This window comes from Epinephelus fuscoguttatus, linkage group LG2 (assembly GCF_011397635.1).
Source record: "Epinephelus fuscoguttatus linkage group LG2, E.fuscoguttatus.final_Chr_v1".
In the NCBI taxonomy this organism is placed as follows: Eukaryota; Metazoa; Chordata; class Actinopteri; order Perciformes; family Serranidae; genus Epinephelus; species Epinephelus fuscoguttatus.
In genome coordinates, this window is record NC_064753.1 from 21,722,715 (window position 1) to 21,794,803 (window position 72,089).

At 38.8% G+C, this 72,089-nt stretch overlaps 4 protein-coding genes across 5 annotated transcripts in view; 1 reads left to right on the forward strand and 3 right to left on the reverse strand.

Moving 5' to 3' along the window:
- Positions 1-1,295: 1,295 nt before the first annotated feature.
- On the reverse strand, positions 1,296-42,795 carry LOC125899043 (frizzled-3-like). 2 transcript variants are annotated; one of them, XM_049593199.1, is made up of 11 exons: positions 42,679-42,795; positions 40,720-41,668; positions 16,687-16,883; positions 15,617-15,919; positions 15,250-15,412; positions 14,623-14,922; positions 13,370-13,621; positions 8,924-9,072; positions 8,425-8,539; positions 3,275-3,438; positions 1,296-3,181 (listed from the first exon to the last, which is right to left on the reverse strand). In XM_049593199.1, exons 2-11 carry the CDS (start codon positions 41,098-41,100, stop codon positions 2,959-2,961), a joined length of 2,247 nt encoding a protein of 748 aa, XP_049449156.1. In that variant the 5' UTR covers positions 41,101-41,668; positions 42,679-42,795; the 3' UTR covers positions 1,296-2,958. The 2 variants fall into 2 exon arrangements, with proteins under 2 accessions (XP_049449156.1, XP_049449164.1); XM_049593207.1 differs by lacking the exon at positions 42,679-42,795 and adding an exon at positions 42,418-42,482.
- A 1,600-nt stretch (positions 42,796-44,395) lies between these two features.
- Positions 44,396-51,358, reverse strand: LOC125899077 (keratinocyte-associated protein 3). The gene is made up of 6 exons (XM_049593213.1): positions 51,203-51,358; positions 49,529-49,713; positions 48,797-48,856; positions 48,494-48,691; positions 48,148-48,282; positions 44,396-47,531 (listed from the first exon to the last, which is right to left on the reverse strand). Exons 1-6 carry the CDS (start codon positions 51,213-51,215, stop codon positions 47,460-47,462), a joined length of 663 nt encoding a protein of 220 aa, XP_049449170.1. The 5' UTR covers positions 51,216-51,358; the 3' UTR covers positions 44,396-47,459.
- Positions 51,359-52,461: 1,103 nt separating this feature from the next.
- On the reverse strand, positions 52,462-69,766 carry LOC125899061 (nuclear receptor-binding protein-like). The gene is made up of 18 exons (XM_049593212.1): positions 69,613-69,766; positions 68,857-69,272; positions 68,145-68,267; positions 65,350-65,451; positions 65,064-65,153; positions 64,768-64,808; positions 64,543-64,637; positions 63,956-64,039; positions 63,807-63,865; positions 63,627-63,725; positions 63,353-63,485; positions 62,774-62,864; positions 61,706-61,756; positions 60,105-60,240; positions 59,907-59,960; positions 59,669-59,732; positions 55,487-55,542; positions 52,462-55,030 (listed from the first exon to the last, which is right to left on the reverse strand). The coding sequence occupies exons 2-18, from the start codon at positions 69,094-69,096 to the stop codon at positions 54,968-54,970; spliced, it is 1,581 nt and encodes a 526-aa protein (XP_049449169.1). The 5' UTR covers positions 69,097-69,272; positions 69,613-69,766; the 3' UTR covers positions 52,462-54,967.
- A 2,067-nt stretch (positions 69,767-71,833) lies between these two features.
- Positions 71,834-72,089, forward strand: part of LOC125880176 (poly(A) polymerase type 3-like) — a 2,742-nt gene continuing 2,486 nt past the window's right edge. The window contains exons 1-2 of the mRNA XM_049562492.1: positions 71,834-71,876; positions 72,001-72,082. Of these exons, the coding sequence (XP_049418449.1) occupies positions 71,874-71,876; positions 72,001-72,082 (85 nt within the window). The 5' untranslated portion in view covers positions 71,834-71,873. The remainder of the gene's footprint in view (positions 71,877-72,000; positions 72,083-72,089) is intronic.

Genomic DNA, 72,089 nt, shown 5'->3' on the forward strand with positions numbered 1-72,089 from the left:
AGTCTAAAAAGTAAAGTAGGAAGAAGCACATTTTCTCTAGGGGGGAGGAGTTGAGTAAATTCCCAAGTGAAATTAAATCTGCATATTCTGAATATAAAAAAAAATGGTGAAAAAAGGGATGCTGAATAAGTTAGTCTATTGTAGGACAGTTCTCAGTTTCTGGTCTGGTTTCTGAATTTGAGTGTTTTTATTTTCTTTTATCACTATATGACACTGTTAATTTGATGTATTTTCATCACGTGTATCAGTGTGAAAATGGGATATTAGTAGCATTTACATGTCATTCCCTATTCTTGCCTTCCCCTTCAGAGCTGTAATGGAAAAAAGTCAGGTGACTGTGTGCGCATGTGCGCACTGTTGTTTAATTTATCAAATAAATTAAATGACCACCAGTCAGTAAGAATAAGGACACAAGTTCAGTATTAACAGAATAACAAGAGCACATAAGTCTATAAAAAGTTTATTAGACTGCATGTAAAAGAAGTCATTACAGTCCCAAACTGCAAATAAATTAAAAGGCAAATACAACTCAAGTTTCAAAATTCACAATATTATATTTTTTAACCATCGTTGATAACGTGTCATATTTTCAAGCAACTGCGGTTCACTCTGAAGCTGTATCACAGCATGACATCAGAAACTGGGGAGCAAGGAGAGCTCTTCTTCCTCATGTCTCAATATGGGGGGGGGGGCTAATATTAATGATCACAGACTGACGTGAACTAACAAGAATGAGATATTTAATAAGATTTCCTCTTGAGTTCAATGACGGTGTCTGACACAGCATCTCTCGTTGTTTTGTCCAATTCAGAGGTAAAAGCACAATGGTTAATGTTCATAAGCAGTCATGAATCGAAAGAATACAGACAGTTGCTGTAGGTCCAGAAAAAGATAAGCGTGGGCACATTTACAGGAGGAGAGGCAGAAGGCAGATGTGAGGCAGATTAGTCATCAAATAGAACAGACAATATGTACAACAGATAGGCAGCCAGGTATGCTGACAGTCGGTGGTTGGTCATGACAGGTGGAGACAGACAGGAGGAGAGAGGCAGCAGTAAAAGGCCAGAGAGTTGAACTGAAGAGGTAGACTGGAAAAACACAAAGCCAACTGTGGGGAGGACAGACAGACAGCGACAGATAACTTACTGATGAGTGTGTGTGTGTGTTGAAGGCAGAAACCATGAGTGAGTCAATTTAAGTGTTTGATTTTTACACTTTACATGAGTTCAGAAATATTCTTGTTGAGTTCATGAGTTTTTTTTTTTTTCTTTACAAAAAGCACCTAATAATGTAAATGTGTGTGTGTGTGTGTGTGTGTGTGTGCGCGCGCCCACAGGTACAGAGAAGGCTGAGGGTACAGGTGAGGTAGGTTAATTGGGTCACAAGGGAACAAAACACAAATTACAGAAAAACATTTACACTATACACCTCCTGTAACATTTACTTAAACGTAAAATAATGACAGAGAAAATGTAGCAATGCACTATTAGCAAACTTTTTTTTTTTCCTACAGTATCACTGCCAGTTATCTGCACCTCTTTGGGTAAGTCTCAGTTCTATGTCTGAACAACAAAACAAACAAACAAACACCAGCAAAGAGCATGTACAATAGCAGTTAAAGTACATTATCAAGTATAGTGGTGAAAATTACATTAGAAAAAAAAGCACTTGCTCTCAAAAACAACCTTTCAGCCTCGTGTATGTGATAGATTTCAGAATAGTTGATTTCATTTTTAAGCTGCACTCCAGTCCTTGCAGCCAGGGGACTTTCTAAATTTGGGTTACAATACTCTGGATATCAGCCACCTTTGATCAGTACGCTGCTTCTTTTATTTTTTGGACAACTACTCTTCTAACTCTATCAAGCTAATGCAGACATGTCAGTGCTAAGATGACTTGGGGAGGCCAAAAAGCAGCATGAGCTGGAATAAATGTGAGTGTGTGTCTAAGTGCACACACATTATTCCAGCTCACTTCACCCAACCATGTCTGTATTATATCACTGTCTTTCTGACTCTGAAACAACCCTTCTACATTCTGGGTTACACAGATCTGTCAGCTCCCTCCATTAGGCTCTCTCCGTTCACCACTGGAGTCGAGAATTGTAATTTGAAAAAAAATATGACAGTTAGTGTCTATCTCTCACTCACTCATGCTCTCTCATACACACTCACGTAATGAAGCTTTCAGCAGCAGATGGACAATTTTCACAGTATAAAAATATTTCACTAAACCACAGAGAGGTCCACAATTTTACATTAAGCCCATATGTATCAGTCTCTGAAGCCACACAAAGATAAACATCGTTCATTAAGAGCTACAGTCCAGAGCAAACAGGTTGGGAATAATCAAGTCTTAGTACAGACTGACTTCAGTAAGTCAACTTTTATGTGAGAGTAGGCAAACCAGTTAGGATTGTTACAAAAGCAATACTCGGCAGTGTTCACATATTTAATAATATTCATGTAGGTCCTGCAAGATGGTGACAGATCATGTTTTGGAAATAATGCTAAGTGTTCTTGTAAGTCTGATGACATCCCACTTTTTTTAGTGTTTCCTATTCAGTGCCAGCTCTGGTTTACTTGGGTACAACCAAAATGATCCCTGAATAATGTCAGCATCACTGATGGAGGTGTTGTTGGCTCAGCCTGACAAGTATTCAAGGGACATCTGCTGTGTAAATTCAAACTGTTACGTAAACAAACTTGTCCAGCTAACAGTGACACTAAACTGAATCTATGCAAGATCAGTCAACTTCAGTGACTGATCTGTGTTAGCCACACTGCTAACAAATGATCAGCAAGGAACTGACGGCAATAATCAGCACCACAGCACTCACTGGTACATTCTCCACCTTCAAGGGAAACACCTACACACTAAACAGACGGGTGTGTATCAGCACTGGGCAAATCTTCCTTTAAAAGGCATCGACAGCATCTTTATAATAATTGCCTCTTCTCAGGCGCTGGTGCCGTCATTCTCTGCGGCTTGGCTGTCGCTTCCTGTTGTTCCGTAGGTGATGAGTGTAGGTGGGGCCTCAGATTCGTCTCGCTGGCTGCCATGCCTTGAGTTGCTGTCTATCTGATGGAGGCTGCTGTGAGCGGAGAGCGGGTGGTCGAGACGTGGCATGCTGCCATGGAAACTGCGCTCCTCTGTACCTCGGTGAACCATAGTATCACTCCTGAGGGAGCAGAGGGAAGGAGAGAAATCCTTAGTTTGACCTCATTCACAACTTTTGACAGAGAAACAGGAAGTCATGGATTTCCCGCTCTACCTGTCATCACGAGTGCGGCGCAGGCTGCCATGGTAGCTGGCCTTGCTGTGGACACTACTGGCCTTACTCCTGGTGGAGGTGGGATGGCCATGGTGAGTTCTGACTGGCTCATCAAGGTCATCTAGGACAGCCAAGTGGGTGGAAGAGGCGTGGGTAGATGTGCCCTACAGGAGGATTACAAGAGATCAGATGGATGTAATAACTACTGGCATTAAAATCTGGGACAAAGATTTGGTCTGAAATGTTTTGTTAAAGAGTTAAGTACAAGTTAGGCAAAAAATATATATATCACAACATAAAAGCATGTTTATATTCTGTACCTGCTCATTCCATGACTTAAATGAAGCAAATAATCTATTAGGATGTTAAGATATTATAAGCGTCATTAGATAGTATGTTATAAAAGTCATGCTATGGTATGTTATAAAAATTCATAGTATAGTATGTTATAAAAAAAGTCATGGTGAAGTTGTAAAGTTGGTTGTAACATGTTGGCTGTTTTACTGATTTAGCCACGACAATAAAGGCTTTTTCTTCCTTGGTATAGCATATATAGTCATAGTATAGCATGTTAAAAAAGTCATAGTATAGTATGTTAAAAAACAAGAAGTCATAATATAGTATGTTCAAAAAAGGCATAGTATAGTTTGTTAAAAAAGTCATAGTATGATATGTAAAAAAAAGTTATGTATAGTATGTTAAAAAAGTCATAGTATAGTATGTTAAAAAGTCATAGAGTATTATGTTAAAAAAGTCATAGTATAGTATGTGAAAAAAGTCATAGTATAGTATGTCAAAAAAAGGTCATATATATATATATATATCACAACATAAAAGCATGTTTATATTCTGTACCTACTCATTCCATCACTTAAATGAAGCAAATAATCTATTAGGATGTTAAGATATTATAAGAGTCATTAGATAGTATGTTATAAAAGTCATGCTATGGTATGTTATAAAAATTCATAGTATAGTATGTTATAAAAACGTCACGGTGAAGTTGTAAAGTTGGTTGTAACATGTTGGCTGTTTTAATGATTTAGCCACTACAATAAAGGCTTTTTAATACTTTCTTTCTTGTTGTCTATATTTCTGTGCATGGATTGCCTTTCTAAGTATCCTGTCATGGTCATATAATAACATGTTATAAAAACGTCATAGTATAGTATCTTAAAAAAGTCATAGTATAGTGTGTTAAAAAAAAGTCATAATATAGTATGTTAAAAAAGTCATAGAATAGTATGATAAAAAAAAGTCATAGTATAGTATGTTAAAAAAGTCATAGTTTGGTGTGTTAAAAAAAGTCATAGAATAGTATGTTAAAAAAAAGTATAGTATGATAAAAAAGTCATAGTATAGTTTGTCATAAAACGTCATAGTATAGTATATTTAAAAAAAGTCATAGTGTAGTATGTTAAAAAAAGTCATAGTATAGTATGTTAAAAAAGGCATAGTATCTTAAAAAAGACAGTATGGTATGTTAAAAAAGTCATAGTATAGTATGATAAAGTCATAGTATAGTTCGTCATAAAACGTCATAGTATAGCATGTTAAAAAAAAGTCATAGTATAGCATGTTATAAAAAGTCATAGTATAGTATGTTAAAAAAAAGTCATAGTATAGTTTGTCATAAAGTTATAGTTTAGTATGTTAAAAAAAGTCATAGTATACTATGTTAAAAAAGGCACAGTACAGTATAAAAAGTCATAGTATAGTATGTTAAAAAAAAAGTCATAGTATAGTGTGTTAAAAAAGTCATAGTATAGTATGTTAAAAAAGTCATAGTATTCATTCATTCATTCACCGCTTCATCCTCTTGAGGGTCGCGGGGGGGCGAGAGGCAGGGTACACCAGACTATCGCAGGGCTGACACATTGAGACAAACAACCATTCACGCTCACATTCACACCTACGGACAATTTAGAGTTATCAATTAACCTAGTCCCCAATCTGCATGTCTTTGGACTGTGGGAGGAAGCCGGAGTACCCGGAGAGAACCCACGCTGACACGGGGAGAACATGCAAACTCCGCACAGAAGGGCTCCCACGCCCGGGATCGAACCGGCAACCCTCTTGCTGTGAGGCGTGCCGCCCAAGTCATAGTATAGTATGTTACAAAAAAATCATAGTATAGTATGTTAAAAAGTCATAGTATAGTGTGTTAAAAAAGTCATAGTATAGTATGTTAAAAAAGTCAGTATAGTGTGTTAAAAAAGTCATAGTATGTTAAAAAAGTCATAGTATAGTATGTTATAAAAAATCGTAGTATAGTATGTTAAAAAGAGGCATAGTATAGTATGTTTAAAAAAAAGTCATAGTATAGTACGTTATAAAAAGTCATAGTATAGTATGTTAAAAAAAGGCATAGTATGGTATGTTATAAAAAGTCATAGTATAGTATGATAAAGTCATAGTATAGTTTGTCATAAAACGTCATCGTATAGTATGTTAAAAAAAAGTCATAGTATAGCATGTTATAAAACGTCATCATATAGTATGTTAAAAAAAAGTCATAGTATAGCATGTTATAAAAAGTCATAGTATAGTATGTTAAAAAAAGGCATAGTATGGTATGTTATAAAAGTCATAGTATAGTATGATAAAGTCATAGTATAGTTCGTCATAAAACGTCATCGTATAGTATGTTAAAAAAAGTCAAAGTATAGCATGTTATAAAAAGTCATAGTATAGTATGTTACAAAAAATCGTAGTATAGTATGTTAAAAAAAGGCATAGTATAGTATGTTTAAAAAAAAGTCATAGTATAGTACGTTATAAAAAGTCATAGTATAATATGTTAAAAAAAAAGGCATAGTATGGTATGTCATAAAACGTCATCGTATAGTATGTTAAAAAAAGTCATAGTATAGCATGTTATAAAAAGTCATAGTATAGTATGTTAAAAAAAGTCAGTATAGTATGATAAAAAGTCATAGTATAGTTTGTCATAAAACGTCATAGTATAGTATATTTAAAAAAAGTCATAGTGTAGTATGTTAAAAAAAAGTCATAGTATAACATGTTATAAAAAGTCAGTATAGCATGTTATAAAAAGTCATAGTATAGTTTGTCATAAACATCATAGTATAATATATTTAAAAAAAAGTCATAGTGTAGTATGTTAAAAAAAGTCATAGTGTAGTATGTTAAAAAAGTCATAGTATAGTATGTTAAAAAAAGTCATAGTATAGCATGTTATAAAAAGTCATGGTATAGTATGTTAAAAAAAAGTCATAGTATAGTATGCTAAAAAAGTCATAGTATAGCATGTTATAAAAAGTCATAGTATAGTTTGTCATAAAACGTCATAGTATAGCATATTTTAAAAAAGTCATAGTGTAGTATGTTAAAAAAAATAGTCATAGTATAGTTTGTCATAAAGTTACAGTTTAGTATGTTAAAAAAGGCATAGTATAGTATGTTAAAAAAGGCATAATATAGCATGTTATAAAAAGTCATAGTATAGTATGTTAAAAAGTCATAGTATAGTATGTTAAAAAAGTCATAGTGTAGTATGTTAAAAAAAAGTCATAGTATAGTTTGTCATAAAGTTATAGTTTAGTATGTTAAAAAAGGCATAATATAGCATGTTATAAAAAGTCATAGTATAGTATGTTAAAAAAAGTCATAGTATAGTATGATAAAAAAGTCATAGTATAGTTTGTCATAAAACGTCATAGTATAGTATATTTAAAAAAGTCATAGTATAGTATGTTAAAAAAGGCATAGTATAGTACAGTATAAAAAGTCATAGTATAGTATGTTAAAAAAGGCATAATATAGCATGTTATAAAAAGTCATAGTATAGTATGTTAAAAAAAGGCATAATATAGCATGTTATAAAAAGTCATAGTATAGTATGTTAAAAAAAGTCATAGTATAGTATGATAAAAAAGTCATAGTATAGTTTGTCATAAAACGTCATAGTATAGTATATTTAAAAAAGTCATAGTATAGTATGTTAAAAAAGGCATAGTATAGTACAGTATAAAAAGTCATAGTATAGTATGTTAAAAAAGGCATAATATAGTATGTTATAAAAAGTCATAGTATAGTATGTTAAAAAAGGCATAATATAGCATGTTATAAAAAGTCATAGTATAGTATGTTAAAAAAAGGCATAATATAGTATGTTATAAAAAGTCATAATATAGCATGTTATAAAAAGTCATAGTATAGTATGTTAAAAAAGGCATAATATAGTATGTTATAAAAAGTCATAGTATAGTATGTTAAAAAAAGGCGTAATATAGTATGTTATAAAAAGTCATAGTATAGTATGTTAAAAAAAGGCATAATATAGCATGTTATAAAAAGTCATAGTATAGTATGTTAAAAAAAGGCATAATATAGTATGGTATAAAAAGTCATAGTATAGTATGTTAAAAAAGTCATAGTATAGTATGATAAAAAAGTCATAGTATAGTTTGTCATAAAACGTCATAGTATAGTATATTTTAAAAAGTCATAGTATAGTATGTTAAAAAGTCATAGTATACTATGTTAAAAAAGGCATAGTATAGTACAGTATAAAATGTCATAGTATAGTATGTTAAAAAAGGCATAATATAGTATGTTATAAAAAGTCATAGTATAGTAAGTATAGTATGTTAAAAAAAGGCATAATATAGCATGTTATAAAAAGTCATAGTATAGTATGTTAAAAAGTCATAGTATAGTTTGTCATAAAGTTATAGTTCAGTATGTTAAAAAAGTCATAGTATACTATGTTAAAAAAGGCATAGTACAGTATGTTATAAAAAGTCATAGTAAAGTATGTTTAAAAGTCACAGTATAGTGTTAAAAAGTCATAGTATAGTATTTTTAAAAAAAAGTCATAGTATAGTATGTTAAAAAAGTCATAGTATAGCATGTTATAAAAAGTCATAGTATAATATGTTAAAAAAACGGCATAGTATAGTATGATTAAAAAAAGACATAGTATAGTTTGTCATAAAAAATTATAGTTTAGTATGTTAAAAAAGTCATAGTATAGTATGTTAAAAAAAGGCATAGTATGTTAAAAAAAAGTCACAGAATAGTGTTTTTAAAAAAAGTCATAGTATAGTATGTCATAAAAAGTTGTTGCTTCTACAACTAGTATTACAATGATTACTGCTGTACTGCCACTGTGTTTGGAGTCCTACCTGAGTGGATGTTCCTCTGGACTTCCTGACAATGGGGGTGTTGGGTTCACGCAGCAGAGACTGGGCAAAGTCTGGCTGCTCCTGCAGCACCTGACGAGACTCATTGACCCCACTGCTACAAAGAGAGGAGGTTGAGAGAAGGCAGGAGTGAGTGGTTTAAGATTGGGAGAAAAGGGGAAGGTAGGGGGGAAATAGGTAAGCAGACAGATAAACCAGCTGTAGTCATAACCAGTAGTAATCGAATGTATGCATTGTCCCCCCTGCCCTCCCCTAAACTCTCTGTCTGAAGCAATAAATTCACACAGATAATAAAAAATAAAATACAAAATTATTATCAAATAGCATAATCAATTATGCAGTACATGTGCTTTCACAAATTTGTTTTGAGTCTATCCTTGGGAAAAAAAAAAACCTGGCCTAGAAAGCATTAACACAAAATTATATACAGAGAGAAAAATAAGGCCTAAAACAAATAAAATTATCCAGTCTCTCTTCTTACTCTTTGCGTCTGCGTCCATGCAGGAAGCTTGCCCATTCAAAACAGGTCTTCTTACTGCCCACCCAGAAAACTGAGGGAATCCCCACCACCAACATCATCAGATATTTAAGTAGGAACATAACCATGGCTGGACGGCCGGTCTGCTCCACCTAAGAGAACAAAAAAATTAAATATTGAATCATCCAATAAAGACAACAAACAATGCTGAAATACAGCCTGGATTGTAAAAACAGCTACAGAAGGTGAAAATACTTTATTATTGCTTTAAAGTATTGAAGTGCAGGACACATACTTCCTCAAGAGTAACACAGTAAAGAAATATAAAATGCTCAGGATGCCTGTGAAACTACTTGCACATTAAGTAGACCAAAAGTATCCAGCAGTAACAAATGTTTTTGACCCAGTCAGTCAGGATGAATGATGGACAAGTGGAGGTAATCCTAGAAAACCCCAGCTGCTTCAGCAGCTGAACTGCAGCAACTACTCTCTCCTCAGCTGGTCTTGAACTTTGATGCAGGACACAGTATCTCCCACCAGAGGGCAGGAGCTCACACCAGATGTGAAGATTGAGAGCTAAGAGCTGCTTTAAGTTTTGAAACATAAATAGAGAGCCAATCTAGGTAGTAGAGAAAGTAATAATATTTTTGAATTAAGTTCTCCTGTGAGTCATGACTTTATCTTTCTGAAAGATAAAACTCCACTGAGAAGCCATCAAACACACAGCAACTGCTGTAATAACAACAAACTGCTGAGGCTGAGCGACCAAAACAATCATAAACACAGTAGAGTCCACTGTGAACAAACCATTACAGAGTCACAGATGGTGCTCTCACGCTGCCATGGTGCTGTGGGGTGTACTGCATGGAAAGTATACAAATATGGGCATTTTGTGTTTTCTTTGATTTTATTTGAATTTTGACTGGCATGACTTTTGTAGTAACACAAACAACTATGGACCTTTTAAAATTAATGACCTGCAAAGCGTAGTGGCTACAGACATGATGCCGTACTTAAAAAGATGTGGGTGCAACAAACTTTTCCATTAAAAATAAGTTTATATCCTGGTAATTAATCGTGCTGTTAACAAAGCATTTTCAAACTCACAGCAACTCCTACAGACAACTCCTATGGTAGGAGGTAATTAGAAGGCATTTATTGCTTTTGAAAGAAGAATTGGTATGCATTAATTAGCTTTAGTCTATCTCGCCCAGGCTGAGATTAAATGTCTCAGATTTAGGTCCTAAGATATAACAAGATGCCCTGAGCCTTCAGTAAATTACCACCCATGCACACACGCACACAAATGAAGTCACTTGAACTTGAACAATGGCTGCACAATCTTCAATTATCCAAAAACATGCAATTGTACCCGCTTACACATTTGCACGCAGAAACCCCCAGGGTCAAGATCAAGTAACACATAGCAACACTGAAATTCCAGAGCTACAATAGGACGTAAAGGGGTTCTCTCTCCTTATGAGCTCTCTCTCACACACAGCTACAGACACATGCATGCACACATACACTAACAAGTAACATAAGCACTTGCACCTGCCTCCACCCCCTCTCATATAGTCTGTCAGTCACAAATTAGCTGACACTTTTCAATTATGAAACCAGTGTAACAGCGCTCAGCAGAATGACGGAAACATAAACAAACACTAAAAGTTTTGTTATCTTATCATTTATTTGTGAAACTGACATAAAGCTTTTGCTGTCTTGTGTGTCTGTACTGTGCACATTTATTAACTCATTAATTTCACAACTAACTGTATTAAAACACCACACACACTCCCACTACTCTTCACAACCGCTACAAAGACGTTATAGATTACAGGCAGCAGAGCATGACTGAGCAGGCCCTGAGAGAGAGACAGACTGACACAGAGAGCAACAGAGAGAGTAGAGGGGTGGAAGGGGGAGACTGAGTGAGAGGTTGAGAGGCTGAAAGAAGTAAGTGTGTGAGAACCAGCAGAGAGAGTGAAAGACAAAGAGACAGGGAAACAGAGATGGCAGTTTTGTATGGAGTCGGCCTTGAGAGCTGTATTAGCTGAGCTAATGATGCATACAGCGCTCTGCTACCTCCCCTCCACAGATACCTCACTCAGCCACACACATGTGCAACTGGCAGATCTCTCACTCATTCACCCAAACAAGCACACACACTGTGTCTGCTCACTGAAGGTTTATTTCAGTTTATTACAATTTGGATCTTCTTGTGGGTTTGGCCATTATTTCTGTTGGTGATAATGAAGTCTTATGGTGCAGGAACAAGAATGAGTCAGAACATTAAACAGGTTGAAAGTAATGCAAACAGTAAACTTAATACCCCAAACTGTCAGTCTTAAGAATCCATTACAGAACAACAACCCGCTTTAAATTTGATGTACTGTATTTATCTATTATTTTGAGGCTTTTCTTGAAGCAACAAACAATGCATTAGATCTCAAGCAAGTGCCACAATAAATAAGCGGCGTCCCCCGGCCTTGTCTAGATAAGGAAGGTTGCGTCCAAGATAGCCAAGAATTTTTCAACTGATTTGGTTCTGAAGATCCAGTCTTTCTATCTGTATGACTGAAATCATGTCAGCCATCCACCTCTGGAAGAGAGGGGGAGAGGGTGATTCTCTCATTCTCTCAAAATGAGTCTTTTAGCAACAGTCATCCCCTGAATCGGGGACTGTTGCATGGCTGTAGGAAAGCAGAGAGTGGACTGTGAGCAGCTGAAGATAGCGAGTCCAGCTTTCAATTGGATGGTCATTTCATAGGCCTTTGTGTACCAGATGAATATTTTGGGTCAAAATCAAGTAAGTAAAGGGCAGAGTCAGAAAGGGTGAGATATTGGGTGTTTCTCAAAGTCAAGGAAGGATCCTGAAATGGCTGAATATTAGGGATGCTACGTCATCAAATCCCGCCTTAGGACTGTTCCAATGTCAAGGATCCTTCACATTCTACCCAGGCAAGAGTCCTTCACTCTGACAATTTTAAATGATGCATGTGTATATCCTCAGCAGGTATAAAGTACCCACAATCCTTTGTGCACGATTTGCTGGAAGTGAAGGCAGGGCCTCTTCAATGAAACCTGCACCAGATTTTTAAAATACCGTAATTTACAATACAATTAAGATAAAACATAAAAGTTTTTAAAGCAGTAATAGAGCACTAAGTGCCACAAAAGTTTCATTTAGCCTACCTGTTTGTTTTTTTTTAAGTATAATCCAGAAACATATTCTCCCTAAAAGTCACGTGACTTTGAAAATAATGCTTAGATTTGCCAGAATTATTACAGTATCCTGAAATCCCCTTAGTCCGCTGAGGGTTAATGATGCACACCTGGGGACACTGAATGCTAGGAAGGACTCTTGCCTTGCCTCTGTAGGATCCTTCCTTGGAAAGACTCGTCCTACCAAGGATCCTTGACTTTGTGAAACACCAAATGTGCCCTTTGATACTGGACACCTGTCACATAGTGGTGAGACAGAAGGGTCAATCTTTGCTTTTTCTAGATTAAAAAGATTTTTTGATAGATTAAAAAAATGGTTTAAAAAATCTGGCTGAACTGTTGACGTTTACACCTTGTCTGACTGTCTGACTGCTCATGTTTTTTGCCCAACTGACTTTGTTGTAGCAATTATGTCATGTCTCCAGAGCTCAACAATTACTTTAGTGAGTACATTGTTATCATAACTGATGGCCAAACTGGCCATTGGTCCATTCTTCAGTATGTGTGCACGTCCATGGCGTCTGGAGAAGAATCTCGTGCCCTTATTGACACTTACTGTTTACCACTCTCACACACTAATAAACCGTCATCTTTCCTCTCTGATAAACACACAAGGTATCCAAGTGAATTAATGAGGCTAGAAAACACTGAATCCTCCACAGCGGGTAACTGAGTACTTCACTCCAGCCAACTTTGGCAGTGTGACAACACACACTGTTTGTGTGAGTAAGTGAGATACACGGAGAGATCAGGGGGAGTCTGCGTGCTGCAGCAAGAGCTGTGACAGGAATACAGCTGGATGTCGTGTCAAGAGTGTGTTGGTGTATTTGTTTTCAATGTCCAGCTGAGATGACAGGCAGATCCTAAGAAGCCATCTGTTTCTGACAGAAGGTAATAGAATAGTTTTGATGAGCTACTCAACAGGGAGATATATTCTGTGATATCTGGGGAATTTACAAGATGATCTAAGTATACAGTTACAGTGCAACTGATCACGACTTATTAAGTTATTTATGTGTACTGTTTTAACAGGCAGAGAATCTGGTGGTGTCATTTCTGATCCTCTAGTCTTACCTTATACCTATACCCAGCTATCCTCCCCTCACAAAAACTTAAAATATTAGTCACATCCCTATTAACTGAAGACATACACTTTATCTTGCAAGCATAGCAACATTAGACACTCTCACACAAACGCATTTTCTCCCTTCTCTCTTTCCTTACCTTGTACGGGCAGGGGATGTGATAGTGCTTGCAGTTCTTCTCCATCCATGTTGTCTCCCAAATCTTTCTGTAGGTGTGTTCGTAGAAGTAGCATCCAATCACAGTCAACAAGGGGACCAGGTAGAGCACTGAGAACACTCCCATACGGATCATGAACTTGACTAGTTTTGTCTGGTTCTCCTTCTCCAGAGGGATCTCCATGCGCACCCGGTTCAGAGCAACAATGCCAACTAATAGGAGAGAGACACCCACCTGAAAAAAGAAGGACGAATGAGAAGTTAGATCCAGTGACAAGGGATGGGAATTCAAAAGATCTTATTGATACCAATTTCATAATGGATTCTGCTTATTGGTCCAGTTCTTTATTGATCCCTGATCAATTTTCTGTGTGTAATAAAGTAGCCCAGCATAAAAAGGGGGAGCTCACGGTCAAGTTGAGGTGGCTGTAATCTGAGAACGAGCTGTAGCAACAGTCTGTCATCATATAAAATGGATGAAATGAGAGAATATTTGTACAGCTTTCGTTTTTATGTAGGTTTTCTTAGTCAAAGAAAAACCTGATAAGCCTGCCTAGTGTGTGGCGCTAACGTTATTATAACAGGATATTTGCCCTCAGTAAGGGATGTGCTACTCAGCTGGGAAGCAGTGGAACTTGTGTGTAGAGTGTCAGATACACAGCAATCCTGTAATTTAAGCCCATGTTGCATAGAAAGATGTTTTAACACATTGCTGGTGTTTCCACCCTAACCTGAAATGATCATTTTACAGACATTACAAGCGGCAATGTTTTAATCTGTCTTTGTGAAATGATGCCACTCTTAGGACCGTTTCCTCGTCTCCGCTATGACTCAGTCTTGTTGGAAGTTTCCAGCAGCACAGACGCAAGAGTTTGATGTCATTGTATGTCAGAAACACATGCCGGCATTGGTAGAAGGAATTAAAACGCTCAGCGCCATTCTAGATTTTGATGGATCGAACCCGTTCTTGATTCCCATCTCTATCAGTGACAGATACACATAATTAAAATGAATGATTATTTTTTTAAAGAGCTGAATGAGTAACAGACCAAAGAACTGTCAATCTTCAACCAGTACATTTACTTATCTATCCATCACTCCATATTCCAGCCAAAAATCTACTCTTGTTTCATTTCATCCACCCACCCATTAATCTGTTCACCCATCCATCCATCCATTCTACTCATCAACTCTTTCATCTGCCCACCCACTCATTTATCTTCTGACTGTACTTACCGCCACGTTGAGGCAGAGTGGTGCCAGAACAAACCACCTCAGGGCATCTATGTCATACAGCCCTATGAAACACACTCCACTGATCCCATCTCCTTCAATTTTGTTCAGGGCCAACAGGGTGACAGTCAGGGCCCCTGGAAACCCCCAGGCAACAGCATGGAAGAGGAGGGCTTTCTTCTCGATGGCCTCACTGCCCCATTTAGGCACAGCGGCCAGGAACCAAGTGATTGTCAGTATGACCCACCACATGCTGCCGGCCATGGTGAAGAAATACAGGACCATGAAGAACAGGGTGCATACCTGAGAAAGAGAGGGAGTTGGAGCCAAAACTTTTGATCAGTCATGTAGGAGAAGTCAACAAATCATTAATTAAAGAATTTATGAATAAGTTAATCATCTAATAAGCATCTTACTGGAGTTCATAAGACCTACAATCAAGCTGTCAAATGTTAAGAATGGTTCAAATTCCTACTTAAATATCTGCATCAAATTCAGTATGATCAATCACATGAGAATAACTGGCTAACTGGTTTTATACTCTGTATCTAAAAATTTAAAACCAAAACTCAACAAAATGAAGAAAGTTAATGATGTAAATGTACATCTTACTACATAAAGTAAACTTACCTTGTTATGTGAGCCCTGTGTTATAGTTGCAGCTCTGAACAGGGACGGGCTGTATGCGTTGCACGCTACCCTGTCTTCCAACAGGAACCCCAGAAAGAAAACCAGTGACACCATGACATAACACACAGCGTAGAAGATTATTGGCCGCTCAGGGTATCGAAATCTAATGGGGTAAAACAAACAAAAGAGCAAGATAAAGAAACAACTAGCAAATTTTCACTTTTTTGTGCTTACATTAAAATGTGTGCAATATTTTACAAGTCAAATTTCTAATCACTGAACATTCTGTTCAATCCTTCTTGAGTTTAGGAGGCAATCATGCTATATTAGTTGATGTATGTTATCATAAATATTAAGCCATTAAAACCTGGTCACATCGATGAGAAATGTCAGGAAGGTGAAGAGCGTTGCTGACAGACAGAGAGTGGAAACAACTCCAATGAAGTAGCGGATGAAGGTCAGCTCCTGCTGGTCGAAGAACATCGAAGGGCACGGGGCAGAACAGTCCTTCTTGCCCATGAATGTGTAACCCAGGTCTGGGTCGACCTTGAGCTCCCTGGGGCACCAGAAACCGTAGTCTCTCTGGACAGTCATGGATGACTGGTCAGTGGGGTCAGAGCCTGTTAGCAGGTCCTCCGGACGAGGATAGGGCTCGTCACAATCTGGGAACCTGGAAAAGAATGATTATGTCAGATCATGCAGCTTAATCTGCAATCAATTTTGGTGAGAGTCTTATTGATATGAATGAGGTGGACAAAATATTTTAAAAACAAACAAACAAACAAACAAACAAACACCTCTAACATAACAAAATACAATTCAGCAGCACCAGAAACTACATTCTCCAAAATGACCTCAAAGCTGAGTCGATACCTTTCAACAAATTCTGTTGATATTACGACCTTCATAACAATAGAATTTATTACAGGGGTGTATTAGACTGCATTCATTTCAACTAGGTGTACCTAATAAACTGGCAACCAAGTGTAGACACATAAGTAAAAAAGATAATAGAACAGACACATAAGATATGGCCAGATACCAGCAACATAGCTAGATTGAAATGTTTTAAAAGGTGAGACAGCGAAGAAGATAAAGAGGAAGAAAGGGGGGCTGTTGTATGGAGATAAGGGAGGAGAGGTGAGTCAAAGAAAGTGAGAACAGTGACAAGGTGCTGAAGTTTAGAGTTAGGCTTGGCTTGATGTGGGGTTGCTGTTGGCAGGAGTTCAAAGACAAGCAGCGGGCACAGGAGCAGTGCGGTATACGCAGAACATATACTGCAGGTTCAGTCCTGTGCAAATACACTGTATATATTCAAAATAAACCAAAATAATATTACCAACTATATTATCTCAGACGCTTCAACACCCTGTTTGTGAAGACACTGTTTATATTTTCAAGTACTGAGCTGATTTAAAATGTAGCACACATACACACCTGCTACACTCCATGTCATCTGGCCAGGCTACTCCAAATACCTCCATGAGTTTGTTGCACTCATCCTTGGCCCGCTGGCAGAGGGATCGACACGGCATAGACACCTGACCGTATGCAGCGCACACCGGAGCATACAGGGCGCACAGGAACATCCTCAGGTCGGCACTGCACACTAAGTTCACCATGGGATGAAAAGGCTGCGGAGAAGATAGGGGGAGGGGAAAAATGAACTTTTTTTTATTTCATGTTTTGGTCTACCACAAAGCTCTAAGACGTGACATGAAAGCATTGGCAGGTACAAAATAGTGTATCATAGTTACACAATGGTCCCAAAGCTCTCCTGCAAACACCCACATACTCAATCTTTCCAATGTAACATCCCAATATCAGCGAGAACAAGCTTGACAAAGTTGTTATTAAATCTATCATGCGTGTGGGAATGAAGGGTAAAGTGAACTGCTATCAGTGGCAAATATGAGAAGGCTCACATGTAACCTGAAATAGCCATCAAAGAGGATGGAGGGAGTGCCAGAAGGAGGACAAATGTGTTCTATCTCCTCTGCTGCAACTTATACTACTCAGTATACCATCAATATTTAGAGGCTCATGAAATATGTATAGCAGCAATCATATTACCAAACATCCCTTTGAAGTAGGGGACGTCTAAGACCGACCTCTGAAGGCTGAGCCACAGCCATATGTCAATATACACTGAACAAACAGCAGGGCTATCCACACAACTAAAGATTATTGATTCTGGTCCTTGTAGTCATATTCTTAAAGGTTAAAGAGTCAGGCTTGTGACCTTCAGGCTGCTCATTCAAATTCTCAGAATTACTGAGAAATGCGAGTGATGGAAAAGAGAAAAAAACACCCTTAGCGTTTCCTTTAACAACTACTGCTGACATATCCCTGAACAAATACTCCATGTGGAGCTCATTTATTTGTTATTCTGTGTAAAAACAGAAAGGCGATGGCTCAACTGCCAAAGGGCACTCAAGCACTGTGGGCAGTAATGCAACACCTCTCTTCTGTTGATGAAGTTTAGCTGGTGGCTACTTCCGCTCACGCTGACAAGTGAATAATTCATCAATTTGTTCCAAAAAACCTGCTGTTCCGTAGAAATTAAATTAAGCTTGGAATACTGAAAATGCAAAGTATGACATTTTAAAATATGCACCAAGATGATTCGTGAATATGTACACAGATTTAAAACTGAGTAGCTCTCAGCTCTTTCTCTGTCTCTCAAGTCACAGCCTGGTTTGTGAGCTTCATTTGAAAAGAGAACTATGTTTCAGTGACAATGAGTATCAATAGACAGACACTTAACTGTTTGGTGGCAAATGCTTTGAACTTAATTAGAAGGACTTTAATTTAATAAGTCTTAACTTAATGTTAAACACCTGTAAAAAGTTCTGCTTTTGTGTAATACGCACCATAGCTAAACAATTAATCACATTCAAACCAACATCATAGTGTAATAGAATGCAACTTTTAAAGCGCAAAAGCTGCAATTTCAAAAAAACAAACAAAAAAAAAACACTAAAATGTTGATGCTTCACAAACATTTTCAACCAGGCAGCACAGAAGATCTATACAATCAGCACAGTTTGAAGGTGGACACTCAAGATTAGTGTCACCAATTCAGTGTCTAACCACTTCTGTTCTTGAGATATGATGTTGACTAATGGTGAGAATAGTATTTCTCCAGAAGACTATGATGTCACAAGGAGCTGACCTTTGACCTTTTGGATATAAAAGTCATCACTTCATAATTTTACCCCATTAGACATTTGTGGTATATTTTGTGAGTTAAGGCCAAAAACATTTTTTGTGAGGTCACAGTGACCTTCCCACAAGGCGTTCTTGAGATATCGTGTCACAAGAATTGGATGTTTGGATGGACGGACAACCCCCAACCATGATGCCTCCAGCCACAGCTGTCGCCACTGCAGAGGCAGAAGTAAACTGCGTTGCAAGCTTTGATGCTTGAACTACTACTGATTGACAATGGCCAAGGTCGGGTTTAAGTGCAATCCACATACTGACAAATTCCATTGCTTGCTGTAGTGAGTGTGTAGTTGAGTAAGTGAGAAAGGGAGAGTGATGGTGGATACGCCAAGAGCTGTTGGCAATCGGAGAGTGCGTGTAATTCCTGATCACAGTCTAGAAGCTAAAGCAGGAATGGTTATTGGTGTTACGAGGCGAGTGGTAGAGCCATAGTCTGTGTGCACTTTGTGTGATTTCTTACTGTAACTGACTGGAGATTAGTTAGATTAATATTTGTTTTTCATATATTGTTCACACCTGTCCTGTTGTTCTGCAGTGCTTTGTTGCCTTTTTTGATTTTATCTAGTAAGTCATGATAGTTCTAAAACAATTCAATAGCTAAATAAAGATTAGTTATTTATACAAATTTATGCATCAATTCATCTCATTTCGCGATGGCCTTCCTTAAAGAGCAGTGTACTGGTATGTTGACTCTATCCAATGTTGTGTTGGTTGGACTATAGAATGGTTTATTGCTTGTGTATGGCAAATAATGGATAAGAAACTTAAAAAAAATCTGCATCGCAATCACAATATTAGTCTAAACAAATTGCAATTAGATCATATCCCCATATTGTTGAGCTTTGATACGCACACCCAAATATATTCACCTTTTTTTTTCTTTTAATTTTATATACTTTATTAATCCCCCTGAGGGGAAATTCAATTTTTTCACTCTTTTTGTCATTAACACACAGGTCCGAAAGACACACACATGCACAAACAGGACCTATAACATGCACAAAGTGGAGAGATGTCAGAGTGAGGGGGCTGCCTTGGTCAGGCACCCCGAGCGGTTGGGGGGTTCGGTGCCTTGCTCAAGGGCACCTCAGCAGTGCCAAGGAGGTGAACTGGGACCTCTCCAGCCACCAGTCCATGCTCCATATTTGGTCCGGGCAGGGACTCGAACAGGTGACCCTTCGGTACCCAACCCAAGTCCCTATGGACTGAGCTACTGCCGCTACCTTATTGATGTGCTCATACATCAACAAACCATCAAAACTGTGTGCACTGAGCGCTGTTAGGGTTATGTGTGCCAAATGACCTGCATCTGTTCAGCTATTAAAAAGTCCATATTATCTGGCTGCACCAAAGCGTTTTCAATGCAGCTTTTAAAAGAGAAATCAGAACAGAACTGTGACAGCAATGACTCGAGACTACAACAATCAGCAACGTGTGTTTGTGTGGCTGTGTATATAAATCATGTGTACATGGGACACAAAACAGCACACTGACATTGATTGCTTGCCACAAAAGCCACAGAATATGTTTGCAGACTGTACGAGTGAATTTGTGCAAATACCCATGCATCAGTGAACGTGTATGTGTGCGTGTGTGTGTATGTTTTATGTATGTCTGTGTGTGGAACCAGGCCTTGTGAGTGTGTTTTGATTGTTCTGAATTGATGTGTTCTAGATCAGCACATTGGAGAAAAGGTCCACCAGTAAATGGGTGCAGCAGTGCATGAGCTGTGTGACATAGTTTTGAGTATTGCATAGACACATGTAGGCAGGTACACACACACACACACACACACACACACATACACACACCACTCTGCTTCGTTTAATAATTCACGCATTTTACAACCCATGCGTTTCCTTGAGTGTGGACACGCAAGCTTCTCTGTGCAGGGATGTAAAACACATGAGCTCGGATTGTGGACTAAACCTCATGAAATCCAGTGTGCCCTGCATATGAACCACAACATTCTAAATACATAATTATGTTTGGCTGTTAAATATTGAATGTGTTAACATGCTCATTAGTATCCTGCATTTGAGTCTGCGTGCATTTGTGGCTTTAATTCTCATCATCTCAGTCACTATGTACTTGTAATATACAGTGGAGAACTGGTGGAAAAGAAATAGGGCTGGGTGATAAAACAATAACAATTAACAATAATTATCTCAATACAATTTTGATCTTCTCGATGAAGATATAATAATGATCAATAAATCCTCCATATACACCACCCATATGCCTGCAGAGGAGGACGATAATTCACCTTAACCACCAGTTGCCATGCTCCATTAAGTAGAAGAAAAAGAAGAAGTAGTAGCAGTAGTAAAAGAAGACGAGACCGCCTACTAATGCTTTAATCATGGATAACATTGTTGGGCTACCCTATGATTGAGTTTGCCACATATCGTTAGCTACAGTAGCTGTTTAATCGACTCATTTAATGCTAATAGTAAGTTAGCACGTTAATGTTTGCGGCTATTTAATTAGAATGATGTGACATAACGTGACTAAAGGTTACATGATAAACTTTAAAACATATCGTCATCAGTTAACATGATTTCTGCCCTTTCATTGTCAAGAAGCGATCCCACGCTGCCTGAAAATGTTAATCAAACTCCGTCTTTTGTTATTGTTTTGTTTGAGAAACAGCAGAAATTAATATAGTAATATAGTAAAACTTGTAGAGAAAGTACTGACCCAAGTTGAGATTTTTGTCTATTTATTTTGTTTACATTGTCAGTTAAAACACAATATATTTCAAACAGTCTGTAGAAAGAGTTTGGCCAGAATTAAGATTTCTTTGTCCACTTATTGTTTTATTTATTGACATTATTTTGATTATAACTGTTTTGAAGCTACATCAGATTTAATGATGATACACTGGATTTATATAGCACTTTTCAGGATACTCAAAGAAATGTTCTGCCATTTGACAAATGTTGGTCACGTTCTGAGAATAAATAACAGTTTAAACCACAATTCACTGTATGGATTCTTCAACTTTTAATCAGAAACAAAAATCAGACTTTAAACTTGAAAGAAACAATGATTTGACTTTTTAAGCCTGATAATTATCAATATTGACTGATAGAACTTTTTTTATGGTGATAATATTTTTAGCCATACCGCCCAGCATTAAGGAGAGGTGCTGCCTCCTTAACAATTTTAATTGGGATGCCTTAGTAACTGTACAGGACTGTGCCTGATCATGGGACTGATCAGACTCTTATTTGAACATGACAATAAAAGAGGAGGGCCTGACTTATGGCCTGGCTACATGGCTAACCAATACTATCAAATATGTTTCATATTCATAACTGAAACAATGTGGTGTGTAGGGATCTAACATTCAGTTACAACACCAGTAGCCAATGAGTCCCAAACTTTAGGCATTGTGTTCTTTATTAATAATAGTAATGAAAACCAGTTAACAACCATTTATTAGTTTTAAAACCTGTATAATTTGAGAGCCCTCTGTAGTCTCAGCTCGCACAAATAAAGTTGTTGTCGTTTTGTTTCTTTTGATCTTCTGAGTGCATATATGTGCATGCTACATTTACTATAAGTCAGTGACAACAGATTTGTCAGAGCGGCTACAATTTCATTACAGGTACTGATGTCTGTTATATGTGTGACATTGCCTCAGTTACATCTATGTGTGCAACACTCCATCCTATACTTGACAGCATAGTGTGAGCCTGAGTACAATTCAGAGACAACACATTATCATTGCAATCTGTGATAATGCGCCTGATGCAAAGACTTTTTCAACATTAATTAGGATCTAAAAGGTTTTGTTGCCCTCAACAAAAATATTGGCATCACTCTGAAGAACGGCCTGTCTGTCCCTGTCTGTCCACCTCTCTCACTCATACTTCCAGTACAAGCCTGAGGCCACACTTAACTGAGTGGTAGTTGCTTTCTGCATGGGTTTCTCTGCCCAGCAGAGTGTAGCCTTTCTTCATGCCTCCTCATACTAACTGTGCTGTGAGTATGTGTGTTGCTACCAAATTGTGTGCCCCCATTCTGCCCATTTCTCCCGTACATGTAGCGTTACACGTGTGTGTGTGTGTGTGTGTGTGTGTGTGTGTGTGTGTGTATGTGTGTGTGTGTGTGTGTCTGTTCTTGTATTCTGGGTAAGTATGTCCCAGTTATCATGGCTGCTAGTGTGTGAGTATACACGGCTTATGTGCATGCACAAGTCAGCGCGTGTGTGCAGCTATCTGTGTGCAATTATTCTGACAGTCAGGGCAATTGCCCCCCATCTTCCACCACAAAGAGAATATTGATATTAAGTGGCCTAACTGTGCCACCCAACGAGAGAGGAGGGGGCAGGCAATCAGCTTTCCACAGAGGGCGACTACAGTGAATTGTCTGGCACTTTGTAGCCAGTTGTGATGGAGGGGAGGGGAAAGGAAAGCAGGAAAGCCCTGAGGTTGCAGACTGCTACTAAAGGATGGAAAGATGTAGGAGAAGGAGGCAAGGAAGGGAAGAGGAGGACACAAGAGAAAAAAGAAATGAAGTGCATCAGCTCTCTGCAATAGATGCTTCTGTCTTTCTGCCCTTCCTTTAATGTGTAGCAGACTGAATCCACTTAATAACATTAGATGTAAAAACCTCATACCAGCCATAAAGGCTGCATGAGAGCAAGAGGACAATCGGCAATATGATAAACTCATTGACCACCCTGCCTCTCAATGCTCAAGGAGTGACCGACAAGCCCAGTAGGCCACTCCTGCACCCACTGTATAGTACACTATCTAACACATGAATGAATGACTCTGTACACAACAATCCCACTGCCCAGAACACAAGTGAATTCTTCTGATTGTGTTTTTAAATTAAGGATTTTGTATATAGACATTTCAGACTATTTTCCTGTATTTTAATTCATTTAAGAAAATGGTGGTAAACAAAGAATGCCTGAAGTTGAAGTATGCTATCAAATATTTAGTGAAGGAAATATTGAACAATTCAAGTCAATGATTGAGGGTGTTGCATAAGAAAATATCTATATTGGCATACAAATCATTTACACATCATTTCACATTTTTACAAATGTTTTCCTAGGAGGCTAGCCTTCTCACTAATTACTGGCCAGTTTCTTTACTACCTTGCTCTTTCAAAGGCTTGGAAAACCTTGTCTATGACTCTCAAAACATCTAACAACATCCTGTATAGACATCAATCTGGATTTTGAAAAAAATCCTTCAACATTTATGGTTCTCCTTTGACTTAAGGATAAAATCACCATGGCATTGGACAGGAACACATTTGCAATTGGCATTTTCTTAAACCTATCAAAAGCGTTTGATACAGTAGATCATACAATTCTTATATCCAAACATCACCATTATGGCTTTCAGAATGTAGTTACCAGTTGGCCTGGTGATTACCTTAGGAACAGAGATCAGTATGTCTCTAAAAATAATTGTATCTCAAATCAAACTATATTGTGGAGTGCCTCAAAGATCTATACCTGGGCATCTGATTATCATAACTACTTGTTTTGTCTTATATTGTCATATTAAGGAGAGAAATACCATTCGTATTAGAATAGATTAGAAATTCTAGAGGGGAGGTGTTCACTATAAGCGCCTTCTGGTTTCTTACCTCACCTGCACAATCCCTGCTGTTTATTTTTATATACTTGTTTTTATCATATCTTGTGTAAAAATACACTAACTATGACTGATTAATGAGATAGGTGAAGTTCATTTGAACTTGGCTTGTATAGCCTAAATTATATGAATTTAAAAAGCACTGCAATGACCGACCAAATTAATTTGCTGAGAAATGTGCTTCACCACAGACAACAACTTTATTTTCTGTTGCCTCCAATATGCAGGCACCCAAGCATGGCCCTCCACTTAAATGGTAAATGGACTACACTTTCATAGCGCCTGTCTAACCTTCCAACCACTCAAAGTGCTTTTACATCATGTCACATTCACCCATTCACACACACATTTACACACTAGTGGCTGAGGCTAACATACATGGTGCCACCTGCTACTCAGTAAGCATTCACAAACAAACACACACACACACACACACACACACACACACACACACCGATGGAACAGCCATCAGGAGCAATTTGGGATTCAGTATCTTGCCCTAGGATACTTTGTCATGCAGACTGGAGGGGACAGGAATCGAACCCCCGATCTTCCAATTCAAACAATCTTTCAATCAATCAATCTTTATTTATAAAGCACTTTTCATACAAAAAATGTAGCACAAAGTGCTTTAAATGGTTATAAGAAATGCCCCTCCCATCCACCCCCCAGCCACCCACACCCCCACAGACACACCCACCCACCCACCCACCCACAAACACAGTCATGATGTAGACATAAAAACATGTGGCAGAGCGCAGAGCAACCAGGTGAGGAAACAATACCGATTATTGTTTCCTTCCCTAATTGACCGATTGTCAATTAGTGGACAACCCGCTCTGCCTCTGAGCCACAGCCACCTACCATCCATGAGTGAGTGAGTGACCACGACTTCTGACTGACAGAACAGTCCTACCATCCCTAAACATTAAAAAGGGTCCAGCTAAAAAAATACTAACTAAACATTGCAGTGAACAAGCATCCACTGTGGAGACAGACTGATCATGGAATGCGAAAATGGGAACAAAATACAAACAGGCATCTGACAATTACAGTTGCATGCTTACATGCTAAATGTGAGCTACGCCTTCTCTTTTCAACTAAAACTCTGCTCAAAACTGCATGATAAAAAGTCAAAACTAAAAAGCTGACTGTGATTTCTTTTTATAGCTCAAATAAACCTTCATAATGCAGAAAATAAATTACAATCTACTGTCAAAGGTCATCATGCAAACCACGTTACCAAAAAGCCATCCATCATGCAATGCTTCAGCTTGACATATCCCCCACATAGCTTTTAAGTGGTATGAATAGTGGCTTGACCTCAGCCATTTGGCAAATATATTTGTGAGAACCATTTTAGGAACATTGTCACGTTCATAAATTCATTCTTCATAAGTGCCTCTACTGCAGCATGAGTGCTGATGATTCAACTGCTGTGTGGAAACCTGATGCCATCCCAGAGTTATAATGGTGTGTACATAATCAAACATTTATTATTACCATTATTTGCACCTATTATTTATAATTATTAGAAGAAAAAAACACGACTTTTAGCTAAAATAACTTGGAAATTTTAATTTGCTTAACAATAATGCACACCCAGAGATTGACAAGAATACCCGGCCGTCTCTCCTGCTGCAGTCAACAACAAAAACACATTTCCATTTGACATCTATAAATAGATATGCAGAAAAATATCACATTGCCCAAACCACAGACAGACACTAATAATGCTATACAAAAAAACACTGGTAGGCTAGAAATATACAATGCAGGGCTGAAAATCAAATTCAAAAATTAAATAAAAGATGTATTAGTATGTGTGAGTGTGTGATTTGGACAGGCCATTGTGAGCGCTCGAAATAAGAGGCAGGGAGGGTTTTTTGACACAGAAGAAAATGAGAAAAAGGCCCCTGACTGGTCCACCTCTTGTTCAATAGAGGGATTAAGTTTCTTTCTCTTTACTCCCTCGCTCCAAAGAAACCCAGGGGGAGGGAAGGAGAAAGAAATAGGAGGAAAAAAAAAACTTTAAAAAAAAACAAAACACCAACAAAGAAAACGGAAAACCCCCCAAAACAAAACAGAAAGTAAGTCATATGATTAACAGTCACGTAAGCAAGCTATGCTTTTTGCAAACAACAGGCAGATACCAACAACTGATGTAAAGTTGCTAGCAAGAAGAAAGCAGTACATAGAACATCAAAAGTAAAGGGGGTGTTAACATGTGTATACTTTTGCATCTGGTTGAATAGTGTCCTGTTAAGTGGGTGTGTTGGGGATTAAAACCTATATATGGTGACAATACAACAGAGTCCTGTTGCACATTACTTAAACTACAGTCATCAGCTAGCCTGTTAGCACGAGAAATACTAAGCTGAAATTCTGGAGGTTACTGACACGTGATCCCTGTTCTATGGCTTCTGTTTCCTATTGACAATCCCCTCGGGGAAAGAATTAGATTCACAACCCTAATTTTCTCCTTACTTATTACACAATAATAAATCATTTCAAAATTATACACTGATGATGATGAGTGGTGAGATAAGATGATTCATTATTTTGTTCCATTTTCAAGTGTCTCTTTACGTGGTTTGCAACTTAAGACTTCAATAAAAAGTTTAATCAAAGCTGATCAAACCACAAAACACACTGATGATGGTGAAAACACCCAAGCAGACTAAAAGTTTTTTATTGCTCCACTCCCCCCTTCTTTCCATTTTACTCTCTGTCCTTCCTCCCTCTTTCTCCCCACTCTCCTTTTGAGGCAAGAAGAGGGTGGCATTGCACTGATCTCAGATTCAAAACAGGAAAAATTACATCGGTTTTGGGAATGTGTAGTATATTTAAGTACTTTGTTTAATCAAGGAGAAGTTAAGCCTGTGTGTGTGTGTGTGTGTGTGTGTGTGTGTGTGTGTGTGTGTGTGTGTGTGGTTTTGTGCTTAGAAAAGTTGTAGAAAATCCAGTTAGCCAACTCTGCAGAAACTTACACGCATTTCCAAGTGTATGAAGTGGAGGAGGAGGAGGAGGAGGAGAGAGGGAGGGCTGGAGGAAAAAAGGAGAAAAACTGGAGTGGCATGGAGAAAAGAGTGGTGGTTTCCTTGTGGATTAGGGAGTCAAATGGATTGGAAGGAGTGTTTAGAGTGTGAGAACCTGAGACGGACACACACATACACCCATCCTGAAACTGTCACCAGCTTTGTGTTGTGGTCAGATCAAGGTGACAGGCTGCTGGGTCTGAGCCTCTAAAGAAACAGCTTCTGAACTGGCAGCATTGCCTTTAAAAAAGAATCCCAACTCAGTTCTGGGATTCAACATAGTAAAAATATCAAATGTGCAGTCTCTTATCTGGTCCTGGATTTCCACATTAAGTGACGCTGTCTTTTGCCGTGTCTTATCAGTGCTTTTCATTGACTTTATATTGTGTTAATGATTAATAAGTGCTCTTTTGAGTGCTAAATTACGATGCAGAAAACCACTCAAATTGCAAATCTGATAATCTAAACTGCTATTAATCGAGTGAAAACTATTCTAAAAGCAAAGTGTTTTTAAAATTCAGGAATATTTTTAGTCTGCTAAGAAATCATTGGCGTGCATGTTTTGCTTATAAATGTTTTTGAAACATTTATGTGCACTGACTCTTGTCTATCACATAACAAATCAGCAACCTCAATCCCTTGAACCTGCACTTTAATAGGACTAAAGTGTTGATCTTTTAATGCACTTATAGATGCACTGCACCATTTCTTGCACCTCTTTCAAACAGATGAGGAGGAATTTAGACAAGAAATATCAGGCTTTTTGCTACTAAACCTTGCCAAAGTCCATCTGGACACATCGCCCTAACACACTCTCTATATCTTTTTCGTGCCATCTATGTCTCGCACTGTAACTCACTCTCAAATCAGTCGGTCGGGCCCTGCAGCACAGATGCTGTCAGACCACATCAGCTCTACATCCATTAGCCAGGCAACAATATAACATCCTTCCAACATTCCCTCTCCACTAGCTATTGCAACTAAATCCTCCATTTCTCTCAGTCTTTCTACAGAAACTCATTTTCCCATTTGAGTCCGCCTGTCTGCTGCAACTCGATTCCTCTATTTTTCCTCCCAGCACTCAAACTATTAACTGCATCCTCCTTCATTGCATCCATATATTAGAGCCAATTACATGCTCACTCTCTCCCTCTCCACAGCATAAGAGAAGTGCATCGTTTCAGCTCACAATCACATCGCAATTTCATGATCCCTCCATCTCCCTCTCCTTTCACCAGCTTACCTCCGATTTTCTATATTACTCTCTGAGAGTAGCATTGTTGTCTTGCTGCTGCCTTTGCCTCCTCTAATCTCAACACACATTTCTACTTTCTCACTCAGTAAGGCTCGCATGATAAACGTGTTAATAGAGAAACTCACACCACAACTCACACACACATACACACACTTTCTCTGGCTATGTGCCTGCCTCTTCACTCCTCTCACAGGCTCGTGAGAGAGACAGGCGTTGGCCATGAATAGATGAACTGCACAGACCGCGATGCTCTCCTCCCTAATCTCTGAAAAGACAGTCAAGAAAGGGGCACCCTTCTCTCACACTCTCTCCCGCTTTCATTCATTTGTTCGTTTATCCGTGTCCATCCATCGTTCGCTCGGGAGGACCGGACAAAGCCGTTAATGGCATTCCCCTTCACGTTCACTTCCCCTCCTCCTCTCCTCCTATCTTCTTTCTCCCGTATTCATCTCTTATTTTCCTTGCCTCCCATTTACTCCTGGCAATTACACTGACATGCACTTGTCCACCTCCTCCACTTTCTCTTCCAAAATCAGCATTCACTGACTTCCACTACTTTTTTCTATCCTGTCATTTCATGTTTGACAAAAACTACTTAGCAACACCATCAACATGCTCTGTTTGCTTCTTCATGTCTTAAACCCAGTGGACCTTTTCTGCCTTGGTTTCTTTTCTGTCGCCAAACTTCTATTTTAACTCATCATTCTCCTAAATTTTCTCATTTACTGTTTCTCTGCTATGAAATCTTAGTACCAGTCCCATCAATTTGAACCTCGTTTCTCCCTGTTTGACATTATTGTAATTTTTTGTGGGGAGCTTCTTTGCCTTTTTTTCTTTCTAAAAAATTACAAACAACCATGATTTACTGTGTTTCTAGTCTGACTCGATCTCAAGATTTTAGTCTGGAATTACTCACTCAGAAATACTCAGGCCTGGTGAGATATTTAACATCCAAATCAACAAATATTTAAATGACAATACGGTCCACTGTTCAACCTTGTGAACAACTAAATTTCATCTTTGTAGATATGACTCTATGAATGTGAGAGACATTTTTTGCCTCCCATGTATCCGCTGATTTAGGTGGATAGTTTTAGCTCGGTTCCATGTGGAAAATGTCACATTAACCACTCCTAAAAGCAGCCACTGCCACAGCTTTTGTGTTGACTGAAAATGACCTTGACAGTATGTTAATGTCACTTGCTGACTGGCGAGGGCAAAATAAGACACCCTCCCTTTACCATCAAGTAATCTACTTGGACACAATGTCAGGGAGCATGAATAAAGACTAACAAAATGGCAAAGCAGTCCGAGGCTCAGGCTAGGACAGTTAAGGAGAAAGATAGTCTCAAGAGTTGTGCTGGTATAGACGAGGTTGATGTTATAATCCAAGTTCAGAAGAAAACAGAATAATCTTCAATACAGTTTGACATTACTTGAAATAATATCATTCTCCAATTAAATCATCTCTGCTTTTGTCAGAGAACAATGAACAAAGCAAAAATTGTGGGTTGACTTTTCAAGGCTGCTGTATGTCTCCACTTCACGCCTCATATTAACAACAATGGAAGCCTGTCTTTTCATTGTTGTGGGTGGAGCGACATTATATTCTTGAACTACACCATGTCTGTCCATGATTACACAGCTTTAACTGCAAATATCACACATTTTGCATACTTTCCATTACTCTTCCTAACGTCCAAGACAAATAGCACTTCAGAGAATTTTTTTTTTAAACTATGACTTAGCTACAAGTATGAATTTCTTATTTCTCTCTTCCCTTTTTATTACAGGTCTTTGCCCTCCTCCTCCTCCTCCTCTCCTTGGTTTAGTCCAGAACATGCACTCATCATCCAATTTCCCTCTCCTGCCCTGCCTGTCTGTCTCCCTCCATTCCTCCCCTTCCTTCTCTGCCTATTTAACTACCATGGCAACAGGTGATGTGGTGGCTCTCACAGAACCATGTCTCATTGAGGATAACAGGGCAACACACATGCGTGTGTAAGTGCAAAGACACACCAGCACACCACAAACACATTGTGGTAGGGCCGCTTTAATGGGTGAAACCATCCAAAAAGTATAGCACACAAGCTCGCACAATGAGCGACACATAGGAAGTGAGAAAATGAGAGTAAAGAAACTGAAAGGCGTAGGCGAGAGGGTCGAATGAAATGATAGAGATGTATACGGAGAGCCAAGAGTGTGACAATGGAGCTGAATCAGACAGCACCCACACACGTCCTCACACCATCCAAGGCGCCTTTGCATATCCATCTGCTTACCACTTATATATATGCTCTGTTATAGCCAGACAAAAACCTGCTATTTCCAGCATGTAAAAAATCAAGAATTACTATTTTGCAAAATGAGAAAACAATACATTTGATACTATTAAATATAATAATAAATCAAAACATCCTTTAAAAATGGTTCATGTTTAATTCTCAAAACACCTTGTACAAATGTGTTTATATGATGAAGTTTCCTGGTAAACATTCTTCCTCAGGTTGCAATTAAACCATATATCTAAGTTATTAGCGTCCCAAATCAAAACAGCTTTGTAATTGTGCATTTTGACCATCTTTGGCCATCTCCCCCATGAACATAATGTCTGTTCAGTGTATAGTGTATCTCCTGTGTCTATAATATCAAACCATCACTCAGGAGGAGTGTCTGTTTTCTTTTCTCTGTTAATGAAATCAATAATTGCAAAAATCACAACAAGAATGGTAATATATATATGTATGGTCATGTTGATTACAAAGATTACAAAGCATCACTTCACAAGAGAGTCTGAGTGTAATGTAGATTCAAGGTTCAATATGCAATAGATTCTGGAGGTTGGAGAGGGACAGGAGAATGACTTGTTGATTGGGTGAGTCACAGAGTGAGTGGGATGCTGAGGTTGGACTAGTGTTGGGAAAACTAGATAGAAAATGGATGTATACAAGCAGCAGAAGAGCATCACATGCAGTAGAGCAACTCACTGAACAATAACCAGTGAACATATTCTTCCAAGCATCAAACTACGTTAATAATTTCTCAAAATGTGCACATAAAGCAGAACAGAATAAGTTGCAGACCGTACAGGATGACAGCTGTTGTCAGAGAGAGCATTTCAAGTAACATTATATTCTATAATAAAAACTCGACATGTCTGCAGTGCAGTCAGATGATTCTCAGTGGCACTGTTTGAAAACCCATGTGACTATATGCATTTATATGCGAGCTATTTTGGGAGAGTTGAGCGTTGCATGCATCTCGATAAGTGCACAATTAGTAGCACTCGAGCTCTTAATGCTGACGCTGGTCCTGACCTGCAGTGTGCTGAAAAATGTTAGAGCTGCATTGTGTTGAGTAGCTTTGCGTGAGAAGGGGATCAATGGTTTGTGTTTGTGTGTATGTTAGTGTTAAGTTGGGCTTAACAGTAAGGGTTAAACATCTCTCACCAGACGTACACACACACACACAGACACAGTTCCCAGGCTGGGTCATGGGTTCAGATTAAGACCATAAGACATGGATAACCTATATTTATGTGTTTTATTAGAGCCGAACGCTGCAGGGCTCCACTTCAAGTAAAAACAAAGTCCATATCATACGACATGACACAAACATCTGGAAGAACTACAAGTAATGAAAAGCAGATGGACTAGATGTATATAATAAATGACAGGGAGATAGACGGCCCTTTACTGTCATCAATACATCACTGATGGATGGGGGTGGAGGTTGGATGAAAGAGAATTACAAGAGTTGAATAGGTGCATGAATGGACGGCTTATGTAAACCAAAGCACTTAAAAAAACTCTGCTACACTTAAGTGCTGAAATGATTGGTTTATATGATTAGAAAAAGCAATTTACATTAAATACATTACCAATAATTAAAACCATAATTCCGGACGGCAACATTTGTTGCATGTCATGCATCTTTTGTGTCCACATTCAACACGATAACTATCTATAAAATAAACCAAAAAGGTCAAATATTCGCTGGTGTCAGCTTCTCAAACATCAGCATCTGCTGCTTTTTAGCCATTTAATGTAATTATAATTCAAATATGCTTTTTTGTTGTGGACTGTTGGTTGAACAGTGTGGTATTCTACCCTGGAGGTAGATCTGATAGATGAGTTCTGATTTTGTTTAATGAATTCATTGAGTGGAGGGGGTGCCATGCCATGGAGAATTTTATATACAAATCTGTGGTATTACATTTTCAGTGGGCTACAGAGCAGCATTTGAGCAATGTAAAATCTCTCCAATTGTTCTTCAAATCTCTCTTTACTTGGCATTGTGAGACTGGATAAGCAGCAGTGGCAGCTATGCTGATGGGAACATTCTGCCAAAAAACAGCACCAGGCAGTGCCTTTGTTCTGCACATAAATAAATGATTGCTTCATTTGGGCTGGCAGCTTCAATAGACTCTGTCGGAACAAGCAGGATAATCAAGAGTTCAACTGAAACAAATGGGAACTTTTAAACTGAATGAGGACCTGTCTGTCTCCGTCAGAGTGAATGGGGTAATCAGCCTCTTCAGATGCACCAAGCACACATAAAAACACATACATATAAACCACAGCACAAACACAACCGAGCCATCACACACTCACAAAAACACACATCTATAAAACCTCATTCTCTCTTTCGTATTCAGACACACACAAAGAAAAAAACAGCAGACCATGCTTTAACACAACAAGCCTCGAACTCTGCAGATTTGGCACACACAAACTCTTTTTGTTGTGGGGACCTGGTGGCCCCAGGGTGGCCCTACTTGAACAGGGCAGTCTTATTTTGAGGGACAGGACCTCATACTGAGAGAAACACAAACACCGGAGACAGTAGGGTCTAAAGACTTAAAACAACCTGTCACTCTGTCAGTACCACCCTGTACTTAGTCTTTAACATTCTGCTTCTGTTCAACTGGCCCATTTTGTCCTCTGTCACCTCCTCCCTCCTGTTATTTTCAGTTTTGAAGTTGTTGTTGGCAAATATATTTCTAATAGTAAATTAAAAAATGTGCTTCTATCAGCCCTCCTTTCTGGAGTGGGTGGAGTCATAAAACAAGGGTGGTCTTGTGGGATAAGAAAAGCTCTTAAGAGTCTTTTCACAGTGATTAAGTATGCAATTGCCTGCCTGTCAGTTCATCATATGCCATTGTATTGTAGTTTTTTTTCAACTCTGACTGGGGGCCCACAACGGGCCACATGACTGCAGTAACGTGCCTGGATAATACCATAACCAAATATGAGAAAATAAATGTTATGTGATGCTAATATATTATCTTGGAAGGTGATTTTAAGAAGCCCACACCGCATCACTGAAGAGAAATATCAGTGGGCGAACCACATTGTATTTAAGTGTCAACTCCCTGCAATATAAAGACACTTCATACTATCTTTGGACATTTTTAAAAATGAGTTCAGAAGCTATTTTTTCACAAATAAAAACAACTCTTAGTGAAAAACCTGAAGAAAGAATGCATCTAATTTTTGTGTCATCTGCTTTCAACCTTTAATAATTTCACTTGGGTGTCATATTTGTCCAGTGTATCATATTAGCATCACATTACTGTCAGATGGCTACTTGTGCATGTAATCAGAGCCCTGCTGAATGAAGGGAGAATGTCTGACTGTGTTTACATGCACTTACGTATTGAGGTTACTGCCAGCTTTCTGCAGTAACTTGATTTCTTAAATGTATGCAAGGAACAAACCTGGTCTCATTACAGTCATCACAGTGATATAGCTCTCTGTTGAACAGGACTTGTTTTTTGGCCATGTATATATTCTTGGCCGGAGTTTCTGTGACAGCAGTGTGGCAGAATGTAAGAAAGCATGATGCAGTGCGCATCCTGGTTAATTAAAAAACACTAACATAGCTGAACAGTAGACTGTAAATTTCAGACACATTGCATACTATAAGGAAAATCTGTGCAACTTATTATAGAGCCTGTTCTCTCACTGTGCTGTCAGTCTACTGCATAAACTGGAGATTTATTTAACTCCTTAGGCTGCAGTATCTTACATCATTAATGATCTTATCTGTCAGCATTGCTTCTAAAACGTAGGAGTCAGTAGGAAAGAAATGTGGTTTCCCATCAGCTGCATGTGAAGGTGTGCTGTATAGTAATCAGCTTGCAGCAGTGAATGCAAATGAACTAACTAACAAATTCCTTGCCTAAACTTGATTTCTGCCAATAACCTGGTCTTGTAGTGGGCATGTAAACGTAGTGACTGACAGATCTAGATCCATTCATTCAGGTCTAGGGTTGCTGTCTATTTGCTATATAAACAGTGTGCTCTATTGTAGCCCAAATGAGCCTTTCTCTAACTGACCGTTAGGCCAGGGGCTCTCTAATCTCTTTCACTCCAGGATGCAAATGACAAGACTGTGGTGGAATTGTCCTGACAAACTCAATAAGGTTTATTGTCAGCACAGAATACCCTTCGTCTGTTGTTTTTTTTTAACCATTACAAACCAGTCTCATTAATTACCATAGAACTGAATGAACAGCATTCTCAAATAAGCTTCATAGACTGCAGAGCAGCCGTTTTTTGTCAATTTTAATAGAGAAAATAATTCAGAGAATGGGAGTAATTGTATGGCTTTGACAGATCTGCAAGGACACAAAGCCAAGCCCCTCTCAGGTTTTGTTATTTTTGCCATATATATTTGAATGACTGAATACAACAAATTAAACCTCCTTCAGTCAGCAAGAATAATTTGGATAAAGCAGATTATTATTACCCGAGAATGCCCCCTACCTCACCTAAATTACACCAAAATAAATCTCCAGTGCAGGAAGTCAAATATCTACTCATTAAGTCAAGGGGAAACTCCCTGGCCGAGCAGACATCTGGGCTCCAGAGGCCTCAGGCACGGCAACTTGCAGGATGCGTGCCTATTTATTTATATATTTACCAAAGGACAATAATGGTGAGCTGTTCTTTGTTTCATAAGTGTCTTAAGATTTGTTTGGCTGCATGGTGCAGCCATAAAAAAAATCCCTGTTTTCTGTTCTTGTAACTGCAACAGAACCTTCATACACAAATTAGCTTTTTTAAGATTAAACTGTATCATTAACAAATTACAGTATATGTCAAGTGTGTCTTTAATATGAGCTGACTTAGGAAGCATCACGCCATATGCAATTCTAATATAATCTTTGAACATGCCATTTTAGGGGGGAAAATGCTTTAGAAAATAATATGCACCTTTAAGAACAATTTGACATTATAGGTTCAAGGCATGTGATCAGTTCTTCTCTCTGAGCACAGACACACAATCCCAGTGATGTCATATGTCTAAATCTCTGTGACTAACAAGCAGAAAGCTCAAATAATGTCACAACCTACAGCACATCCTCTGGGAGCCATAACATGCAGTGGCAGATGGACAGTACAGGGCATATTCCTAAGTGACATGTAGGCACAAAAGCATGCAAGGAGATGTGCACACTAGCGCATGCACACACACACACACACGCACGCCCACACACACACACACACACACACACACACACACACACACACACACACACACACACACACATAGATATACTGCCAAGGAAATTATTTCACTCGTCATACAATCCCCAATTCTAATTTCATTTCCCTTCTCTTCCTCTTTCCCCTCTCAAGTTTCAGTCTCTCTCACCCTCTTCCCTCAGGTTTAATTGACTATTGTGGCAGATGGGGTGGCGGTTGGTCTGTGGGAGTCAATGTCTTCATTGTAGGACTGAGAGAGAGATTAGCAGCTAGTTAGCAATAGCGAGAGATGACAGCTGGTACCGTTAACCTCCCCTGTCACTCACACACACACACACACACACACACACACACACACAAAGTACTGGTGTACAGTTAACCCTTAGCTCACCCGAGCAATTACACACACACACAAAAACACTGCTCTGTACCTTAAGCCTGTCACTCAAACACTGAAAAAATGAGGCCTAGTATGTTAATCATGCACACACACTCTGGGATAATCCATTTCTGGCTTAGCTTGACATTTAAAAGGAAGAAGGTGAAAATGCAGTATGTATCCAAAGTCAGCCAAAACTGAGGACTCACTGAGGGAACATCTCCACACTGTTCTATAAAGAGTGGGGTGTAAAAGTGGTTTTATATTCCGTTTTTTTATAGGTTTTATATAACCTATGATTTAAAAACAACTCCCAACAAAAATAAAAGCAACATGACAGCTCACGAGCATTTGCAAGAAAGCCAGGACACGAAAGCATTGCCACTGATGCAGAGCAAACATGTGATATGACCCAAAAAGTGACTACAACAGCTGCCGACAATGGCTCCAGTTTCATTAAGGCATCTGAAGTACGTCATGCTGATTTGGCTGCAGTTGTTTATTTTACATTTTGTTACAAGTGCAATTCCAAAACACACACACACACACACACACACACACACACACACTTAAGCTATAATGCTGTTATACTAACCAAACACAACAAATGAGTTAGAAAGACTTTGACACTGTCATAGATCATAATGGTTTATCATGAACGATTCTCTTCACATCTATTTGTATTTCGCCAAACCTCAATAACTCCCTTGAACACATTTGAACAAAGAAAGCCAAACTAATGAAGATATTAACAAAATCGCAATATGGAATTTGTGCAACATATTGTACTGTAATGAATGAAACACTGTGGTACTACAGAGAGATACTGGACTACAAATCATAATCTAAAAGGAAGGGAACATGCTTTTGGTACAGACCCCAGCAAAAATTACATCCTCATTATCTTTTTCTTTTTTTTATGTGAAAATGAAATGCAAAAATTACCATTGCCACTTGCATCTCATAGTGGGATCGCAACATCTGTCAAAAATAATTGCAATATAATTTTTTTTTTGCTGCATATTGTGCGGCCCTAATGACACACCAAGCTGACAGTCAGCCGTCGGTCAATGGGCCATTGGTGAGCTTCTGTTGCCCTAGTTCTGGCAGTGTGTCCCGCATCGCTGGTATGAGTGTGTTGAATTGTCAGAGACAGCAGAGCCCGTTGGTAAATGAAATCACTGACTGGCAGTTAAACTCAGTGCATGAGAAGAGAAATGGAAATGAGGAAAGCAAACAGAGGCGTAAGTCAAGAGAGGATTTTTATGTCAGATACGATTATTGAACGCATTATCAGAAACAGTTTGTAATTGTTTGTGTTAATGTTCGCTAGCGCATGATAATTATTTTATTTTCCTTCAACATTAAGTTGTGTTGTTAAAGTGCTAACTGCCTAGCTAGCATCTGAAATCTGTCCTGCTGGTCTTCCAATTTCCCTTTCAGAATGATGGATACAGACTACTGCTGCCTACGGGTATGAAGAGTTATTTCCTCTCACACAGGCGTACCACGTTCATGCTAGTTGGACGTTGGCTGTAATCTTTGTGGTGTGTTTATATGCATCATTTTAGCCCAGACACAGGCAACGTGATGCAATGGAAGAATCAACCTTTGTCACTGCCGGCTCTTTGATGATGGTCTGACCCCTGTTTCCCAATGACAATGCCTGTCATATGTTAATTCAACAGGAATGTTAGCTTTCCATCAAAAGGTAAAAACCACAAAAGCCAGCTGTGCCTTGGTGGCTTACAGCATACGCCACATTACAGCAACATCCTGGGTTCGACTCCAGCCTTGGGACCTTTATTGCCAAAGAAATAATCTTCCAAAACAAAAAGTTAAATCAGACATTAATCATTAAATCTGAAAAAAAAATACAGTAATCTAGTAGTGGCTGTCTATTCATTAAAGTATTAAGTGAAACAAGACGTGGATTTCTTGTTTTATCAATGTAATTACGAGCATCGTTACAGGTTCACTTACACACAGTCATACCTTCACATAAGCCCATGCACATACATTACATGCATAGATCTGAACACACACACACACACACACACACACACACACACACACAGAGACATTATTATGCAGCTTTTGTTCCATGAGAGATATTATTTTATCTCCTCCAGGGCTCCCACCAGGACTACACTGGCTGGTCAAAGCAGACCAGAGCAGGAAAACTAACATGGCTCATGTTGCTACTCCACCATCTTCAGAAAGCTGTCTCTTCCATGACTGGAGGAACTGAGGGTGTCAGTTACTTGGCTCCGTCTTCATCTGGGTCAAATCAAGTTCAACAACAGATGCTTGTTACAATCCCTGACACAGCGTGTTTTGACATGACACTGGGGAATTGACTTGATTTGAACATTTGCATGGTCCTTAATGCACCGAGCGAATCCTATGACTCAATGAGTGCCATCACCCATTCAAAACACACACAAAGCAAATTCCAAATGCATGGCTGTCACTCTGAAATAAAGCTGTTCTTCTTAAATCCTCTCAGGGAAAAAAAGGAACTTCAGACAGCAGTGATCCTGACAGTCTCTAGAACTGCATATTTTGACATAAGAAAATGTTAGGAATCCCTTTCTGTGATTAAATATTTAGAGACAGTATTTTGGCTTGATCTTTTGGCTGACATTCATCTGGGTATGACATGGGAAAATATTAACTAGACATCCACCAAAAATAAAAATCCCCTAAGATTAAACATGCAGCATTGCTCAGCCAACATTAGCCTTGTCCAAATTCATCTGCTTTTCAACAGGGGTAATTTAATATGCCAACTATGAACAGCTGGAGGCGGATTTAATTCAACTCACTGTATTTCCTATCCTTCCCTGTTCTCCAAGGTACAAACCACAGTTTACACACAGTAGCCAAAACATGGGTGAAACTAAGCCAATCAGCATGTATAGTGGGTCTGACAGACATCTGGATGGATGAAGACACAAAATAACATAACAGTCTGGAGATTAAACAAACTCAACCCGACTTTTCCACTAAAACAAGCTGGGCCTTGTGGACAACGATTTTGTCTTTTGTTTTTATTGTTTGCTTGGAATAAACTCTCCTCTTTTATCGTTTATAAATTACTAGGTATACCGACGGTAGTTTGGCGCTGTACGACTTACACACCCAAACATGTTCAAATCCCAAACACAGTGCCATACACAGCCTTTGTTACCAACACATACCGGCTGCAAACAGGTAATTACGGTCTAGTTATTGAGCAACACCTTGCTCTGCCCTCTATCTCCCTCTCTGGAGAGTAACAAAAGAGTAGGAAAGAGAGGTAACATGATATACATGGATAGTGTGTATGTGTGTGTGTGTGTGTGTCTACTACTGCGCTCAGACACTGTGTAACGCAGCACCCTTTCCGCCTATTTTGCTTAAAGCTAACGCCCTCAAACAAAAAACATCTCTGGAAGTATCGCTCACATAACCACCTAGTTACTTTCTGTATAAGAATTTCTCCTCTTACAACCATTAGATTGCACCTTTTGTCTGTCAGCTTCTGTTCACATACATGAAAGGTCATGAGTGCCCGAGTAATTACATGCACATTTATCTATGTCTACCTGGGACGGTAACATGTAGTGTGAGGCTGGAGCCATAACATGAGGAGCGTAGACAGACTATCACCTTGTCTCAAATGTTGTGTTGCTCCTGTTAACTCTTTGATATTCTGTGCCTGTGTGAAAGCCACCTTACTCCAAAGTGTGGCTCCATGTATCCAATTTGTTCAAATATAGTCTGAAGATCATGCGTTACAGGGCGATGTTTTTAAAAAGCTACCTGTTTCTCTTAATGTAGAACAAGGCCTCACCATTGTTTCTGTACAAACCATCTCTGTGCGCTCTTGAGGATAAAGGAAGTTGGTGATTTGCTGGTTCACATGTTATGTTTGCAAATGATGGGAAAAAAATCTCAGTCTATGAACTGACTATAATCATTAACAAAGAGCTCAAACTACAATATTGCTTTGATTAAGTACATAAAATCAAAAAGTCTCCTAAGGCGAATTAATTTAGGCTTTACTATTGAGATTGCAACATCTGCAGCCAACATTTGTTGTGACGTTTGTTCAGTAATTCTCCTTTACAAATATAATCATAAATCAGCCACCATGATCTCTTGGAAGTGTTTTTACCTTTAGGCGGTGCGTGACACTACAATGTGAAACTGCGGACTGCCGCTTTGTAGTTGTTTACAGTTTCTGCACCTTGTCACCAAGACAACATCATGTGCATTTACTGTAAGTGGTGACTTATTGTTTGATTATTATGTTACACAATACAGTTTAATCCTTTAAAATGTGCATGCTTTACAAATATACATCTGCAACTCTCATTCATGGCAGCAGCTATCCAATTTCCCCATGAGCAGTGACACACACACACACACACCGTACATTACCTAAATGACACACAAAACAACTTACCTCCATGGCTAGTGCAGCCGTTTGCTGGTCATAGTGATTCAGTAGATTGGGCATAAAGGTGGTGTTGTAAGGCAGATCCTGGCACATTCTCAGTCTGATGGGCTCACAGCTGAACTCACTGTGGCTCTCTATGGACTCCATATGAATGGACAGAGTGGGTGTAACCAGGGAGAAGAGGAGCAGGGAGATAGGGATGAGGTGGAAAGAGAGACACACAAGAACCTGTTGTCTGTGGTAACATGTTGTAGTTTTTAAAATCCAGTCTTTCATATATCCTCTTCCAACAGGTGCTTGCATCTTAATGTTCGACATCTCTCCACAGTGGCTCAGACTGATGACTTTATCATCACCCATACCTCCACTAGACAGCCCTGAAGACATGCAAGAATTGTTTTTAAAGCTCCTTGACTTCAGAAGCGATTGAGTCCATTTTTAGTGTCAGTGGTGGAGGTAAAAGTAAGAAATCCACAAGGTGGGTACACTCTGTATACCCTGAGCTGCACATGTGGTGGAGCCCCAACTGTGGGCCATGGATGAAGCTGTTCTTTGTGTCAGCCTTCAAACTCACCAGCCATTGTAGTGTATGCTTTTCTTGCAGTGTCTCAGAATGTGCTTTTAAATGCTGACTTGTCCTCATTTAAAAGAGACATCATATGGTTTCTCTCCACCTCCTAGTAAGCCCCTGGTCAAAGACAGACTCCCCTTGTTCCATCCCTCAAAATGAAAGCATGTCGCCAAGATAATAGATCCACAATAGATCTCCTCCGAGTTGCCGTAGGTCTCTTTTTTGTCACCTCTCACTCCATTTCCAGCGATGTTTCACAGACACGTGCAGATGAGTCCCCAACGTGTCAGTATCGTCCAAATGATTTCACAGATTCCCCTGGAAGACACAAATCCTGTCTTTCACATTCAGCTCCCACTGTGGAGTGGATCCATGGAGCAGGTCCTGCAGGTTTAAACACACAAGGAATAAAGACCTAATGGTCAAACAAACAGAGTGGGCTTGAAAATTTGCATGGTATCTGATATTGTCTCTGATCAGCCACACCCTTGTCTCTATACAAGTCAGGATTAAATATCTGATCTAATCTACAGCAGCACATTAAGGGGTGGGGAGGCATTTCTTTAAGGATCATGACAGACTGTTAACCTCCAATGTCAAATAATCTTCGTCGGTCTGAGCGGGGTCATACATAGTTCATGCTGCAGCCCACTGAAAACATGCCCAAAGCAAACCGCAGCGCCTGGCGCAGCTTTCAAGCTGTTACTGTGAACGTTACACCTGCGGATGATCAGACACTCCCCCACTCTCATGTTTGTGTGAGGTTGGCCGGGCAACAGTAGCGCTCCCCTGCGATGTTTCACACTCCGCCACTCGGTGTCTTTGTGGTTGACTACACAGTAAACTTCAAATGAATAAAAGCTTGAATAATATGATATAAAAACTGCGGAGAAAATGAGGGTGTCCACTTACTGAGTTTACTCCTGCGCTACGCTGCTCCCAGTCGACCGTTAGGCACGAGCTAACTTGCGTGTAACCCGAGCAACAGTGATAGCTAGCTAGCGTTAACGTTAATATTGTTAACGATAAATTGTACTAAACACAACTGTAACGTGCGGTAACCGGTACAGGACACAGCTGTTAACGTTAGCGCTCTGTTAAGAAGACCCTGGCTAGTTATATAAAGCACAAACCTTTATAAATGAAGGCTTCACTGAGGCATCTTCGCGACGCTGACGGAAGAATCACACACGGTGACACGCGCACGAGAGCATATCAATCTTGGTAGCCCTGAGTGTGTGTGTCACCGCAGTGTCTTCAGCCCAACAGCGCGATATGTGAGCACATGAGCCCTTTAATGCATTCACAGTCTACATTCACAGTACTTCTGACTTGAATAATTAATTAAATGAGTCGCATGGTTCCTGTGTAGCGTTAAATGATCAATGCTTTACCTTGAGTGAAGAATAACGAGCGGCTTGGACACTCCTCAGCTCCACCGGCTCCGTTCACTGCAGCACTCCGCTGTTCTCTGTTTGCAGCTGGTTGCCTGCAGCGTGCAGTGAGCAGACTCATCGTGACCGCGGATTCATCGTGACCGCGCACAGACATGACAAAATTGGCCCCACTGGACCGCACTGGACGGTGCATGCTGTTGTGGGTGGCTTACATATGAGTGTCTAACAAGACCAGTGGACATAGGTGATAAATATTTGTTGGCGAGGAACGGTGTATGTGACCAAAAATGAAATATGTGGGGGTCTTTTAAATGTTTGATTTCACCCTGATTAAAGGAGGTGATAAGGGGGTTATATGTGAATATTCATTATTATATCCACCTTAATTTGACATTAAATTTTATGGTTGTGTATTAACATTTTAAAGGTCCAAGGCTAAAGATTTAGGGAGGATTTGGTGCCATCTAGTGGTGAGGATTGCAGATTGCAACCAGCTGAAACTTCTTCAAGTTGCAATTCCTGAATTGTTTATTATTCGTGAGGTTTTTATCATGAGCCAGATTATCCGAAGAGGTCTCCTCCTCTCCAAAATGAACAAACCCAATGAATTAAACTTGTAAAAAGACAGAATAGAGCAGTTCCACATGAACAAAATTCACAGCACTGTTTGACATATCGGAGTCAGGATGTTAGCCTAGCACCAACTAATCTGTGCTCATCGCTTTTTGTCTGATAATTTAAGATCCAGACATTCAGGTGGTTTTTAACAGGAGCCAAATTATCCACAGAGGTCTCTACCTCAAAAAACAAATGATTCATTTAGTAAAACACTGAATAAAGCACTTTAACTTTAAAAAAAAAAAAAAAAAAAAAAAAAATCTATGGTTTTTTGCACTCTTGTTGCAAAGGGTCTGCTAAATACAGTGGCTGACATGTTAACACAAATGACCCTCTAGAGCCAATGAACATGCCACTTAAAAGTATAGAAGAATTTTTGGTATTTTATGGGAAACACATCACACAATTCAATTTACATATGACATAACTAAAAATGTTATTAATGTACATAAGCAACAAGCATGAAACATCATTTGTAGGCAATAAATTTGTATGTAGGAAAACGCTGACAAGTACAATTTGTTGATTGCATCTCAAATGTAATGGTTTGTCCATTCTGGGCTACTGTTGAAACATGGCAGTGCAACATGGCAGACACAGTAGATGAGGACCGGCTCCCTATGTAGATATAAAGAGCTCATTCTACACTAAAGAAAACATACTTATATTCCATTTCTGTCGATATAACCCCCTAAATCCTACACACACTCCTACACCTTTAAGGCATGGGCGAAGCTACACACAGCCCGTGTGACCACAGTACATTTTTGTGTTTTTAAAGTTGTGCCTGGGAACTCAAAGATTCCAGAGCCTCCAAGGATTCAATCAGCATCACTCTCAAGGTCACCTGAAGGCCATTTTGGTGTTAAAAGGATACAACCCGTAACCCCGTATTAACATGACTGCGTCTGTAGCATCAGATGGGACACAAAGGGTGACACAATTTTTTAAAAATCTGGCACTGATGTGAAGACAGAGACAACTAACTCCCTCAGCGGCTCACTGCAAGGAGGGACAGCAGTCTTCCTGTAGCAAAGATGTGAACTCAAAATAAATGGTGGACAGACACAACTAAAAGCACATAACTATCTAAAGGTAACATTATAAAAAATCTTTATTAAAAACGATACATGAAATGTATACACTGCTATAAAACCATAAAGCAAATAATGACATGTACAGTACATCCAAATTTGTCAAAATTTCAGGCAGATGTTACAAGATACAACACCTTTACCATGTGTTAGAGACATTACAGACAGGCTGAATCAGGGAAAAGATAAGTGATGACAATGGTTTTGTCCATATCGGGCTGTCCTGCTCAAGATATTTGAAGTGCTTTAAATTCTCATTTGGAAACAACAATGCAACCACAAAAAGGTTTGAACTATCCATTTAGCCTGATAAGTGCACTTAAAGTCTGCTTTAAATTCATTTTGTCACTGGCAATGCAAGTAATAAAAACACTCTTTCACAAATGAGTGACTCACTAGATGGTCAGTTATTGAAATACAAATATGAAATGTGATACATTTATAAATGGACTGCACTCTACATAAACCTCAGATATGGGAGATCCATTACTTCACAGGAAACTATTTCCAAGAACCAAATGATTTAATACACTCAAGCATTCCAGAAAAGCCATAGTTTCTGTAAGTGCCATCACGTCATTACAATGTCACAACACACGACTCTGCTTGAATTCCGTTCATTTGTCCAGATACCACAATAAGCTTGCATCTACACTCTCATCTCATATTCATCTTGTGATTTCAAATTTTATCACTTTACAGTGGCATCAACGCCACACTGCCTGAAAAGGCCAAACAGATGTGATGTGATTGTATCAGTCAGCACAATGTCAATATTTATCCCTTGAAGCCTGAGGATTAGCATTGCGTGCTATGACTCCGTTCCACACAATTGAGCACGGCATTAGATTAACAGTTTCGATGCTGATCTGATCTTCTCTGTCGTTGAGCTGTAAGGGGTCTGAGGCAGCTGGCCCACATACTGGCTTAACCTCTTACTGTTACCCCACTTGATATTTAACCACAGTATACTGCACATACACGAATGCACTCAGTCCAAACACAGCTATGCTGCAATCTAGATTACCTTCAGTTTAGGGCATCTTTCCCAAAACATCCTTTTATTATCCCTATGACTTTTATTTTTTATTTTAGCAGTCTGAACTTTAAATAATGAGACCTGCTGTATCTCTGGATCTCTGGATCCACACAGAAAAGATTTAAATTTGCTATTTTAGTTTCAGTTGTCATTTTGTCATTACATATGTCTTACTAAAGGCAAAAACAATAATAGGAGTGTATAAAAGTATTGACTATGTCCTGTGGGGGTTTATCAACCCTTGACTTTTACACAGCTTTTCAAATAGTTTGTGTTGTGAAATTCAATCAGTTTTAGCCCACAGCTGACAAATAATGATGTGGTCAGAGGAAAACTGAATATAAATGAACACAATATAAAAAACTAATTGCGATGCGTTCAACTAGTCAATGGTTTACCTGCAAAATGAAGCCAACGTTGAAACTAATGAACATGTCACTTACTGCACTTGTCTTTATAATAATCTAATAATACAAACTATTTTCAAGAAGTGCATGTCCAATTCAAATTGAAGCCAGACACTGTATTTGCAAAGTACTGAAGAATTTTTAGTATTTTAAAGCAAACACATCACACAATTTACATATGAAACGACTCCACATTACAGTTTAGCAATGAACATTAGCAGCGGGCATGAAACATCATTTGTGGGCATTAAATCTGTAGGCAAACACTGACAAGCACGACTTGTTGAATGCATCTCAAATGTAACGTAGCATTTTAAAATCTGTCTAAATATTAAAAACATTAATATAAAATACGTTTTGCAGAAAATGAAAAAGCTAAAATACACCTTCATTTGGATAAAAATAATCTAAAAAAAAGTTCTGCTAGATATAAAAATGTAGTTTCTTCATAGACAGGAGGTTCCTTCATACTGAAAGACACGCCACGTTTTGGTACAATCCAAACAGTCATGGATGGATACTGATAAGACCACATTATACCTAAGATTAGCGTTCACACACGTATATATGCATTTAATCCTATAATCTGCACGAAAGGATCTGCACTCTGAAATGCACCTACTGGAACAAAAATGATGTGAGCTTCCTGATGTGTCACTTCAAATTAAATTTCCATTAATGTGTTTCATTGGGTACAGCTGCACTGACATTAAAGCTACAGTTGGGAACTTCCATGAAAATAACCTTTAGTCATATTTGTTGAGTATGTAATTACATTTGCTAGAATCTACCGAGGCTAAGTGAAAACAATTAGTCAGAGCTGAGGAGTCTCTAATGAAGCTCTCAAACACTGATTGTGAACTGTGGTCAAACTGTCACACTAGGCAGCGCTGATCAAATGTGAATCAAGATTCTGTTACTGCTTTGCCTATTTTTTGCCTTAAGTGTTTTCAAAAACATGTTTTAGTGTACGGTTTAGCTGTAAAATGAGAATGTTTGTAATGTGACATGACTGCCATGTTGGATACAGTAGAGCCAATATAAAAAATGTCCACCAGCCAGAGCAAACTGTCTCATTTTACAGCTATCTTTATTCATAGCCTATTTGTTCAGCACTACCTTGTTTGACTGTTGACGACAGTTGCATTAGAGACTCCTCAGCTCTGATTGGTTGTTTTCCTTCACCTGTGGTAATGCCATTAGAAGCAATATGAGGGAGCAGAGACCCTTAATTTTGTTCCACAGACTATCTGTCGGACGTACTGCTGTCAGGATACAGTGACAGTTTCAGCAAATATGACAAAAAGGTTTTTTTTTTTTAATAAGTTAGCAAGTACAGCTTTAATCTAACTGTATTCTGCTCACAACTTCACACACAAGATTATCTATTTAGTTTCGGATAAAAACAAAGAGCCATTAGGTAGCTCATCTGTGAGTCAGGGTATGGGGCTGTACATTCCCGTTTAGCCAGAACCAGAATCTTAAAACTGGTTTCGGTCCTGTTTCACGGTGACACTCACCTAGCTGACTGCAGGGCAAAATCTACTGGTCTCAGTACAGGTGCAGGGATTTGGCTGTGCTTGTCTACATGGAGTGGCGTGCTTTCTGTTTTCTGTTCAGTTAGGCGTCAGGGTTCACGTGCTGTCCAATCAGGCGTTGGCTGTGGGGAGTGCACTCAGCCTCCTCTTCCAGCTAGAAAAGATAAAGGAAGGATGAGGTCTGAGTTAAAGTGACAGTTCATCCCAAAATCAAACCTACTTATTGTTCCTCTTGCCTGTAGTGCTATTCATCATCTGCCTGCCTTCTCTCGAATATAATGGAACTAGATAACACTTGGTTTGTGATGCTCAAAGTGCCAACACAATATATTTGCAACATTCGTGTCTCTTTCCAGAAATCATGACCGGGTTACTCAAGATAATCCACAGACTTTGTTGTGAGCCAGTTTCATGTAGGAACTATTTTCTTTCTACCAAACTACACCTGCCAACCATATCATTGCACAGAACAAAGCATGCATCTACACATGGATGAGAGGCTTGTGCTTGTGACAGCGAGATACGCATTAATGGCGTCCACCTCGTTAGCTAGCTCAGTGGTGCTAGATGAGCTACAAGTTAACAAGAGGGTTTGCATGTTCTTTAGACTTACAGGAACAGAGTATAACAGGACAAGTGGGAGCAGATGAGTGGGGATAAGTGTCTGTGTGTGTGCACATCTGAGTCAGACAGAGACTCAGACAGACACACACTGAAGACGCCACACCCCTCAAGCACCCCCATCCCCACCACCACAAAGACACACACACCTGCTCTTTGATGTAGCTGTTCCCAAAGGGTGCCAGGCCTCTGAGAGCCAATCCGACGATGAAGCACCAGACAGACACTCCAGCCTCAACTGCTGCCAAGAAAGCGCAAGGGATCCACATCGCCAGGGTGGTGTCCTGAGAGACCGCATGTGACGGGAACATGGAGGAAAAGGTGTGAAATAAAGTATCTCTGTGAGGTCTAAAATTCCCCTGTGACACTTTTAATGGAATTTCACGTTTCAAAAGTTGCAGCTTGAATAGTCAGAGAGCAAACTGGAGAGAAACAAAGGTACAAGTGCAGAAGGATGGAGTGAGATGGAAATGGAAGAGGAAAGCGTAGACTCACATAGATCCGTGTTGTATCAAACGGGCATCGGGCACTGACAGGTGACCGAGCGTTGATGGGCACCTCTGTGTCATTGCATCCCAGCATCAAACCCTCGCCACTGTGAGCAATAGTGACACTGATGGCAAAGAGGAGCCCGGTGCAACATGCTGCTGAGAGCAGGGCGTTCAGGAGGGACGCAATGAGAAGTCCTATTTGCTGGAGACACAGAGACAAACATCACATGAAAGTAACTACTGAGTGGACACAGAAAGAACGACTGAAGTGATTATATCATTAGTTGAAAACAAACTAAATTCTCACCAGTTTTATCACATTAAGGTTCCTTGACACCACAATGGCAATAATCCCACTGGCAATGCTCTGGAAGATTCAAGAATAGGATGATTGTTTGGAGCGGGGTTTATTAAATTATTATCCACAAATAGTGGCTGGCCCCGAGGATGTGGGGCTGCATTTTTCATTTGGGTGCTGCGCAGAGAAGACTTCAGACTCAACAATAGAAATTAGTGAGAGATCAACAGTAGAAAATATGTTTCGTATCTTGTCTTTTTGTTCTGACTGTATTACATGTAAACCATGTAATACCCTGTTTTAAGTACATGTAAGGAATACATTTCAAATAAATGTAACAGTAACACTCATCAGCAGCAGCTGCCAGTTTATCTGACACCTCAGTGTAATGAAGCCTCCCCTGAAGCAACTAGTAACTGGTTTGAAAAACCAGCTCTCTTATAAAAGGCAAGTTCAGTCTTGATTCCAGAGAAAAATACACAACACTATAAAGAGCTAACAGTGCAAATCACTTTTGGTGTTTACTGCAGGTGAATTAATAGGTGTTACTCTGATGCACAGAAAATCACAGGGATGAATTCAACACAGTTTTTTTCATAACTCATCAAATTAATGGTAAAAAATGATCTGATAAGGACTGCTTTGCTTTCTAAAGTTCTACAAACATTAACATCAAGAGTCTTGGTGCACACTGCAGATTTGGCATTAAATCACAGGATGAATGTTTTATATTTGACTCACCAGCAGGCCAGAGGTGACGGAGATTATGTTGGCTACAGTGTACTCAGTGGTGATATGCTGACTAGGTTTGGATATGTGGCGGAGGACATTGCCATGGACAATAGCTCCAAGGATGAAGTTGATATGGCCGACGAGGATGAGAGTTAATCCTTTTTTCATCAGCCTCCGCGGCCCTTTGTCCTTATCTGGATAACAGAAATACAAAAAATACTTATATGCTATAATTAGATACAGTTTACATAAGTAACATCTGTAACATTGCTTGAGTGAAAGTTTGTAACTGGTAGGTTAGAGGGTTTCTATAATTCTGTGCTCCTTACAACCATATTGTACACAAAGAAAAAGAGTTTGCTCTCACAACACTTAATTTTTTTCATTCATTCTGTTTTATAGCCCAAATGATCTTTACAGGCCAACGCTGAAATCAATAAAAGAAAATGATGAACAGACAGTGTTGTTGAATACTGAATGACTTCTTTCTGCCTTTGTTATAAAATAACATATACAGTACAATTCCTTTACGTATACATACCTTTATGTGCCTTCATTCACTGCATGCACAGTATATATAGGCTACATACTGTGCATTTTAATCACTTATATCAAAAGGCCTTTATTCTGTGTGGCAAATATACTTCATTTCATTTGTGAATGTTTAGAGTAAAATAAGAACAGAATTATGATTTGCATGTGGAAAAAGAAGTCAAATCGTAGACTATATGATCACAAATGTAAATGTTGAAAACTATAAGCTTGCAAAAAGTGAAGAATTAATCTAGAAACGGTGTCTACAGATATACAACAGTTACATTTAATGATATTTGAGGCTCGTTCAAGACGCCTTTTATCCAAATTTAGGACAGATTTTTTGACAAATCGTGTTTTACTTATTTAAGTGAGTAAAGCCAATCTACATTTTGCCAACAGGTATCTGCATGTATGAAGTAAAATTAAAATTAAGAAGTAAAGTATTATAGTTCTTTGATTTGTAACATTAAAAATGTGGACTTCACTTATTTTCACAAAATAAATTAAATAATCAAATTAAATTAGATAAAATGCTTGTAATGGTTAAGACCTCACAAATTCAAATATAAGACTATTTAATGACTTTTAAGGCCTTATTGTTGTAACATTGAATTTAAGACAGTTTAAGACTTTTTAAGGACCTGTGGACAACCTGAAAAACGTCACATGCACGGCTGCTCATCATTAAATAGACAGTAATAGGGATATAACTGGACTCAGTTTCTAATAAAACACAAACAGTGGGTCGTTTTCTTTGAAACATGTTATTTTTCTGCAGTTTACTGCCTACAGATATACATACTCATTTGCATAGAAAGGTTTCACTCACTGTTTACTGAGTCACACAGATGTGAGGAGGAAGCAGTAAACTAAAACGTTATAATTACTGACCTTTTCTCTCGTCAGTCTCTTTGAATGTTGAGAGCTCATTTCCCCTGAGCATAAACCACAGTGATTAATGTGAAACACGCACTAACACGCTGAATACACCTATGCCAAGTTTTCAAAGTGAAATAGGCTCATCCTGCGTGCAGGCCTGCGGTCAGCTACACCCGCGGAGGGAAAACAACCGTCGGTCACACACACGCTGAGTGACGTTACTTTACCGAAAGCGATTTTTTTAAAATTGAAAACAAAGTTACTCACCAAAAGTGCACATCCCGCTGCTGAGTCAGGAGTTTCCCTTTGAAATAAATGAATGAGGGTAATTTCCGAGCAACTGCTCAATAACACAAGAGCAAAAACTCCAAGGTCCCTCTGTCCACTTCCTGTATGACGTCAGGATAGTCACCTGTGAGGTACCTGTAGCTTGCTGGACGCGGAGGGGCGCAACAGTCATTCCAGATTTACTATGAGCATGTAAGGCTGCAGCTGATATGTATCTTCATTATTGATTAAACTGCCTGTGATCTTCTGTTAGTTATCATCAGTTCAGTTAATCGGTTGGTTTAGCAAACATAATGACTGGAGGGCTACTTTACTGTCTTTAAGACGCTGTAGCACTCATTTAGAATAGATTTTAAGACTTAAGGTGGTATCTTGTGAAATTAGACAACATAAGGCATCCATTAGCACCAATTATTTTGGCATAACTTGTGGAAAGGGGGCTAAATAACCCCCCAAATGTAGGCTAAATTTTAGTGAGTGGCATGGCCCCAAAAGGGGTCCCTTGAACTCTCACCTCAAGATATCTGAATAAAATTAGGTTGTATGGGCACCCATGAGTCTCCCCTTAACATGTGAAGGCTTGTTCCAAGTAAATATTTTGTGCCTTACAGTCAATGTACTCCTTCAAATTAAAGCTGTGTATTTGTCTTTTAAAGTAAAGGTTGATGAGTCACCTAACACATGTACATACAGATGAATAACACATTAACACAGGGTTGTAGACCTCAAAATGTTAACTGTACCGATATTAGTCTATGCACAGCAGATAAGCAGTAATATCAACTCTAAAATAAGAAACCAAAGTAGTATGCGATTTCTTAATTCATCACATTGACATGGCATTTAACGAACCTATACTTAACAGTGTGATCAAATTCCTAATATTCAGTTACTGCTTTGATTTTGGTGTGCCACCCCAAGATTTTCAGTGGCCCTGTGGCCATCCCTGTGAAAATTTTCTGGGATCACCACTGCAGAATATAGTAAAAAAAAAAATGTACATCCCATTTTTGTTTAGTCCTCAATGGCATCCTTAAATGTCCTGTTTCGACCGTTTGTCAGTAAAATATGATATAAAACAGAGAACAAAGGGACATCATATTTGAGAGGCATGTGTGCATGTAATATTTTTATAAAAACCCACTAATCGATTAGTCAAATAAAAAATAAAAAATAAAAATGCAAAACAAAAAAAAACCAAACAAATAAAAAAGCAGTGACTCATTCTTTGGGACCTGTTTAAAGTAACAAAATGAAGCATTTCAGACATTTATTTGAAAGAATGAACATAGTTTGAAGAGTGGGTCAGGATACACATCCTGGAGAAGACACACACATTTACTTATGCTGATGCCATTTACAAAATAGAATATAAAAACATAACTAAAAGCTCACATCCTTAAGCGACAGCCTAAAGCTGCCCACCCTGTGTAATTATCTAATAACCAGTTTCAACGCCACCAATAATTGTGGAATAATGGAAAAGATACAGAGAGAAAAGAGAGAGACACAGAGAGTATAAAGCTGCTCTGGTGATCACATTGGTTGGTTTTTACCACTTCTCTATCCGAGACGCGGTGCACTTACATTCTTCTAGCTGACATCTTTGGAATATACAATCTTAGCAGTTCACAAATACATATACAAACAGAGGAAAATAAAGTAAACAATGCATCAATGCATTCAGATGGTCTACACTTGCAAATAATAGAAAACAAAAAGGCACACTGGAGCACAATCGTAGCCTGAATACATTTACAAATACTTAAAAACATGAGTGGAGGCTCATACAGTAGCCTTTAGTTAAACTGGTACTGTGATTATAACATATGTATAATCCCAGTGGAATAATCTGAATAAAATGCCAGAAAAAATGGTTATTGTATTTAATAATATTTTAACTTTTTTTTCTCCCATATACACACCAAGTGCTATATTTTTTTGTGGTCTTACTGCCTGTTTAAAGATACACTGTGATTTCCCTAAAAAAAAAAAAAAAAAAAAAAGGTATACTCATACAAAAGTAATCCCTTTCAACCATCACTTATGACCCACTATAATTATGTGGTGATGTATTTTTCTGCAAAGACTCTGCCCTCTGTCTGTAGTTTCTCATTTTCTTCTTATTTTCTTTGCTTGGGACTTTGGTGACGTGCACCCCCACCGCCCTCAGGTGAGGCTGGGGCTTTATAAAAAGTGCCAGACTGCAAGCGGCAGGTAACCCCCCCCACCCCCACTCAAACAATTACAGCGAGATGAAACGCCAACCAAGAGTGAATCTGGGGTTGGTTTCTACTCTAACTTTCACTGGCCAACATGTTTACAAGCAGTAACAGCCAATCCTGCACAGTATATCTTTAAGGTCTGTCATTACATGAACTTTCAGACGCAGTAGTAACAGTAAGTCAACAAAGAGTTCTTCGCCAAGATGTCACAAAAACACCACAGGCGGCTCCTTGATGTCAATACAAGTCTAGACAAGACATGTATGATGTAACATTTTGTGTTTAAAAGCATCTGCACTCTGGGAAGCATGATGTCAACCCTCTGAGTCCCAGCTGAAAACAATAGCAACAGAAACAAGAAAAGTTGCGCATTGGCTCCAACTCTCAACGACGTGGTCAGTGTGTGAAGTCATAGTAAACAAAAGGGGAATAAATACATGTCGTACAGTGTTTGTAACATAAATAAAACATACGATGCTCTAACAGATGAATCAGGAAAAGGGTAGGTCCTCTTTCTACAGCATATGGCAGCAGTGTTCAGTACACAAGACTCATATCGATGAGCTTTACAGGCAGAGTAGCATGTGTGAACCTAACAAGCAGCAAATGGCAAAACAATGAATTAAGTGATAAAAAGAGAGAACAGAGGACTTTAAGGCTTGTGCGTAGGCCCAGCATGAAGCAAACGGTCCAGCAAAATATAAAAACACACAAAAGAATATTCAGTAACACTGAGTTCACAGTACCTCAAAGTACTTACACTGCCCGAAGGGTGATATGCGGTGGTGCACAGACATTGTCTTCTGTATTAAAGGCCTTATAAAAATATTCATCATGGGTCTATTATACAGTCAGCTGAGAGAGTCGCATCCAGTTTTCAAACTATTACATCCATTTAACCTGATCGGTAAGTCACAGAGCCGTGGATGTTTGTATGTTAATGTTCACATGAAGCTTAACAAAAGGCAGCCAAATAAAAGAGGAAGAAAGAATGACTTGGCTTACACTGTAAAACTTTCTTTGGATAGAAATGTATCCCTTCATCTCTGGGGAAGCTTTAGTTTAGCTGGTTGTCAGCAGAAGTGGATCTAATCATTAAAATTTAGAAGTAGCGACAGGTGTGGTCCGAATCAGTCTTGATTACGTTTGAGACCGTCTCCTGACATGTTAACACCTCACACTTCAACACAACTGTAGCTTGAGGAAAAAGTGTGTTTAAAGGTAAAGCTGTAATCTAGTCAGGACTATTGAGACACATTTGTATGCATGTTTTGACTTCTGTGGGGTCACCTGGACTCTAAAATTGGCTTCATGTTAAAGCTTTTGTTGCCTTCCAGAAGGTTAATCCCTGACAGAGGAAAAACCCACCCTTTTGGTCACATTACCACCTAAGGCTTAGCAGAAAATACATTAAAAAAATCAGTAACTACAATAACCACGTTAAGTAACAAAAAAACAACACGTGACAGGGTTGAGAGTGAGCGTACTAAGAATGAGACGGTAACAGTCGAGGAAACCGTCACTGGTGAAGAGCTTGGCTTAATGATTCCTCTAGTAGATCAGCTATTTTGTTTTGGTCCACCTGTGAAGGGAACACAAACACTTTCAACAATCCAGGACATTAGAAATAACACATACACTAATCTGTTAGATACTGGAGATATGGCCTATCATTAAAGCTAGCACACACAGACACACAGAAGAAAGTCAGTGCAACAGACGAGACATAAAGCTGTTTAAGTATCCATAAAATCCATTAAGAGAAGTAAGTCATTAAGACAAAAGCCTACATATACTCTCACCCACAGGGAGGTGAAGTGACTATATAACATTAGCGTGGGTAGGTGAGTGAGTGGGCACAAGAGTACATATGTAGCAGCAGTAAATGTGCATATGGCTCTATGAGGGGAGGGTGTGTTTGTGTTGGAAGGTAGGTAGATCAGAAATAGCACACTCACCTACGATATCACCCACACACCTTTGCCTGCAGCTTTGCACTAACACACACACAAATCTATCTTTAACACAAAACACCCACCTCACTGATTAAGCCCAGCTGCACCAACTCTTCAGCCAACTCTTGAACATTCTCATCTGAAACACACACCAGCACAGTTAATAAGAGTAATTCATAGACATGTAGCATCACCTTCATCATCATCAGCTCTACGAGTCATGTGCTGGAAAGGGTCAGGTTTAGGGTAAATAAATACCACATTCAGAAAATGTGGTCCAGATGCTATTTTTAAAACCAAAGTCCACCTTAATACCTTAAAGACTGAACCCACTTTGTTTGGTGGTGCATTTTTTATATTCCTGTGGACACCTGATGAAGTATATATTATCAGTATGACTCTTTACAGATAAAAAAAGGACAGAAAGTCTAAACTGAGACTCATCTGGCAGGAGCATGAAAAAGCCAACATGTTTCAACCAGCATGGTCTTCATTAGGGCATGATCTGTTAAAACATGTTAGCTTTTTAAATATTCCTCTTTAGCCTTGCTATTAAAGGCTTAACAATTTAATGGACGGTCGTAAGCCCCTTCTCCTTCCCTCATTTGTAGAACAGTGAACTTTTTTTCTAGGCTAATATTTTTAGATTTTTACAAATGTTATAACGAACCCTGTCTTTGTCCCAAAAACCCAATTTAACTCATGAGCTCATCTCCTCTAAAACTGTTTAACCTAAAAGAATCAGTAGTAAATTTTGATTAAAGGAACAGTGTGTAAGATTTAGAGGGATTTAGTATCAGCTAACAGTGAGAATTGCAGATTGCAACTTCTCCAAATTAGATTTCCTTCCATGTTCATTGTTCAGGAGATTTTTAGCAGAACGGACCTGATGATTTCAACCAGTAAAAACACTGATTAGTGCAGTTTCATGTTAAAAAAAAATAAAAAAAATAAATCCATTTTCTGTCTTTTTTGATGTGGAGGGGCTGCTTACTATGGTGGCCAATCTGAAAAAGCAAATGGCTTTATCTAGAGCCCGTGTTTTGTTTTTTTTTGTCTGCTCTGGGCTACCGTAGAAACGCAACAGTGTAACATGGCAGTCTCTGTGGAAGAGGATCTGCTTCTTGTGTAGATTTAAACAGCTTATAACGAAAACACAACAATTCTTTCAGGTGACTATACACGAAAGAAAATATAATTATTGAATTATTATATTCCATATCTGCCAATAAATCCCCCTAAATCTTAAACACTAGACATTTAAGACTTCTTTCAATTCTCACTCAATATTCAACAGTTACACAGGATCTACACATCTTTCCCAGAAAAGGCAAAGATAAAGATTTCTACAGCAGCAGCAGCAGCAGCAGCAGTGTCAATAGTTTATGTTGCAATGCAGCTGAACAACCTTTTGTTATGTAAAATAACTTCAGCTCTAACTGTGCTGTTCTTCTGAATGTTGACATAGCATGAAAGAAGTATGAGAACTCACTACCTTTGGGAAAGTATAAAGCAGGTCAGGGGGAAAGAGAGTGCACCAAAAACTGATCTAAAAGTAAACTACAAAGGGCATCAATAGGAGTCTAAACAAAATATATACAACACTGCACAAAATATGTGGAAACATATGCTGGGTTTTATTCGACTAAAACATTGGAAAAATATATTCATTAACTAGTTTAAATTTCTGATAGAAATGTTTCATAACTTTGGATGCCTACTTTATCCTGAAAACTTACAGATACGCCTGCATAACCCTCCTCCTTGTTAATTGATGGTATCGAACGCAAATGTGTCTTTAACCTTTCTTTATTTTAGCTACCACCCACATTGAGACATTCTTGTGCCCAGTGAGCAGAGGGGTCGTCATGGTCTACTGATTTTTAATAACCTTGCTTGTCAATTATATCAGGAATGTGGACAAGACAAACAAATGAAGGAGATGGAGCATCCAACAACTTCGACACTGAGAAAAGAAAGACACCAGCAGCCCACAGCTATATGATGAAGCGACTGATACTGGAGCTGAGTGAGAGGCTTTCCTGCTGTTGTGTGTCTCGTGGTTTGACATAAACTCATCTAACAATATTAGTTACTATTTAATTATGAGGAAAAAATAAGTTTCAGTTGTGACAGTTTAATTGAAGTAGGGCGTTGGAGAGCTAAACATGAGGCTGAGGGAGTGAAATTTAAGTGGCTGAGTTAGCTAGTGACCCTGCACACTGTTACTTTGGACTTTGGCGTGTTGATAAGGAAAGCTTTGAAGAAAATCCCCCGGTATCAGCAGGAGGGACTGTTTACAAAGAAGACAGGGTGTGACTATGATGTGAAGTTACAGAATGTGTACCAGTGGTATTAAGGTGTGAGTGTGCAGGAGAAGACATAAGATGTGAGAAACAGTGGGAGAGAAAAAGAGCAGAGGAGATAAAGTTAAGTGAAGGAGTGAATCAGAGACAGGGAGATGAAAGCCTGGGAAGAGATGGTCAGATTTTGACATGGGAGGTGACAGCTGTCAGCTGCAGCCTTTCACAGGCCTGGCATTCCCCACACGCCTGCAACATTATACATGCCTACCATACCTGTAAGTGCATGTGCACATTGGATCATACTGCCTACATTATTCTGACCAGTGCAACAGTTGTTGTGCTGCGTTCTTTTCTCAACTGTCAGACTTTGGTTCCTAGATTGCTGCACGGGACTCAGATGCAAATCCTCAATTTCAAATAAATCAATTTAATAGTTAAGTGAAACATTCAGAATTTGTCAAGGGGGATCATTGTTGTTTTCCAAGACAATGTTCTAAAAAGCTCTCATGCCTACTGGGGTTTTAAAAGCAACTATGGCAATTAAAAAACAATTCCAGAATCTAATAAAAACAAATAATAAATTTGTCCAAAATAGAGGTGCAAGGTTTTCGTGACACAGAAGCGACAGTTAGTCTCGCTGCCTAAAATAGTCTTGCATAGTGTACTGTATATTGTGACGCCATCCGAGTTTCAAGCTCTCTGGAATTTCACTCTCACTTTCCTACATGCCTCAGTGCACACATATGGAGAGGTACCGTCTATTAAAACTCTGTGTGTGGTAAAATCTCATAGTACAGTGGACTTAGGTATGCTGTAACTCATACAGTCAAAACTTCATCATTTATCATCACCCACAGTCAAATGGATCTCTGCCATTAACCCTAAACCCAAGTAGTAAACCTTAACTATCCAGATGGACAAAATGGCCATTTACTATGACATGACCCTAGATTGTGCAAACTGAATCCATATGATTATGAGATATAAACTTTGTGCATTTGTGGTGCCTCCTAGTGACAGAATATCCCAAGACTGATTAACAAAGCTCGGACAAAGCCGCGCACATACACCAAGTTTGGTTAAAGGTTTGGTTGCTATTTTTGATTTCTGAGTATTTATGTAAAATTTGATGTTTCTAGAGCAGAAGACCATAAGATCAAAGAAACAGATGGATTGAGAGATTAATATTAAGAAGGACTTTTGACTCTAAGCCAAGCCATTCCCAAAAGACTTGCTGAAACATAAAGTTAATTGTTACAACACCACTTTGAGGTCACAGAGTGTCAATTTTTGTGACCGACTAGAGGGTGGAATTTGCAACCCACCTACAAATTCATCTCACAATTTTTACTGCATCAACACTTTAAGCAGAGAAAAATAACAAGAAAGAAATAAGAATGATGACAAAAAAAAAATAGGGCTCCAGCAGCTAATGTCGCTACTTGGACCCCTAAACACACATGCAAACACACATGCATTAACATGTGTCATTTTCTCCCCAATCCCATAAAGAAATTACTGTATGCTTTCTGGTATGATATTTTACACACATGTTGAAGTGCTTGTATGGGGACAAAAAAAAGAGACACACAGTCACACACATCTGACAGAAAGGTCTCTTATCTTCCCCTAATCTCATGTACACAGGACACACCTTCCAACAATATCAAATGATCCTTGAACTGCAGGAGTCACTGGAACACTGACTGTGGAAGGCTGTTTCTTGTGATTTAAAAATATTCTCCCTACTTTGTTTTCGCATCCAATAGCTCATACAAATCAACCCTCCCAGCTCACTTTTGATGTACTTGACTGTGAACTCTGAGTTTCAACACAGCAGTATTGAGAGAGCTGGGTGGTACTGTTAGGGTGTTGGCGCACATTCACCAAATGAGTGACTGTATCTTCAACCTCACAAAGTGATTAAGCGTCAGTGTGCGATAGAAGAGGTGGACTTACGAGGTAACATGTCACAGCTTAGATGTCTATTCAGTTTATCCTCCAGTTTCAGCAGTAATGTTAGCTAAAAGGGGAGAAACACAACAGGCAAAATTATTTTTTGTACTTCTATGTGAAAGGAAACAACAAATGGTTAGAATAAGATTACGTTGTTGGTCAGTGAGGGAAACTTTATATTGCATTATGGAGTAGGTAATAAACAAATGATCAACATATATATATTTTTGCAGAGACTTACATGATACTTTGCTCCCTCCTCAACAGATTCAACGTTACACTGCATCTGAATGACCTGCAGACAAAGCATGGAAATGTAAATTCACAGCTCTTGTTGAGAATTTAGAGCAGCACTTCACTCTGTCAAATACACAGTATACACCTTGCTTCAGTGACTGATATTCCTTTTGTTATGTGCAGTATAACCTGTGGTACACACCTGCCGTGTCTCGAGCTCTGCAGGTTCGGGGGTCGGGGATTTGACCAAGGGGATGACAATGGGAGTTTTTACAGTTTCCTGTGGAGGCTGCTGAGCACAGGGCAACCCGAACGCAGTCAAAGGATAAATACCGTTCCTGATACAGGGAAGGAAACATATATGCGTAAGAAAACCAAACATGCAACACAGTTTTAATAAAAAAATTCTTTGTTTGTCTTTCCATGAAGTAGAAACTTTACAACTCTAATGTGTACAACAAAAGTAACATGTTAGTCAAATACTATTAAAAAATTAGGAAGTCATTTAGATTCATCAAAACGCTGGTCTATCTGCAGCCAATTCAGTTGTTTGCCCATGATTTCATATCATAGACAGACATCAAAAAGACTGGCTGCACAGCAGAGGGGCCAAAAAGCATATGGCAAAATGTCTTTTTAATTTGGTACATTTAGTTAAACCACAAAACCTGTCAAGGAATTAATGTTTCAGAAGAGAAATACACAATGTTTAGATTATATCATATCACAAAAGCCAATCAAAAAGGCACCACAATTGTCAGATGGTCCTATGCTGCCCCCCTGTGGCCACAGTGTTTTATCTGTGTGGCTTAAGGAAACAACACGAGAGCAGCCATCATAGAAGTCATTTAAGAGCCGTCAGGCCCCCTTACTAGATATTAGTTACTGACTGGATGCTGCAGCTGATCTCACTGATCTGATACATCACAATATCTCTTGAGTTTTATACCGAGGTGAAGAAAGATAAAAGATTAAACTCAAGTGTATTATTTGGAAGTTTTGTATTTTGTTTGTGTTCTGATTTACCATCCAGCCTAGTTAAAAGTCTGAACAACAATAAGAGCACAAACAACTTTCTGAATTTGTAAGATTTTTCTTTTCATGATGTGTTATGTAATTTAACTTAATTATGGATACAAATAAAGTCAGAGTGTGTCTGTCAGCAAAAAACACTTTTTACATCAGTTATCATTTCCACTCAGTCACATGAGAGGTTTGATAAAAAGTTAGCAAATTTTCTGTAAACATTTAGCCTAATAAACAATTTACAGTGTTTAAAAGACACATTCTAGGTCACTAAATAATGAATATCAATAAATACAGATGCAATAATGAATAAATAATATAAAAGCATTCTGCCAGTATAAATAGTTCCTGTGCCTCTGAGCAGAACAGAGTATAAATACAGAAAGTAGGTTGTTATTCATGTGCTGATGCTTGTTAAACAGAGAGAAAACAATGCTGCTCTGGCAGTGATAACTGTGTGCTTTCATTGGTATGCCTGTGCAGACACATAGCTCTATAACTGCTGAAACTGACTGACAGCTAATCCAGCTGTGATCAGCTGCTGTCATCATCAGAAACGGATGTCTCCTCAGGTGGACTATAAAGAAAAGGCTGTATCATTTCTCTAAAAAACCTATTCCCTTGTTTCCTCTCTCCTCGCATGATTTCCTTGCATCTCTCCATGCATCCCTGGTGGGAGGGACTAGGACACAAGGGAACGATGCAAGTGAGGGAAACCTGGATGTGAATTAAAGTAATGGGATGAACTCTCTGGCTGCTCCCTGCTTTGCTTCTTACCTCACATCCTCCAGAAATTTATCAAGCTCCAAGGCAGGAAACTGTGAAAGCCTACAGAAAAAAGAAATACAATTAGATACTTCACTTTGAGGTCTTATCACCAGAGAAATTTAAAATAAGATAATGTTTCCTACAAACTCAAAAAAATCATTAAGGATTTACATATACGAGTAATGAAAGACACAGTATGTTGGACACATAGCAACAAATTCGAGGGCTTGAGACTTGCTTGACTAAAACTAATTAAAGACTCGACTTGACTTTGACTTGGTATTCATGACTTGACTTCAACTTGAGACAGAAGACTTGAAAGGACTTGACTTTTTTTCAATTAAATATTTGCATTTGTCTAGATATTCAGAAGTTACGTTTTGTTTTTCAAACATAATTGGATGATTTCTAGTGCAATGCGCGCAAGCCTGGCAACCTAACAAGGATGTGGCAGACCAACAGAGGCCTAAGCACAAGGCAGCTATCATGGAGGGGGATAGTCCAAAATAATATAATTTGGATTCAAGGATTATTTTGTTGATGACAGTAGTAAAAAGAGAACAGCCATGCACAAGGTGTGCAGCTAAAATAATTTGTGACACAACCACGTCAACATCCAACTTCATCCGTCACTACAGATCACAAAAAGAAAGGTACGTGAATGTGTCTTTTTAGCTAAATTATTGGCTTATTGTTTGACCAGATCATCAGAATTTCATATGACTTGACTTGTCAGCTGCTGACCTGAGTACTGACTTGACATGTCTTGTTTGACTTAAAGCTTAGACTCCACTTGACTTGCTTGATTCTCACCATGGTAACTTGAGACTTGCTTAAGACTTGAAAGCTAAAACTTGAGTCTTGCTTGTGACTTGCTCATGGGTGCCTTACACCCTCCTCTGCATTACACTGATAAACATATCTTCTTGAGTAAATTCAGAAGGAGAAAATAACACCAATGCTGTTGCTGCTATTAAAACAAATACCTCTATCTGAATGACTAGTGTAATTATCTGTGCAGGACGTAGCTGACACTGACTAACACTATAAATAAGAAAACCAGCATGTGGCCCTTACTTGAGCTGAACATCTTCTTTCTTCTCAGCGATGACCAGGTTGGGGTCCAAGTTCTTAGTAATCTCCTCCAGGGCATTTTCAGGAATCATATCTGCATAATTTCAAAACCATTAAACCATTTTATTAGAGAAAAGACAGACATTTCTATGTCCGATATCTACCAACATTCTGCAACTCACACCAAAAACAACCCAGATCTATAAATAGCACTACAGGTAAGAGGAAAATATGTATTTCTGATTTTGGGGTGAACTGTCCCTGTAAGCTTGCAGACTGTTTCACTTTCTTCCTGAGTTAAGTCACCTTTGTCTACATACTGCCTGTGGCTGTGAGGGCACTATGACCCCTTCTGCATTACACTTAAGGATCTGATCCATGGTTGAAACAGAAAGTTGTGATTAGTGGAGCTTTAGTAGCTTTAGCTTTAGCTTTGAGTAGCACCTACTCCTGCTGAGCAAGCTCAAGAGTTTTAACTCCAGCTCAAGTCACTCAGTCTTTTACTAAACCATTTCATTCTGATTAAAGCATATCAAAACAACTAAATGCTGTGTCTTTTGTTTGTGTGTGTTAAAGACTCACGGTGGTGGCTGACAATACAATGTGCAGCCAGCAGTTTTAGCAGCGGTACTTCAAACAGAGCTTGGTTAAACAGCAGCTCTCTGGCTGTAGGCCGTGTACTGGGATCACACTCCAGGCACTTCTTGATTAACTCCTACAAAAACAAAATCTGGGTCACACACTCAAGAAAAATGTTGTGTGGGACTTTTAAATAAGACACATTAATACACACACACAAATGCACACACACATCCACACAGAAATCTGATATTAACTTTCACGATATTGATCTCACCCTCTGCAGTGGGTCTTCCAGTAACTGTATGGCATTGTCGATGGCCTCCTGAGAAATGAAAGAGGACTCTCCATTGCCCTGGATTTCCAAGAGCGCCATCTACAACACACCAACACGTTAACATATTGCTTTAACAATGGACTCAGGCCATTCTATCATGTATCATGGGTACCATCTCACCTCTAAGGCACACATGCCAAACGAGTAGATGTCTACACGTGTGGTGACATCATCAACAGCTACAATGAAAGGAGGGAATAAGGAGAAAACAGATATAGCATTACCTAAATGTTTATCAAACTATGAAGTGAAATTTCAGTCATGTCTACCTCCATATTCTGGGGCACAGAAGTGCAAGTTCTTCTGTTCCTCATGACACGTCTTCACATTGTTGTTGATGGTGTCTGGGGCAACTGCAGATAAGGAGAGAATATGGAGGATACATGGAATTAGGATGGAGAACAGTAAGACCCCTAATGGGGGTCGGGACCGCCAGGTTGGGAACAAGCAGTGTAAACTATAGTGCAGGACGTTAAGAGTTTGGAGGCTGCTTTTCAGCACATATGAGGTACAAGAGGTGAACAACCTGCAGAGAAGCTTTTGTGGCTGGTGTTGAGTCATTGCAGTATGTGTGCACACAACTAAACCTACACACCACCCTTGTTCACATCTCATACGATGTGCAGGGGTTATTTCCATAAACGAGAAAAGAGATACTGTCACCTTTTTTGTCATATGAAAATGCTTCATTGTTTAGTTAAATTACCAGATGAAAATGTTACTCTTGTGCATAATAATAATAATAATTCAGCAGAATTTCTTTGCCTTTAAATCTGTAACTCAGTATCATTCGACTCCATCAGCAGCGCTCCAGCTCCACTACCACACCCTCTGTGAAACCTGCATAACTCTTTACCTGATCCGATCTTGATGAGCCCGTTGTGTTGGATGAAGATGGTGTCACAGGTGAGGTTGCCATGGATGATGGGAGGGTCACATGAGTGGAGATAACTGCAGTGCAGAAAAAAGAAACACCCACAAAAACTCATTAGAAAGTGACTGGACTATTTTCTATGTGAATGCATCTTTCTGTGAGTGACCATATTGAATATCACATAATGTCTGAAAAGATGAAGCCAACCTGAGAGCAGACAGGATCTGTGTGCACCATCTCTTCCAAGCCTGTAGGACCATACACCTTATCAGAGCGCTTACTAGCTGCTTATATCTTCAAATTATTTCATTTCTTTCTTTTGCCAAATGCCAGATGCCAATTACTGTGTTAACAAAATGATTGCTCCTCGCTTTGGAACGCCCATCTGATCCCAGCTGTGATAAAGGGGCTGTCACCTTTCACGAGATATGTACATCATGCACAGCAAGTCTTTCATAGACAATTACTCTACTATGGCAAATTTACATACAGTTAGTTATTACCTTTTCATTCATGGTTTTGTGATTCTTCTTTGTCTTCTTTAGAAACTGCTTCAAGCTTCCTGATGACATATATTCAGTGATGAAAATCACCTGAGGGAGAGGAGGCAATCAGGGGAAACCTCATGAACAGAGACCATACAAATATAAATAAAAAAAAGATGAAAAATACTGTTTCATTTTTGAAAATTAATAATTTATTTATAAAGACAGACAAAAGATTCAATAACAAGCTTGTGTCGCCAATTTCAAGTCTACCAAATAATGTTTTGCCAGGTCTGAGACTCACCCTGGCCCGGTTCTCCTTCGTGTCGGCCCAGTACTTATGGAATTTGACGATGTTCGCATGTTCCAAATGGACGAGGTTATCAAATACTGCCTTCACTTTCTCCTAAACACACAGGAGAAACAAAAAAAATATGTTACAATACTAATCAATAAGGTTGAGCCAAATACTCAGATAAAACAAGAATAAAATACCTATTTTATACTTATAGTAACATTTGATTGAAATGTGTCAATATCCCTACTCTTGATGAAGGAAAATCCTCATTTAGCTGCTCTGTAAATTGTTTTCTAACAAATAATAAATACAGCAACTTCTGATCAACCTACATTAATTTCAGTCTTAAAATAACAACTTCTGGTCAGGTCCCACCCGTTTCCATTATTGTCCATTTCTGATGTAAATCACACCCACTTCCTGTTTCAAACCCGCCCATTCTGAGTAGAATTACGGACACAGATAATTTAGCTGGTTGACCAGATAGAGATAGTTGTGTACTTAGTAACACATTTAACTTTACACTGAATCCTCTGTGCCTGACTGATGAGTAATTTATCAGAAAGAACTACGCATATGAACAAAATAAAATGAATCATAATTTTCTCTCATGTTCTCATATAGATTTGACCTTAAACAAGGGGTGCCAAACTGGTATCTTACTAGTGAAGTGATAATATACATGGTGCATCATCATGACTCTATTAGTCAATCAAAAGAAAATTCACCAGTAACTGTTTTCATAACTAAGTAAATATTGAAGTCATGATGATAGTTTTTAAAGGATTCAAATTTCAAAAAAGTCATCAACTGTCTATATGTGCTTAAAACAGCTGCTGAAATTAGCAAGGATTCTTTTTTAATATTTTTTTGGGGGGGCATTTTGCCTTAAATTGACAGGACAGTTAAGCGTGAAAAGGGGAGAGAGACAAAGGGATTGACATGCAGCACAGGTCGGAGTCGAACCCAGGCCGCTGCGGCAAAAGCCATATGGAACGCCTGCTCTATCCACTGAGCCACCAACATCCCATCAAAGAGGATTCCGCTTGCTAAATTTCACATGCTGCCTCTCTCTCCTTGGCAGCTTAAGCTGTGTTACTTTTTTACGAAATATATGCTCATATTCGCTGTGGGCATTCATGAGCGCCTCCCATTCCACAGGTGTAAAATAAGTTGATCTCTTTTTCTCTCTGGTTGCCATGGTGAATCGAGGTATCAGGGCTCCACTGACAATGGCTTTTTATTGTGGTTTTGCACGTGCTTAACTCAAGGTGTACCTACTCAGAGTTGACTGAACTGATTCAAATCAGCTGTTCTGAAACCGGATACTCAGAGTTTCCCAGCTCAGGGTAAGTCAACTCAGAGTTCAGGATTAGACTCGGAGTTTGTTGAACCTCCTACCTGGAATACCCCTCTGGGCCTGGTGCATGCTCTGCTATAAATACCTCCTTTTTTAGGTAGTAAGTCTCTCTCTGTCTCAGGGACACTGCCTATCCCCAGCCGGCCTGAGGACAGCTTCTGGTTTTTTTTTTTCAGTTGACTACTTATATTGGTTGTCACGCACCCATACATGCCTTTTATCACTGACTTACTGCTGTCACGCGTTGTATTAACTTGTGTATGTTTTTGTGAATAAATCACTGTTCTTGGCAGCCAGTTTGTTTGGTCTCCCTGTCTTGTCACAGCTTTTGAGCCAGGCTGTGACATAGTAAATGAACTATCATTTGATTTTCAACTGTTGGTCAGTCAAAACAAGCTATGTGAAGATGTCACTTTGAGGCATTTTTTAACTTTTTAAAGACATTTCATAGACTAAACAATTAATCAAGAAAAATTTTGGCAATTTAGCAATAATAAAAATAATTATTATGTGCAGTCCTATAGAACACAATGCCAGATACTGTGCAACAATGGTAAAATGTACACAGATTATCATGTTGACAAATGGTCTATAACTGCTTTATGACAACAGGAGGGGATTTTGTTTTTAATATTTCACACACAAGGTAAGAAAGTTTTCCTTTGATATACCTGGATACTTGAACATATTGTAAAGGCTCATTAAAACTCAGGATTTTGGAGCATCTATTGGCAAAAATGGTATATTATATTATATATTATTATATATTATATAACTATGTTTTCAATTGTTTATAATCACCTGACAGTACAAATCATTGTGTTTCTATTACCTATGAGCCATTTATATCTACATACAAAATGAGTCCTCTCCCACAGTGTCTGCCACGTTGTTCTACAGTAGCCCAGAATGGACAAATCAAACATTGGCTCTGGAAAGGACCAACTGTGTTTTTGCATCAGCCTCCATAGTTCTCCTACACATTTGGCACACAGGAGAAGTTTCAGTTCAACCGCACTGCTAGATGCCACTAAGTCCAACACACTGGACCTTTAAATGCCAACAACAATATATCACTGACTCCCCAAATTTATGATACTTACAATATGTAAGTACAATTTTTTATTTAAGGTATATGATGGATCTCTAAGGCAAGAAACCCCCAAAAATTAACTGCCATTGCTTGACACTGGTTTTTCCAAATTGCAGACCAACAGCTGCATCATTTTACCACTATAACGTGTCTGTGTGAACTACAGTAAAAGTAGTATAATCCAATAAAAAATGATTCTGTATATGTGCATGAACTACTAAGGCACAAAAGATCTGTGAGACTAAGACAATGTTCTATTTCCTTTTTCACACCTGGAGGGGAAATCACAACCACACCTTTGTGAGTCCTTCAACTGTTTTATTCCTACATTGTAACACTTAGACTCACCTGCAGCGATTTGAAGTTCTTCCTCTGTGAAATCATGACTTCATTCCATACTACCTCCACCCCTTCCTCTGTGTCCATGGCCAAGTACGCAGCATCTATTCCTGGTACATTACGCTGATTCACCTGCAGTAGAAATGATCAGAAATAGCTTATGAGGTAATATATTTTAATAGTGAAATGAATAAACAAAAAAAAAAACTTGAATAGCATACATTCACTGCCATGTTTCAGCTGACATGGTCAAGAAAGAGTTGTGCTAGCCATACCTTCTGTATGGTATTACTGAACATGGACATGGCAGGTGATTTATAAAATAGCTCCCAAGTTTTGAAAAAGCTGCACCACAGACAATGAACTGAAGTCTGATTTTGTGGACCCACGATGTTTGTTTCCTTCTTCATACTCAAAATGAGCTTTATTGTAGTGTTCTTAGTTGTGAAACAGAAAATGTATGCATGTACTCAGAACATTCCCCTGGATGTTCTCAGTGTCATCTATAACATCTGTCACAATTCATTGTCTAGGGAGCAGTTCCATGTTTTACATCCTATGACATCACAAATTTTAGGTTTATCACTATAGTTTTTGGGTTTATAAGAGTGTTATTTACAAAAAATGTTGGTCTGTCTTAGGCCATAGGAATAACATGTATTAATTTTAAAATTGGCTTAGTTTCCCTTTAAATGTAATGCAATCTCCTGGCCGCCCTTACTTCCTCTTTGCGTTTCTGCCAGCGGCCACAGGGACTCTCTTCCAGGATTTCTGACTCATCTTCACTCTCATCCTCATCCTCTGTTGCTGTGGTGGCAGAAGGATGAGTGGAGGCCCCAGGCGAGGACAAAGATGCTCCACCTTCGACCTGTTGAGTATCGCTGGACATGTGTCCTGCTGTGGACTCTGGCGTGTCTCCCTCTGAACCAGGAGATCCTGTCTCCTGTGTCTCCGACATCATGACACAGCTTGTTAGCTTGCTGGCTGTCCCACCTGGTCTCCTGCTCCTGGGCTGCAACAAGTGATAGGAAGCCTCTGTCTTGCTTTCTCCTCTCTGTTTGAGCTGGTGGTCACATATTCATTTTCCTCTCTGGTCTGGCTTGACACAAGATAACGATAGAGCTCGAGGAGGGAAGGCTGTAAACAAATGACATATTTAGGTTTGTATCTTTTGGCAATAACGTTACACGTAGCATTATTTCTGACGTTAAATCATAACTTCTTTCCCCCCCAACTACCGTTAGCTTAATTACCCACTGGGAGATAAACTGATGTCGTGTGCTTTATTTGATAGCTTGGACTCGGAGGCAGAGAAACATTACTGCCACGGGACACTGAAACATCACTCACTGTGGCTACTTCAGTTAACTTAGCTATTAAAGCCTCTTGCTAATGCCCAACGTTAGAAGTTCACCGGTTTACTGTTAAGTTTTCCCGGCTAACAAGCTAATGACAGGTAAATAAACAAATAACTTACCGCGGAGTACAAACTACCCCCGTATCGAGAGTCCTGGGTTACATACTGCTGAAAAGAAGTAAAAACAATAACTGTTTTTGGACAGATATGTTAGCTAGTTCGTCATAAAATCCGCTGATGGCACAGCTGTTGAACTGGCTCGCGAGTCGCGACAGCGGAAGTCGAAAACGCTTGAGCGTCACGTGACTCATGCAGACTTCAGCTAGTTCCCGGAAGTTAATGGCGGGCCATTTGATTACATAATACTGAGAGACAGGACTACTATTTATTAATATTAGTACCAGTCAATAACTGCATTGATTAACAATCCATATGTAGCCCGACGTATGCAGTTGCATCCTTATGTTGTTTTTAAAAGTAAAATTCGCTAATATTTGAGGATTAGAGTTAACAACTAGGATTTCAGAAGACTTTATTTATCCCATACCCTGGAAATTCACAAGTTACAGCACCTCAGAGCAGAGTCAGAGGCAATAGAAAAAATAATAAGTGACTGGGTGTCAAACAAGGATAAAAAATATGACTAAAATACAAATGAAATAAAATTAAAATGATAGAAAATCTATACACACCTCTCACTGAAACAGATACTGTATGTTCATGACTGACAGATGCACAGGATGATTGTAGTACGTATGATCAGTAGTATTTTTACTGTGAAATATAGAAATTAATAAATATAATCCCACAGGAAGTGGCAAAATATTGCACACTGAAATTTGCGCAGGAATGTTACATAGTAGGCCTATGTGCACAGTACACAGTATAAATATAAGGGATGTGGATAAGGATATGTATATGACATAGTATAATCATATGATAGGAACATATTACACTGTATAACTATGTGTAATCTGTATATAACATATGGTTATCTGCCTTGTTGACATATTTTAGGCTTTCCTTACCTTGGTGAAAGAGCATGTTGCTGTTCATTGCTTTAAATTATTATTATTTTTTTTTAATTAGTCTTGTATAGTAGTCAAAAGCAATTACAACCTATCGTTTATTGCAAATGTAATGATTGTAATGATTATGTCATCTTCATCACTTATGTCATCTTTATCACTTTCAGCTGGACAGACAGGGACCAACATGTGACTACCAATTACTGTCAAGTGGCAGCACAATGGGTCACTGGACTAGCAGCAGCAGTTTATAAACATTTATATTTTATGTATCTTTGTCTTTTTTCTATGCACTTATTTAAGGCTATAAAATAATTTTCTAATAAACTCAGAAACATGAGTAGCATGTCAAGCAGTTTGTCTGTGCCCTTCCCTTCATGTTGTCCTCTCATAGTCTCCACCTTGGTGCTGCCTGGGGATGTTCCAATCGTTTAGAGAGAGGTACACATGCACGGTTTTTTCACTAACATGGAGATGAGAAAAAATAAAATGGATAAAGCCAGCAGGAATAATTTTACACTCACTTCAGATTACAACAAAAGAGTATTTGAGGTTATCATTCTCAAAAACTGCATCAGCACATTTTCCACAGACAAAGACCACACCGTGGGAAGCTTTGGGTTATTAAAAATTAGAAACAGTGAAAGGCTTGCAAAACCCAGGGAGATGAGATGCAGGGTGAAGGTGCTGTCTCATTGCAGGGACTGTTCAGGCTCTATTGCATCCCCCTGTTCTTGTGCTGAAAGAGAGAGGGGGGAAGGGTTAGACAGACCTATTGTCCTCAATTACTCAATTAGTTGTTTTCTGTGGACAAGAAAAAAAAAGCTTTCCTCTTGATTTTTAAGGTAACACATCCTGACTAACTGACTCATTGAGTTGATGGTCATTTTATAGGTGAAGCATTCCTTTAAAATTGTGCAGTCTTTTGAAATTGTATAATTACGGTTATGATTATTGTTTTGTTTCTGTACATTTCTTTATAATTTACGTGTCTCACCTGTCTCCTACATCACTGACAGACTTGTAAAAGTACATGCCCTCTTTGAACTTATGCTGGTGAATTACTTAATAAAGTATGAAATCATCTCTTCACTTTGTCAACTCATCAACTTTACCTTTGACAAACATTTATTTTTAAAATCACATCAGATACACTCTTCACCACATCACATTCTTGAGTGGTCGAACTCAAGAAGACATTTAGATTTTTTAGATTTTCATTTTAGTTTTGTGGCTTTTATGAAATGACAACATTTAAAAAATGATCTTTGTGTTTTATTATCTGCAGAGAGAAAGTTACCTAGACACCTAGAGTCACTCTATAAGGAGTGGCTCCAAGAAATCTGTGAACAAATGGTAAGACATTTTTCTTTATCTATACTGTTTTGTTGTTGTTTCAGAAGTAACTCCACATATGACACCAGAAACATGTTATTGTATTGTTAATACATTGTATTATTACTTTTTTGGTTGGTTTTAGAACGTACCTGAAACAGTCACTGCACACGTTGGTGGCAATCTCGTCCTGTTCAGTTCCTATCATCTGGGAGTTCACTCAAAAGGTAATGA

Coding starts and splice junctions, on each gene's coding strand:
- LOC125899043 (XM_049593199.1), bottom strand. CDS start 41,100: ATGTCTTCAGGGCTGTCTAGTGGAGGTATGGGTGATGATAAAGTCATC. Junction 13,622..14,622: donor CACTCTGCCTCAACGTGGCG/GTAAGTACAGTC, acceptor TTCTTTTTTCAG/GTGGGTGTCTCTCTCCTATT. Junction 8,540..8,923: donor CATGGACGCAGACGCAAAGA/GTAAGAAGAGAG, acceptor CTCTCTTTGTAG/CAGTGGGGTCAATGAGTCTC.
- LOC125899077 (XM_049593213.1), bottom strand. Junction 48,857..49,528: donor CCGTCACCTCTGGCCTGCTG/GTGAGTCAAATA, acceptor TGAATCTTCCAG/AGCATTGCCAGTGGGATTAT. Junction 47,532..48,147: donor ACAGCTACATCAAAGAGCAG/GTGTGTGTGTCT, acceptor TATCTTTTCTAG/CTGGAAGAGGAGGCTGAGTG.
- LOC125899061 (XM_049593212.1), bottom strand. CDS start 69,096: ATGATGTCGGAGACACAGGAGACAGGATCTCCTGGTTCAGAGGGAGAC. Junction 64,809..65,063: donor ACAAAACCATGAATGAAAAG/GTAATAACTAAC, acceptor ATGGTCCTACAG/GCTTGGAAGAGATGGTGCAC. Junction 62,865..63,352: donor TTGTATTGTCAGCCACCACC/GTGAGTCTTTAA, acceptor GAAATTATGCAG/ATATGATTCCTGAAAATGCC.